This window comes from Euleptes europaea, chromosome 20, assembly GCF_029931775.1.
Source record: "Euleptes europaea isolate rEulEur1 chromosome 20, rEulEur1.hap1, whole genome shotgun sequence".
NCBI classification, from domain to species: Eukaryota; Metazoa; Chordata; class Lepidosauria; order Squamata; family Sphaerodactylidae; genus Euleptes; species Euleptes europaea.
Genome location: NC_079331.1, coordinates 14,285,270 through 14,356,441, shown reverse-complemented (window position 1 = coordinate 14,356,441; position 71,172 = coordinate 14,285,270). Strand labels below are relative to the sequence as shown.

Genomic DNA, 71,172 nt, shown 5'->3' with positions numbered 1-71,172 from the left:
TACACATATTTCTCTAGAATTTGTGGTCAGGTCCTCCTGAGTCTGTCATTCAACATCTGCTGTGGGGAAATTGGCTTCTCATCATGACCTGACGCAATGGTTAAATTTAGCCTGGCTCTGCCTTTGGTGGCCAAAGCTTGCGCGCCTGTGGGGAGGGAGTAATCCGCGTTCCACGCTGGTGTTCTCAGTGTATTACCGAGCCTCATCCATTGCTCTGAGAGATTGTCTTGGAATCTAGACCTGGAGTCTGCAGCATGCTGCTCCAGAGCCAAATGCCGCCCACGATGCAACCAAATATGGCTACTTAAAAAAAGAAAATGCAATCTTTTAAGATAAGTTATGTTGGAAAGGGAGGGGGGGATGCTAGAATAAACAATAAGTTATGGGGATGGCAGGCAGAGATTTCAATGAGGCTTAGAGATGCTGTACAGAAATGGAAATTCTTTCACCAAAATTAAAAAGTGCATTAAAGAGCTTGATTATAACAGCGCTATTTTTCGTGCTCGCCCCGTTTGCTCGTCCCAGTTTTTCGGAATACCACCACCACCACATGGTTTGCCTGCTTATACTTATTATTTGACAACTCCTTGTCTTTCTAGAGCAGTGGTTCCCAACCTTTTTTTGACCAGGGACCACTAGGACTTTTTTGTTTGGTGCAGGGACCCCATGGTTCAAAATAAAAATTCTGAGAATTTGAAAATAAACTTTAATCATAACTGTTAGTTAAACATTAAACTTAGAATAATATTTGAATATATATATTTTTATAATAGAGAACTTTTAATTGAAAATATTAATTTATTATGGGTTTATAACTTTGTTTCGCAGACCTTAATTTAGCTCTCGCGGACCCCTGGGGGTCCATGGACCCCCGGTTGGAAACCAGTGTTCTAGAGCCTTCTGTTTCGCTAGACTGAATGCGAACCTCTCTATGGTTATGCAGGGCAGAAGTTTGAACATACCATACCCAGAAAGGACCTGTCCTTGCTCCTCTGGCTCTATCGATTCATTATCTCATGCCCTTTTGGAATGAGGAACTCTGATCACATTATATCTCTCCCCTTTTAACATATAAATCTAATGCCTCTGTGTCTGACATAATGCCTTTTTAACTAAGTGACAGGGATCCCAAGGCTACATTGGGTGTAGTGGCAAGATTTGTTTCAGTCCTTATATCCCTCAAACTTTAGATATATGCTGCTCAAGATCAATGGATCAAGGAGCTTCTAAGAGATAAAGGAAAGGAAATGGAAATTAATTATGGTTGGGTGAGAGGAAAATTTATGTAAGTCTATGTGGAAATATTACAAATATATTTTATTAGAAGCGCTATACAGAATTTAAAAACCTTTAAAAGCATTAAAATAGCACAATGGCCAAACTTAAGGTTGATATCTGTAACTACAAACCCAAACGTGTTTCGGCCTCTAGGGCCTTCATCAGTGGTTAATTAAAACCTTTTCTAAAATCTGCACACATATATAGAAATACAATGATGTGAACCAATACAAATACAAAATACAAACAGTTTAAAACCAAACCAGGTAAGTGAATATGTTGTAAAGTTTATTCTCAATTATTCAAACAACTGGTATATTGGGTTTTTGTTGTAGTACTGGTTAGTATAAGTCTCGTATATTTTGTATGCAGATATCAACCTGCTTTGGCAATTGGACTCTATGGAATTGAAGTCCCTCCCCTCCCCAAACCCCACCCTCCTCAGGCTCCACCCCAAAAATCTCCAGGTATTTCCCAACCCAGAGCTGGCAACCCTAGAGGCTGGCAACCCTAGGGCGTTATACCTCTCTGAGGTCTCTCCCCAAACCCTGCCCTCACTAGGTTTCACCCCCAAATCCCCAGGTATTTCCCACTCTGGAGTTGGCAACCCAATATGTGAACAGTTGCCAGGAATCCAAGTGCAAACTATGCCCAGTTGGTTAAAAGAATCACACAGGGTATATTTATGACTTATTTGGAGACTCGCACATACCACTCCTGAACACAGGACTCACAACAGCCAGTGTTTGGGCTGCAGAAAATTTAGGGGTTATCAATCAATGTGTCAGTTGTCAGTCATGCTTTTTCGGCATATCATATTACTGTTAAATGCGCAGGAGCAGATGAGGCTGTTTTAAAATCTGGTCAGTTGGCAACCTTGCCCCTCCTGCCCCGACCCCAGTTTTCCTTTTGTGCAGTTGTATCCTATGCAGAGTTATTGCAGTCTCATCTTTAGACTGGAGGAACTTTGCCCAGGATTACCGAGTGAACGCTGGAAGTAGCATTGAGTGATTAACATGTCCCAATATGGCTTCAACAGCCGAATGAATCTCTAGGATGGAGAGAGTGAAATAGGCTTTGTGGGATATTTTGTAAGGAGGGATCTCTCTAGCCTTTCACATCTCGGCCACAATTAAAGGGTGCCGTTAAGACCGCACATGTAACTTGGTATTTATCTTTCTAACCCTCTGCTTTATGGGACGCAGCTGGCTGGAATGCCATAAAGCTACATTTTTTATCTTTGGGTTCTGACATATTGGTTTGAATTGTGTGGCAACTGAAAATTAATTTTGCGACGTGTAACTTTTTTATGGGGCTGCGTTTGACTAAGTGGCGGAACCAGAAGGCAGAAACGGGCTCCAAAGCCGGCGTGGTGTAGTGGTTAAGAGCGGTGGTTTGGAGCGGTGGAGTCTGATCTGGAGAACTGGATTTGTTTCCCCACTTCTACACATGAAGCCAACTGGGTGACCGTGGACTAGTCACACTCTCTCGGCCCCACCTACCTCACAGGGTGTCTGTTGTGGGGAGAGGAAAGGAAGGTCCTTGTAAGCCAGTTTGATTCTTCCTTAAGTGGTAGAGAAAGTTGGCATATAAAAACCGACTCTTCTTCTTCTTCTTCTTCTTCTTCTTCTTCTTCTTCTTCTTCTTCTTCTTCTTCTTCTTCTTCTGTTCTGGATCTGTGTATATCTTTCTTAAAAGGGATGGTAACTTTCATTTGATACAACAACTAATCTGTCACCAGTTGGCTCGCTTAAACACTAGGGTTGCCAGGTCCCTCTTCGCTATCGGCAGGAGATTTTGGTGGCAGAGCCTGAGGAGGGTGGAGTTTGGGAGGGGAGGGACCTCAGTGGGGGTAGAGTCCACCCTCTGTTGTATAATGCCATTTTCTCCAGGGTGACAGATCTCTGTCATCTGGAGACCTGGTAATTCCAGGAGATTTCCCGGTCCCGCCTGGAGACTGGTAACCTTAGAAACAGGGCAAATATTCCCCTTTGGGTCTGCAGGGAGTGGTCATTGGGGAAAAAGCTGCCCCATCAAAGAAGGGTGCTTCACGTGGAACCTCCAAACAGTTTGAAATTGCCCTTCCAGAAGAAGAAGAACAAGAACAAGAACAAGAAGAAGAGTTGGTTTTTATATGCCGACTTTCTCTACCACTTAAGGGAGAATCAAAGCGGCTTACAATCACCTTCCCTTCCCCTCCCCACAACAGACCCCCTGGGAGGTGGGTGGGGCTGAGAAAACTGTGACTAGCCCAAGGTCATCCAGCGGAGAAGTGGGGAAACCAACCCAGTTTGCCAGATTAGCCTCCACCGCTCATGTGAAGGAGTGGGGAATCAAACCTAGTTCTCCAGATCAGAGTCCACCGCTCCAAACCAACCACTCTTAACCACTACACCACGCTGGCTGTAGCCGGCAGCAACAGGAGCTGACTGCGGGGAGATTTCCTGCCTCCCCCAGTGGGCAAATGGCAAGCCTACCCAGTTGATACGTGTGTCAGGCTTTGCACAGGGTGCTTGCGCTTGGCACAATTGCTCCATCCTGTGTGGATGTATTGGTGCAATGTGTTTAACGGTCTTGCAAAACACGCCACTTCCTTGGTTTTCAACATTCATCGCTAGTCCCATCCAACGGTTTCCTCTCTAAGGGCGGCTCCATTTTACCTCCACAGAGGCCTGTTTCCAAAATGCACAGTTCTGTCCTAAATAATGGAAAACATTGCTTGTCTTTTAATGGTGCTACCTGGCTAGGGGGTGCCCCCCTCTGCCTTATGGTAGGGCTGAGGCTACTTTTGGGCTGACCCCATGGAATGGGGGAGCCTAGCCAAAGGACCACGGGCCGAAAAATAGCACATTTCCGTTTCACAAAATACCTGTTGTACTTTTTGGCGGCTAAGACTGTAGAACTGATTGGCTGAGCAGCTGGGATGCCTTGGGACAGTCATAAACATCCCAACTTCTGGAGTGAGGGGACAAGGTTGTTGGAATATTTGGACTCCCTCATGATTTTGAAGGAGGCCGGCCCCAAAATTCACAAAACAATAAGATCAGGCTTGCAAGGTTGGCAAGCAGGTTGGCAAGCGTTTAGTTCAGGGGTGTCGAACTCATTTGTTACAAGGGCCGGATATGACATGAATGTCACTTGGCCGGGCCATGCTTTGCTGGCCCAGATCGGGACTGGTGTGGGTGGGTGGCTGCCACGGCTGGCTCGCGGGCCGGATAAGAGCCCTCAAGGGACCGGATCTGACCCTTGGGCTGTATCTTTGACACCTCTGGTTTAGTTGATTTAATGAACAGATGACGCTAAAGTAGATTGTCGGGGCTGAGATTCACCATCTTATTTTTTGAGATTGATTTGACTCTGGTGTATAAATGCATTGAGAATGAATAAAAGCTGTTGGAGCTGAGTAAAGGAATGATAATTTACAGACTAATTTACATGGCTTTGCATACTTCAGAACTTAAAAAATATATACATAGAACGGTTTGGGTAACATCCACCTGTATTTCAATTTTGTCAGTCATCTGCCTTTTAAATCAATTCATCGACTAAAAAAAGAAGACGTTTTAATCAGTCGATGGCATTAGTAAATATTCACTGCCCTGCTGGTCTCAGCTGGCAGAAAAGAATCTCTCCTAGGGATGCTTTTGTAGATTGGAAAAAGGGATAGTTCTTTTCTTTGTTCTTTCCATCGCTCAATATACCAGTACTATAACTATTATAAGATTGCGATAAGTACGTGGGCAGGACTTTGGGGAGGGCTTTATTTGCCAGAAAGGATGGGACCCTCACATGGTGTAGTGGTTAGGAGCGGCGGACTTTAATCTGGAGAACCAGGTTCGATTCCCCACTCCTCCACATAAGCGGTGGACTCTTATCTGGTGAACCGGGTTGATTTCCCCACTCCTACACATGAAGCCTGCTGGGTGACCTTGGGCTAGTCACAGTTCTCTCTGAACTCTCTCAGCCCCACCTACCTCACAAGGTGTCTGTTGAGGGGAGGGGAAAAGAAGGTGATTGGAAGCTGGTTTGAGACTCCTTAAAGGTGGGGGAAAGTGGGGTATAAAAACCAACTCTTCTTCTTCTTTACCCTTCTTTACCTACTCACAGGGGTGCAATTTTTCCAGTGTGGTGTAGTGGTTAAGAGCAGTGGTTAGGAGCGGTGGACACTAATCTGGAGAACCAGGTTTGATTCCCCACTCCTCCACGTGAAGCCAGCTGGGTGACCTTGGGCTAGTTCTCTTAGAGCTCTCTCAGCCCCACCTACCTCACAGGGAGTCTGTTGTGGGGAGAAGCAGGGAAGGTGATTGTAAACCAGTTTGATTCTTCCTTAAGTGGTAGAGAAAGCTAGCATGTAAAAACCTACTCTTCTTTTTCTTTTTCTTCCTCTTCCTCTTCTTCAGAGCCAGCGTGGTGTAGTGGTTAAGAGCAGTGGTTTGGAGCAGTGGAGTCTGATCTGGAGAACCGGGTTTGATTCCCCAGTCCTCCACACACGTGTGTGTGTGTGTTAAGTGCTGTCAAGTCGCTTCCGACTATAAATGAAAGTCCTCCAAAATGTCCTATCTTTGACAGCCTTGCTCAGATCTTGCAAATTGAAGGCTGTGGCTTCCTTTATTGAGTCAATCCATCTCTTCCACATGCGTAGCAGAGGCGAATCTGGTGAACTGGATTTGTTTCCCCACTCCTACATATGAGGCCAGCTGGGTGACCTTGGGCTAGTCACAGCTCCCACAGCCCCCCTACTTCACAGGCTGTCTGTTGTGGGGAGAGGAAGGTGATAGCAAGCCAGTTTGAATCTTCCTTAAGTGGTAGAGAAAGCCGGCATATAAAAGCCAACTCTTCTTCTTGTTGTTGAATACCTTTCTTGCTCTCACGGTGTGTGTGTGTGTGCCATTTTCCCCTGTCCTGGACAAGATCCTGGAGCTAAAGCCCAATCCAGCTGCTCCTGTGCTATCAGTTGGGCCCAGCTGTGCACATGTGGGGGAGCATTCCACGCCGCGCATAGCTTTCCCTCGGCGTCCCAGCCTCTGTGCCAGAAGACAAAGCCCCCCTTGTTGCCATATGCGATCGAGCTAACCGTCCCGGGGCTCCTGCAGTCCCGCTGCGAGCCAAAGAAACGATCCCTTGTCTGGAACATCTGCCGGCGGACGGGGAGATGGCAGCGAGAGGAGGAAGCGGCTCAGATAAAACTGGGGGCATTTCCCAGGAGCGAGCTAATGAACCCAAAGGCAATTCCCAGCTGCCCAACGGCCTGTTTTCACCGCCTGTGGGAAGTGGCGGTTCTGTCAGGCCCAGCTGGGAGGAAGTCTCCGGCTTCAAACGGAGCTTCTTGGAAGGAGGCCTGTTCATCGGTGGGAGGTGGCTGATAAGAGATGGGGGGCAGGAAATGAAACCCTGGGAGTGCTTTTGGGAGGGGGGAAGCGATTAAACCAAGCTGCCCAAAGCCAGTGTATTGTTCGGTATAGCAACACGTACATCAAGCTGCTTCTGTCAGGCTCACCAATAGGGTGTCATGGTGTTTCTGGATAATGCTGCAGAAGTCTTGCTTGTGGGCTTCCTAGAGACACCTGGTTGGCCGCTGTGTGAACAGACTGCTGGACTTGATGGGCCTTGGTCTGATCCAGCAGGGCTTTTCTTATATTTTTATAAGCATGCCTATTCTGTTAGGTGATGTGGAACCCAGGCAAGATAATGCTGCAGCCGTCATGTTTGTGGGCTTCCTAGAGGCACCTGGTTGGCGCCTATGTGAACAGACTGCTGGACTTGATGGGCCTCAGTCTCATCCAGCAGGGCTTTTCTTATGTTCTTATAAGCATACCACACCCTCATTAGCACATTATCTTGATACTTACAGGACAATGGTTAGCACATTACCTTTGTTACTTTTTGCAGGACAATGATTCAGCTCAAACCCAACCCCTTTCTGACTATATATTACTCTTCCTACACACTTGACACTGAGAGACACTGTCCTTCAGTGTTACTCCTCTGAAGATGCCGGCCACAGCTACTGGCGAAACGTCAGGAAAGAAAATACCAAGACCACGGTTACACAGCCCGGATAACCTACGAGAACCAATGCCTATTCTGTTAGGTGATGTGGAACCCAGGCAGGATAATGCTGCAGCCGTCATGTTTGTGGGCTTCCTAGAGGCACCTGGTTGGCCGCTGTGTGAACAGACCGCTGGACTTGATGGGCCTTGGTCTGATCCAGCATGGCCTTTCTTATGTTCTTCCGAGCATGCCTATTATATTAGGTGCTGTGGAACACAGGCAGGATAATGCTAGACGCACCTGGTTGGCCACTGTGTGAACAGACTGCTGGACTTGATGGGCCTTGGTCTGACCCAGCATGGCTTTTCTTATAAGCATGCCTATTATATTAGGTGCTGTGGAACACAGGTAGGATGGTGCTGCTACAGCAGTCTTGTTTGTGGGCTTCCTAGAGGCACCTGGTTGGCCACTGTGTGAACAGAAGGCTGAACTTGATGGGCCTTGGTATGATCCAGCAGGGCTTTTCTTATGTTCTAAGGCTTTAAGAGGAGAGTGGCCATGTTCATGGAGGAGAAGTCTATTCATGGCTACTAGTCAAAAGGAATACTAGTAATGATGCACACCTATTCTCTCCAGGATCAGAGGAGCATGCCTATTATTTTGGGTGCGGTGGAACACAGGCAGGATGGTGCTGCTGCAGTTGTCTTGCTTGTGGGCTTCCTAGAGGCACCTGGTTGGCCACTGTGTGAACAGACAGCTGGTCTTGATGGACCTTGGTCCAATCCAGCATGGCCTTTCTTATATTCTTGTTGGGCAGTGAAATAAGTGTGGGCAAAGCAGTTAGTAGGGTTAAATTGTCTCTTCCGGTCTGTCCTGTTGCTCTTTTCCACGTTATCTGACGTTCGGATTACCCTGATAGCGATACAAGAGATAACGTCCATGGATCATAATCGCATTAGCGGCATTTGTGGGTAGTGGCACAAAACCCGACGTTGCCGTGAGGCTAAATCTCTGGATTATCAGATGAGAGTCACGGCCAGCGTAGATTTTAATCTGCCTGCCTTCCTCCCCTCCTCCCCCACGGCATTGCTGGCCTTCAAGGGCAAGTGGGAAAGATAAAAACGAGGACGCCGAAATAAACGTGTTCATCAGTTGCAGCAAAATAAAACACAAGCCCCCTTTGAGACTAACACAGTTACCTCTCTGCAACTGAAGAGCCATTCGGCAGCTGCTGAATTTCCCTCTTGGTGCTACCAGTTTGGTTTTAAGTTGCTTCCATTTCAAGCGAGTTTGGTTTGCCAGGTGTAATCCAGTGGAACGACACACCTGAGGACCCACAATTTAAGAAAGATGTAGTCAAGCTGGAACGTGTCCAGAGGAGGGCAACAAAGACGGTGAGGGGTCTGGAGACCAAGTCCTACGAGGAAAGGTTGAAGGAGCTGGGGATGTTTAGCCTGAAGAGGAGAAGACTGAGAGGGGAGATGAGAACCATCTTCAAGTACTTGAAGGGCTGTCATAGAGAGGAGGGTGCCGAGTTGTTTTCTGTTGCCCAAGATGGCTGGACCAGAACCAATGGGTTGAAATTAAATCAAAAGAGTTTCCGTCTCGACATTAGGAAGAATTTTCTAGCAGTTAGAGCGGTTCCTCAGTGGAACGGGCTTCCTCGGGAGGTGGTAAACTCTCCTTCCCTGAAGGTTTTTAAGAAGAGGTTAGATGGCCATCTGTCAGCAATGCTGATTCTGTGACCTTAGGCAGATGATGAGAGGGAGGGCATCTTGGCCATCTTCTGGTCACTGGGTGTGTGTGTGGAGGAGGTAGTTGTGAATTTCCTGCCTTGTGCAGGGGGTTGGACTAGATGAGAGAGTGCGTATAGGGACATTTCCTTCTCTCAATCTGTGCCTGAGCTTCCCTGCTTGGGTTGCCAGTCTCCAGGTGAGGCCTGAAGATCTCTCAGAATTACAACTGGTCACAGTCCCTCTGGACAAAACGGTTGCTTTCGAAGGTGGCATTATACCCTGCTGAGGTCCCTCCCCTCTCCAAAACCCCACCCGCCCCAGGCTCCACCCCCAAATCTCCAGGTATTTCCCGAGTTGGGAAGGAGGAGACTACCCAAGATCGAGACCTGCTGAATTTGTGCCTGTTGGGCGGTTCATCCTTCTTAAGAAATCGTTTTAGGTTAGGGTCTGCCTGTAAGAAAAGAAAGACCACCTACCCAAGACCCACGCGAGAGAAATATCCTTAGCCTGGCTAGGCTGTGGGCCACAGAAGATGCGCTGGATTGGGTTGAGCTTTGAGCTGCATCCCAGAATTATTTGGGGGGAGAAATCAGGATACCCTACCACTGGCTGTTATCCTGAGCTCTTTTGGAGGATGAGAGAGGAGATAAAAAAACACAACAGCAATCAGCGGACATGTTCCTGGAGGAGAGGGGTATTCATGGCTACTAGTAAAAATGGATACTAGTCATGATGCATGCCTATTCTCTGCAGGATCAGAGGAGCATGCCTGTTATATGAGGTGCTGTGGAACACAGGCAGGATGCTGCTGCTGCAGTCGTCTTGTTTGGGGGCTTCCTGGAGGCACCTGGTTGGCCACTGTGTGAACAGACTGCTGGACTTGATGGACCTTGGCCCGATCCAGCACGGCTTTTCTTATGTTCTTATGCCTATTATATTAAGCGCCATTTAACACAGGCAGGAAAAATGCTGCTACAGTCGTCTTGTTTGTGGGCTTCCTGGAGGCACCTGGTTGGCCCCTGTGTGAACAGCCTGCTGGACTTGATGGGCCTGGGTCTGATCCAGCAGGGCTTTCCTTGTGTCTTATCCTGAAAACTGCCATTTAAAAAATAAAATAAAATAAAATAAGGCTCTGTACCATACTGTCACATGGTGGTGAAATCTCTTTTTATAACCAGAATCCTGAACCTCCGAAATAAGGGTAGCTGTCACAATTTTTTTTTGAAAGGATGCCACTCTTAGGAAAGCAACTTATTGAATGATACCCAGAAAACATTACAAGAGAATCGAAACGGAGACCAAAAAGGTTCAGTTCCCTGCTGCTGCTGGGAGTGGGGGGAGGGCAGGAGTTGTCCTGCAGCTTATTATCTTGCTGTGTCTCGGCTGCTGATATGCTGACTCCACAGTTGGACGCAGCCGATACGCCGACTCCTTGGCGAATGTGCGCCCTCTCGTGCCTCGAGCGAGCGTGGGATATCGCACACAAAACCAGGAACACAACCCATGTAATAACTTTTATTAGGACCAACCCAATGACCTTAGGCAGATGATGAGAGGGAGGGCATCTTGGCCATCTTCTGGTCACTAGGTGTGTGGGGGGGAGGTAGTTGTGAATTTCCTGCATTGTGCAGGGGGTTGGACTTGATGACCCTGGTGGTCCCTTCCAACTCTATGATTCTATGACTCGTAACAGGGCGCGAGCTCTCAAGTTCTCCAGAACTCTTAGTCAGAAGAAGTGTTGGTTTTTATACCCTGCTTTCCCTCTACGTTTAAGGAAGCTCGTAGTGGCTTATAATCACCTTCCCTTCCCCAGCGTGGTGTAGTGGTTAAGAGTGGTGGACACTAATCTGGAGAACCAGGTTTGATTCCCTGCTCCTCCACACGAGCAGCGGATTCTAATCTGGTGAACCGGGTTGGTTTCCTCACTCCTCCGCGCGAGCAGCGGATTCTGATTTGGAGAACCGGGTTCGATTCCCCACTCCTCTACACGAGCGGAGTCTAATCTGGAGAACCAGGTTGGTTTCCCCACTCCTCCCCATGAAGCCAGCTGGGTGACCTTGGGCTAGTCACAGTTCTCTCCGAACTCTCTCAGCCTCACCTACCTCACAAGGTGTCTGTTGTGAGGAGAGGAAGGGAAGGAGATTGCAAGCCAGTTTGATTCTCCTTAAAAAAAGGTACAGAGTCAGCATGTAAAAACCAACTCTTCTTCTTCTTCTCCCCAGGGGTATAAAACCAATCTTCTTCATTGTAGAAGCAGCAACCTTGGACAGCTAAGATTCCCCACCTGGAATTCTCCTGGCAACGCATATGCTACACACCCTTCCTACGGTCCCAAGTTTCAATGCACCTCACGCATGGTCTGCTGTGGAAGCCGTTTTATTATGACGATGAGGAATGTTTCCAACATTCTTCTGAACATGCCTGCAAATAATACAAAAGTCACCAGCGGCCTTATCAACAAGTAAAATAAACTCTCTCCAGAGATTTCCATTAAAAAATAGCAACAGCTCTCTTATATACAGATTTCTCTACTTGTCAGTTAATAGGGACACCAAGGGTGGCGTTAACGTGTTCCAGAGAACACAAAATTACCCAGGGGAAGGCGCATTGACCATGCCCCAGGTTGTTACAATGTGCTTCCCCCCCCCTTGCCAGTGGCAGTCAATGATGTAGAACGGGCGTAGGAAGAAAAAACCAATCATGATGACGTCTGGAAAGTGCAACTTGCTGAATGATACATCGTGGAGGGGAGAGCTGAACGCAGGGCTGCCATTTTCGGCGGCGGCTCGAACGACCACCCAGCCGCCGCCAAAAATGGCAGCCCTGCGTTCAGCTCCCCTCTCCTTAGCATACCGTTCGGCTAGTCGCATGTCCAGACAGTAGTTACAACGGGCTTCTGCCTACTATCTCCACCCCACTTTCTAAAGAATGGTGTAGTCTTGCCCTTTTAGAGTTTAAGAAAAGGCGGCTCCCAATTTTGGGGGACCGCTTCAATATAAACGTTCCAGGAGGGCAGACCTAGAAGCTCTCGCCAGTACAGCTGATGGACTTGCAGTGGAGACAGGGTGTCTTCTTTATGGGACTAGACTTGGTCTCAGCTGATGTGCAGTTGAAACAGTCATTCATTCGCTTTGGGTTTCCTGCTGAGAAGACTTTCCACATTTTGCTTTCATGGCTCTGCCGAACGAGGAAAAGAAATCACCGGGCAAGCCTTTTGGGTCAGCTTTGCGCCTCTGGTCTGATGCAGGAGTCGGGAATCCAGCTCATGCTCAGCGTGTGAGGAAGACAAGTCAATTTACAAATAGGAAGAGCTACGGGAGCAGAAACACGATAAACGAAGGCATATATATATATATATATATATATATATATATATATATATACACACACACACACACACACACACACACACACACACACACACATATATACATATGTATATATACACACACACACACACAACAGCAGGCATTACTGGATCCAAACCAGGTTTCCAAACCCAAGTCAGTCCTTCAATTATAAACACAAAACAAAACACTCTCATCAAAAATTCAGGCTTTTCCCGCATTTTCTTTTTTGTCTTGAAGTTCCTGATTCTTCAGTGCGTTTTTAAAGCCCCACACGTGTTTTATTCCCTCTAGTGGTCCATTCCATATAGCAGAAGAATCTTATTTCCCCGCTGAATTAAGCAGCAGCTTTTTACTCTCGATAATATCAGGTGTGATATCGAATCGACCCCTAGAGGGAGCAAAACATGTGCAGAACTTTTTAAAAAACACCGATGAAACAAACTTGGAGAGAAGGAAAAAGAGAATGCAGAAAAGCTCGCAGAATGGCATTTCTTTTTATGCTTTGTTTTCCCCATTCTGGCGGTGCTTAATATTTGAAAATAGGATTTTTTTTGGGGGGGGGGGGATATTGCCACTCCCCTTCCCCATAAAGACATTAATCCCAGTGCGAAAAATTAATGCTTAAATCCCACTGATTGAGGGGGTGGGGGATGTTTGGTGCTTAAGCAATCCGTGCCTAGTTTTCTTTGGACCAGGGCCGTTGCTACAATCCTCACCTGCTGAAGTCTCTGGAACGGAGGGGTCAGTGCATGCAGGGAAGGCCATTCCAAGGAAGCTATTTAAGGGCCAATTTACAGTCTGCTGCCTCCACCCTGTATCAGATGTAGCATGGTCACATGTGAGTTGGGAGGGGGGAGTCTCCTCAACCACTGTGTGTGCCGTGCCTGATTTTGGATCAGAAACAAAGCAATATGGAGAAGGGACTCCTTCCTTTCTCCCGATACCCTTTTCCCAATCTGGAAAAGTATCATGGACTCCTGGTGGACTGTTTCCCGGGGGGGAGAGGGCCCGTTCATCACATGCACCGTGGTCCTGATCCAAAACCGGTCACTGTACATGTGGAATTGAGGAGAACTCGTAACTCATGGGTGACTGTGCTATACATGTTGGGGTAAGTCTGACCCAACGGGGGGACCCCGGACCCAGCCCAAGTATCCCGTAATTTTTGAACAGACTAGCTTGCTTTGTGTTGCCAAAAAAAAAAAAAGCATTATGTTGACCTCACACGGCTTCTACTGGCCAGATTCACACATTCACACGATGAGAAGAAGGGTCTTGTCTTTGATGCAGGTGGCTAGATGAGAGAATTCGAACTCATTACTGAAAAGGTGCAGGAAGAACCCTTCGGGTATGTGTTTTTTAGCAGCAAAGAGATCAGCAGACTGCTTCAGTTTTTCAGAAATATGGAAGCTTTAAAAGGGGGGGGGTCTTAAAGCTTCCATACTTCTGGAAAACTTAAACAGTGTCAGTTTTCCGCCTGTTGAGCCTTCTTGAAGGGTTGCTTTTTTTCGTTCCGCCGCCGCTACCTTCTCTTCCTCATGCAGGCCTCGAGCCTGCCCAGTTCTTCGTAGGACTTGTAGAAAACATCAAAATCTTTGGCCCCCCAACTCTTCCAGACGGCCACACAGAAGTCCATGTCGTCGTTCCTGAAGCAACAGGCAACCTTGTCCTTCGCCAGGACGGCAGCATCTACCAGGGACCTGGGGCAGAAAAAAGTTAAGTGTTGGAGAAGAAGGTTCAGGGCTGCTCCACCCCGAGTTTTTGCTGCAACTCGGGGGAAATGGATGCAGTTAAGCCGCTGAGCTGCGGCAAAAACCTGGTCTAGGCCTTAGACTCAGCCGAGACACAAGGGTGATACCATAAAATTACAGCAAAAGAACAAAAATGTCCAGATCAAATAGATTCCCTAGCCCACATTGGTTTAGAATGACCACAAAATATTACTGCCCAAATTAAATATATCACTCCCTGGATAAAACAGCTAAGACACTTTCTGAGAAGCAGATACTGTGTGAATTGCTGTCAAATAGATCGGTCAATTGCATGAGAGATGTGGCAACTTTTCTCTTTATAGTGTCAAGGAAAAATTAAATTTCATTTCCCCTTTTAAAGTGTGTAGTGGTTGATAGATAGCCAGTGGCCGTTAAATCCAGGGAAAGGATTAAAAACCTGGTCTGGAAAAACCTTCAGAAGAAAAGGCGGGCGCAAGCTTTGTCAGCAGACAGCCCTGCAAGGATATACAAGCATACCTCGGAGATATTGCAGGTTCGGTTCCAGACCACTGCAATAAAGCGAATATTGCAATAAAGCAAGTCACAAAAATTTGTTTGGTTTCCCAATGCATATAAAAGTTACGTTTACGCTATACTGTAGCCGATTAAGTGTGCAATTGCATTAAGTCTAATGTACTGTAATAATACAGTACATTATTACAGTACAGTACTAATGTACTGTAATAATACAGAGAAAGTTTGAAATATTTGAGAATTACCAAAATATGACACAGAGACACAAAGTGGGGACACTCTGTTAGAAAAATGGCCTCGTAATATCCACAATAAAGCGAAATGCAATAAAACAAGGTATGCCTGTTTGCTGTTTTGGTTTGTTTGTTTAAAAACGCAGGTTTCTAATCCTTTTAGTGTCCGGGCAGCATCTGCTGAATTTTTACAAGGCAGAGGGGGAAGCCGAGTGTGATGTCCGGTGTTTGGAATCCAGAATGGATTATACCATCGAGTGCAAAAGGTATTACGCAAAACAGATATTGCAATTCGGCAAGTCCGGTCATTTGGCTTTGTTTACTCGGGTAGTTGAATTCTGTTTTGATTTGTGCGAAGTCTCGACCGCTCGGGTGTAAAAAAAAAACCCGGAACAGTTGGCTCCGCGCCGACCCTGCCGTTCATAACGCTTCGCATCGCTTTGTTCAGGTTTTTATTCCCCTTCTCGCAATGAGCATGTGATCTCCCGGCTTCATCTGAAACTGGGCAGCGGATAAAAGTCAGCCTTTGTTCATGGCGGGCTGGTTTGTTTACCTGGAAACTCCTTTGGTCCGTGAAGCCTGCCCCCTCCCGCCCCCCCAATTTTAAATGCAACCAAGTTTTTTTTTCCTACAGAGCTGAAGGAAATGAAAGCCAGCACAATCTGCTTTGCAGGAAGTCATGGGAAGAGCACCGCGGGTGGCGGGAAGATACACTGCTGGTCTCAATCTAGGAAAACGAGAGACTCTCTGGGCGAAAACGCATGGTCACTTTAGCCTCCTTGATTCCCTGTTTCAGCCAGGATTCAGCCAGGATCGAACACATGCGTTTCCGCCGAACATGGGTTCGATCCTGGCTGAAACAGGGACTAAAGGAGGCTAAAGCAACCATGAGTTGTCACCCTCTGTCTCCCTCTCTTTTGGAGGGCCATCTTATTACTAGGATTGCCAGGTCCCTCTTCGCCACCCGCGGGAGGTTTTTGGGGTGGATCCTGAGGAGGGCGGGGTTTTGGGAGGGACTTCAATGCCATAGAGTCCCATTGCCAAAGCGGCCCTTTTCTCCAGGGGAACTGATCTCTATCGGCTGGAGATCTGTTGCAATAGCAGATCTCCAGCTAGTTCCTGGAGGTTAGTACAGGAGCGAAACATACAACGAAGTGCAAAAGTACAAACTTTATATGTTGCAAAGATTCCCAAGAATAACAAGGTGTCTATATAAATAATACATATTTATACATATGACTGTACGAGAGATTTTTGAAGGACTGATGAAGAGTTGCCCTTTGGAACTCGAAACGATCGTCTCCTCATTGTGAAGTCTCTTCTGCTTTCCGGATCCCTCATGTTTGGAGGCTATCTATCTACCATAGAAAGACATGTTATGAGAAAGTAACTTTATTCCATGATCTTGTACATAGTTACCCTAGGATTTTGTACATAGCCACTACGTTTGTCCTTACTGTTGGTGTATTATTTATATAGACACCTTGTTATTCTTGGGAATCTTTGTAGCATATAAAGTTTGTACTTTTGCACTTCGTTGTATGTTTCGCTCCTGTACTAAGTTCCTTATCCTTTGATATTGGTACAGTGGTGCCTTTTTTCCCTCCAGTTCCTGGAGGTTGGCAACGCTACTTATGACACAAGCCCTCTTCACGCCTTTTAAAGTCTTCATCTCTGCGGAGCGACGGCACAAAGGTTTTGAAGCAGGCATTCAAGGGGAGCTTTGGGGTCTTTCAGACTCGCACGTGCCCTCTTTCCCGCACGCGGGCAGGAGCGGCAGCAGTCTTCTCCTCCACAATATTCTCAGTTGTCTTCGAGGCAGGGGCAGCTTTGAAGGGCGAACGGACTCTACGGCATCGCATCCGTGCTGAACTCCCTCCTCTCCCCAAAACCCACCCTCTCCAGGCTCCACTCCCAAAGGAATTTCCCAACCCAGCCTTGGAAACCCTAACCGTGACACTCATGTTCACAGGCAGGGACCCCTCTATCTCATAGCCTGTGAGCTCAGTCATGTGGAAATCGACCCTACGCCTTAGAAACCCCCTCATTAGGCTGAGAGCCAGCGTGGTGTAGTGGTTAAAAGCAGTGGTTTGGAGCAGTGGATTCTAATCTGGAGAACCAGGTTTGATTCCCCGCTCCTCTGCATGAGCGGCAGAGGCTAATCTGGCGAACCGGATTTGTTTCCCCTCTCCTCCACATGAAGCCAGCTGGGTGACCTTGGGCTAGTCACACTCTCTCAGCCCCACCTGCCTTAATCTGTTAAAATCCTGTGAGCCTGAAATTTCGAGTAACTCACTCTGGATCCTTTAGAGGGGCCATGAGCTGCAGAGGGCACTGCAAGTCTTACTTGGGTGCCCAGTTTAAGTCTTCCCCTGTGGACTATGGGTCTGTCCCGGAACCGCACCCTTTCCAGCTCCCCCTTACCCGTAGGGGGCCAGTTCTGCAGCCGTCAGGACAGCCAGTACTCTCCCCCGCTGCAAGTCGCCTTCCTTCTCCAGGCCGATGACAATGATATCCCCGCCTCGCCTGGAAAGGGAAAGCGGGAGGATTTCCGTTACACGCTGCTTGGGGGAAGGAGGGGGGCTCATTCTAGAAGCAGGAAAAAGGCACGCTTTAAAGACTTCCCTTCCCTAGAGGAAGGCCTTTGATGTCGCTGCAAAAGCCATTCCAACATTTTTTTTAAAAAAAATCTGTTTCTCAAGTTGGGGGCTCACAGCTGTGATTTATTCCTCCGTCTGGAGTCCTAGCGCAAAAAGAAAATAAGCTTTGCTAGGAGAAACGCAGGTTTCCTCCGGGTATTTTATGTGGTTCTGCCGTTTCAGGAAACGGAGCTTGCAAAGGAGCGAATCTGATTGGGAGGAAAGGAGAAAGCAGAAAGGATGGGACGCGCTGCCTATGACACCCGCCGCTTTCAGAAGGCTGGGAGGACCATTCAGGAAAGAGAGAGGGAAAGAGAGACTTTTCCCTACAGAGAGGTTTCTGGGAGCCAAGTTAAAGCCCACCTGAGCTGACAGCCACCAAGGGGAGGGGCTGTGGCTCAGTGGTAGAGCCTCTGCTTGGCATGCAGAAGGCCCCAGGTTCAACCCCCAGCGTCTCCAGTTCAAGGGACTAGGCGAGTAGGTGAGGTGAAAGACCTCAGCCTGAGACCCTGGAGAGCCGCTGCCCATCTGAGTAGACAATACTGACTTGGATGGACCAAGGGTCGAATTCAGCATAAGGCAGCTTCATGGGTGAAGCTTCTTGTGAAGCTGTTGCGAGTTCCAGTCAAGATGGAGCCGCCCTGACATAGGCAGTGGTGCCCTGAGGCTGGTTTCCTTTCCTCTACATAGCAGGCCCACTCCCAGATAGGCAGGCGGGCAGTACAGGTTGGATTCTATGCCACCCCCTTAGATCCATGCAGGTCCTGCCCAGATATGCCAAAAACTCCTGTTGCCACATGAGATGGTCGCTTCCATGGGGGGGAGTGGCTTGACTTTCCCTATCCTAAAGGCGCAGGGTGGACACCCCTGTACTGTGAGATACTTACAGGGCAATGCTACGTAGAGGAGGGGCGGGGGGACGGGAGGTTAAGGTTTGACGAGGACTCGAAAGAGGGAAGCGAGAGAGAGGGAAGCTGCGGGAATTAGGTGCAGGGTTGGAGGAGTTGTTAAGTAAAATAGTATGGTAGGTAAGGAACGAAAATAAGATTTTGCTCTAGAGCTCAATCTAAACTGCTACTCCTTCTGGGGCAGGAGGAGAACTGGAAGCCAGAGAGTGGTCCTAGCACAGGGGACAGGAAGTTGAAGTTAAATTTTTTTAGATCCTGCCTCCTTGAGCATAGGAGTGACAAAACCCGCTGCTGAAGATGTCCTCTGAACCCAGTGAGAGAAGGTAAAGGTAGACCCCTGTGCAAGCACCGGGTCATTCCTGACCCATGGGGTGACGTCACATCCCGACGTTTACTAGGCAGACTTTGTTTACGGGGTGGTTTGCCAGTGCCTTCCCCAGTCATCTTCCCTTTACCCCAGCAAGCTGGGTACTCATTTGACCGACCTCGGAAGGATGGAAGGCTGAGTCGACCTTGAGCCGGCTACCTGAAACTGACTTCTGTCGGGATCAAACTCAGGTTGTGAGCAGAGCTTTTGACTGCAGTACTGCAGCTTACCACTCTGCGCCACGGGGCTCTTCCTAAGTAGAGTACCCCCCTCTAAGCCCACAGAAGTTGAGAAGCTTAGAAAGGTTATAACTCTGGTTCAGACTGGATCGGTAAGTGTCTTAATAGCACTTTAGGTGTTTGGAAGCCCTTCGCATGTATCCTTGACAACAACCTTACAGGGTAGGAAAGTATGATCTTCAAACTTTAGATGGGAGGCCGAAACTGAATGGAGGGGGGGCTTGCCTACATTCATCTATGAAGCTCATGCCAGAAGCATGATTTGACAGCTCAGCGGGTTAGCCACACACTCTCCGACTAACCTACCTCACAGGGTTGTTGTGAGGATAAAAGTGGGAAAGAGGTAGGCCACTTGGGGTCCCCACTGGAGAGAAAGGTGGGGTACAAATGGAGTAAAATAAATAGATAAAACTAATCATGCTGGTATCGGCTCTCAACACTTAGCCTTTAATGGTTCCACGGGCTACTGCCAATACGGTTATCCTGAAGACTCAGAATCGAATCCCGCTTACCTGGGAATCCAGACGAGATCTTTCACGGGAAGAACCGTCACAGCCTGGAGACGCCCTGCCCTCTCGTCGGCAGATCCCGAACAGTTTTCCGGGCCCCCGGAGAAAAGGCTCGCGTCCTCAGACTTGTCAGGCTCCTCGCAGTCCGTCGAGAACGGCACGCTGGAGGAGCTCATGGGAGAACTGGGCAGGCTCGAGGGAGACCTCGTCACCCGGTTGGTCACGGAGGGGCCGTGCGAGGACACGGAACAGTAGTCCGTGAGCGAGTCCTGGTGGTTTAATATCTGAGTGCCCAGCTCCGAGCTGTGCATGATGCTGACGTCGGCCAGAGGTCCGCGCTCGGGAGTGGCGGTCTTGTTTGCCACTAGCGCCGTGGTGGAAATCAGGGCCGAGGGTTGCTGAACGGTGAACATGTCTCTCAGAGGGCTGCAGTCCCCGCAGAAGTAGCGCGCGCACAGTTGGTAACTGGCGGTGTAAAACATGACAAGGAAGTTGGTCTCGTCGTCCAAACACCAGGCCAGTTCCTCCCCGTTGCAGTCCGAGCTGCAAGCGATGGACACGACCGTGGACGGGGCGCTGTAAGGGTCCAGTCTCCGGGTGATCGCCAGGGCCGCGCAGTCTATGATGAGGATGCCGGGGCCGTTGCCGTACCAGACCTCGGTCCCGCTGTTGGCCGTTTCCATCGCTTTCACGGGGTATGGATTCTGGCGGGGATCGTCGTCGCCGATCATGAACATGGAGCGGTTAGCCGATCGGGAGCACAGGTAGTGGGAGGTGCTTTTGGGGACGCCGGATGAGGATTGGAAAACCGCTATCAGCCCATCGGACATGCCGGCCAGCACGAAGTAGGAGTTCTAAGGGCAGAAGAGACTTTAAGGTTGATCAGTCCCTGTTAGCAGGCAGCATGGTGTAATGGCTAGCACGCTGGCCAAGGGTCTGGGAGGCCCCAGTTCAAATCCCCCACACTTTCCACAAACACACCTTGGGGAGGGGCTGTGGCTCAGTGGTAGAGCATCTGCTTGGCATGCAGAAGGGTCCCAGGTTCAATCCCCGGCATCTCCAGTTAAAGGGACTAGGCAAAGTAGGTGATGTGAAAGACCCCTGCCTGGGACCCTGGAAAGCCGCTGCCGGTCTGAGTAGACAATACTGGTTTTGTTGGACCAAGGGTCTGATTCAGTATAAGGCAGCTTCATGTGTTCATGTGGAATGGTCTTTCCATATAGCGTCGTGAGAAATTCCTCTAGAATTTCTAACCCGCCCTTACCCAACTCCAAATGTGTTACAGGTAAGTTGGGAACACTCAATGTGCTGTGAACTACAGGCTGTGGTCATTCCCTAAATCCATCAGCAAATGGTGCAATTGCTGTGCAATGAACAAAACAGCAAACCTACTATGTTTTGTTATGTTTGACTTACACAACGCCTTTCTTGTCTTGAAAAGTCAGTAAGAGCCAGTAGGGTGTGGTGGTTAGTGTGTCAGACTAGGCTCTGTGAGACCCCGATTCGAATCCCCGCTCTGCCATGGAAGCTCGCTGGGTGAACTTGAGCTATTCACACACTCTCAGCCAGCGTGGTGCAGTGGTTAAGAGCGGTGGACTCTAATCTGGAGAACTGGGTTTGATTCCCCCACTCTTCCACACAAGCGGCGGACTCTAATCTGGTGGATCGGGTTTGTTTCCCCGCTCCTCCACATGCTGGGTGATCTTGGGCTAGTCACAGTTCTCTCCGAACTTTCTCCGACCCACCTACTTCACAAGGTCGTGGGGAGAGAAAAGGAAGGAGATTGTAAACCGGTTTGACTCTCCTTAAAAAGGTAGAGAAAATCGGCATATAAAAACCAACAAAAAAATGTACCTCACAGGGTTGTTGTGAAGATAAAATGGAGGAAAACAATGTCAGCCACTCTGGGCCCTCACTGGGGAGAAAGGCGGGGAATAAATAAAATCATACAAAATGCGGGGGGGGGGGAACCCCAGACTTCAGATCCTCTTCCCGAATGCATCAAAGCAAAAATAGACATATCTTGCTAATGCTCAATCTTTAAAATCCACTCCGCTTTACCTTTTTCACAACAGGCACGGCAAAGAGACAGGTGACAACCGCAGGGGTGTCTACGCCCTTTTGGGGGGCCTTCAGCGGACACATCCCTTGTAAACTGTACACGTAAATCTTTTGGTCCTTTGAGAAAAGGAAAGAAACCTGATATGACGACGGCTGGTACGGCAGTGGTTTTGTCACACCGAGTTGGCATCAGCTGACGCCCCAAAGAGAAAAGTACAGAATACACCTTTTCCACAACAAAGCCTATTTTTTAAATACCCTGAAGAGTGTATTTGGAACAAATAATCTGTGAGGCACCTCGGCATTTCGCTCTTATCCCCCAAAAAGTTAGCGCCGAGGACGAGCCATTGACTTAAGAACGTCTTTTCTATTGCAGACTCTTTGTAGAAATTCGCAGTAAATTTTTAAGTGCTGTTTTGACAAATAGGTTACATTCTTCGGATGCTCTTAATGCGTTTTTTCTATTGAACAATCGCTCACCTGATATGCTGGAGAAGGTGGCACGATTCCTGAGAGTCCTTTGGAAGTTCGACATCAAGTGAACTAGGTGGTTCTACTAACTTTAGCATTGCTTTATGTATTGCTGTTTTAACCTTTTCAGTTTTTCTTAAATGCAACAATCTTATGTTATTACGTAGTCACTCCGTGTACCGATTTTATGCGAGACTGTGACTGGCTGACTGAAGGATGTGCCATCAGATGGGAAACCCCAACCACGACCATTTATAATGCAAACGTGTTGCTCCAATTTCCACCTTCTCTGCTTACAGGACCATCAAAACTCTGGGGAAGCCAACGGACACATTCCCAAATCCGTGTGACTATTGTAAGGACTTTTGATCAGAGGGTGCTGGGAGATCCCTGTTTCGAACTCAGTTCTCAGGTTTCAGCCTTCCTCTCCCACGCCATTTTCTTGTCCGGAAAGGGCCCCAGGGAGCCATATTTGTCCCACTGGGGAAACCTATGTACAGCTACCAGCAGGGCAAATAGCACTCCCCGGGGCCATTTCAGGTCAGGAAAACAGCACCGAGAAGGCGAAAGCCCCCCTCTCCCGGGACACTGCCGTACTGATCAAAACTGGAACTCCTAGGCCACGCCTCTCAACCAGCCCCCTGGACTTTATGGGAATTGGCTTGAAGAGGAAAGAGCAGAAGGGGAAAACCCAAGTGGTGCTGCCCATTCGAAGAGCTGCTTAATTCTGCTCTATTGCCGAACTCTCCCCAATTACCAAACAAGACATCGGCAAGAACAATCCTAGGCCTGAAGCGATGCCACGCGATCGACTGAGCAGAGAAACGCCTGATAGTTCTCATAGGCCATTTATGCAGGGCTGTTTCCCCTGCGGTTACCCTACCAGCTCTTCCAGTGCTTTGTTTGGATTACGCACGCCTTTCCCGACCATCAGAGGTCGCCTTGCTCTCCGCGCACTTTGCCTGAGTTTTCCGGATGCCGTTTTAGCGAGAACCCAGAACACGCAGGGAGAGCGAGGCGACCTCTGACGGTTGGGAAAGGCGTGTGTCATCCAAGCGAAGCACCAGAGCAAGTGGCGGGGTGACGGCGGGGAAACAGCTCTGCAGAAACGGCCTAAGAGGACCACGCTTTGGATTAAGGTCCACGTACCTCGGTGGCGGTCCACAGAGAACTCTGCACTTTCAGTTGGCAGCAGAGCGTCGTTCCCGGACAGCTCATCCGCGCGACTTCGATGAGCCCCTTCTCCGTGTTCACCACCGTATAGTTCCTGAAAGCAGGAAGGAGAACTCATTCCAGCAGTGGGGCCAGCGTTGGCAAAGGAGCAGGGCAGAGAAATCCTCCCCGTTTACCCCTGAGATGTTTACTGGAAGGTTTCGGGACGAAGCTGCTATAAATTGACTCACGCCCATTCCATCTTTTCAGACAGAGAAGCAAAATCCTTGGGAGCCAGGGACAGGAAAAGTTATTTCAGTGTGCATTTTGAAAAAGAAGGGTTTCCTGCCCGAACAACTGAAATATTCCAGGTAATTCCTTCTCTGGCAGGTCATAAGAACATAAGGAAAGCCATGCTGGATCAGACCAAGGCCCATCAAGTCCAGCAGTCGGTTCACACAGCAGCCAACCAGGTGCCTCTAGGAAGCCCACAAACAAGACGACTGCAGCCAAGAAATCAGGAGGAGATTGAGACTGGGAAGGGCAGCCATGAAGGAGCTAGAAAAGATCCTTAAGTGTAGGGATGTGTCACTGGCAACCAAGATCAAGTCAATTCATGCCATCGTATTCCCTATTACTATGTATGGGTGTGAGAGCTGGACAATGAAGAAAGCTGATAGGAAGAAAGTAGATTCCTTTGAAATGTGGTGCAGGAGGGGAGTGTTACGGACTGCCAAAAAACCCCAAATCAGTGGGGTTTAGATCAAATCAAGCCTGAAATGACCATAGAAGTTAAATTGACTAAACTGAGGCTGTTGTACTTTGGACATGTTATGAGAAGGCAAGAGTCACTGGAAAAGACAACCATGCTAGGAAAAGTGGAAGGCAGCAGGAAAAGAGGAAGACCCAACAAGAGATCGATTGACTCTATAAAGGAAGCCACGGCCCTCGATTTGCAAGACCTGAGCAAGGCTGTTAACGATAGGATGTTTTGGAGGACACTGATTCATAGGGCCACCATGAGTCAGAAGCGACTTGACGACACTTCACACACAAACACAGCTGTGTTGATTCTGCAGTGTTGGGGCCAGTAGCACTTTAAAGAATGACAGGATTTCTAGGTTGTAAGCTTTGGAGAATCAAAGCTCCCTTTGTCAGAAAGCTTATATTGTGGAAATCATGTCGGTCTTTAAGGTGCTACTGGACTCCGATCTTGATCTCCCAGGAGGGGTTCCTCGGGCACCCTAGCCCTTTAAGTGCCAAGCTAAAAATCTTTCGGTGGGCAGCCGTGATTTTCTGCAGTAGAACAGGTAGAGCCCAGTAGTGCCTGAGAGACCAACCTGGTGTCTTCCTTCCCATCCCAGAACACCACCGTGTATTCCTGTCCTTGCGAAGAGAAGAAGGACGACTGTTTCCCGCATGGCAGCAGGTACATAAAAGTAGCAAAGGTGGGGTCTTTCATGCGTCCCACCACGGATGTGGCCAATGGCCGCTGTGCAAAAGAAGAAGAGTTGGTTTTTATACCCTGCTTGTTCTCTACCTTTAAAGAGTCTCAAAGCGGCTGACAATCGCCCTCCCTTCCCCTCCTGGCAACAGGTAGGTAGGGCTGAGAGAGTTCGGAGAGAACTGTGACTAGCCCGAGGTCACCCAGCTGGCTTCATGTGGAGGAGTGGGGAAACCAACCCAGTTCACCAGATTAGAGTCCACTGCTGTTAACCACTACACCATGGTGGCTCTCCTATACTACACTGGAGGAAAAGAGGAAGACCCAACATGAGATGGATTGACTCATACAAGGAAGCCAGGGTCCTCAGTCAGCCATGAGTCAGAAGTGACTTGACGGCACATAACACACCCACGGGAGGAGCCGTGGCTCAGTGGTAGAGTGTCTGCTTGGCATGCAGAAGGTCCCAGGTTCAATCCTCGGCATTTCCAGTTAAAGGAACCAGGCAAGTAGGTAACGTGAAAGACCTCTGCCTGAGACCCTGGAGGGCCGCTGCTGGTCTGCGTAGACAATCCTGACTTTGACGGACCGAGGGTCTGATTCAGTCCAAGGCAGCTTCATGTGTTCATGTGTTCACACACACACCCTTAGCTGGCCTGTTACCTGCTCAGGTTTAGTGTCCCAACATTCCACCATCAGTGCCTGCATCCTGTGGAACTGCACCTCTTCTGGCTGGCCCAGGACCGGGCGGATGCCCTTGGAAAGCTTCTTAGCGATCTGAAGCTGATGCTGCCCAAGGACTGGCCGCTGGCCGGATAACAGTTCGTAGAGCACCATGCCGTAGGAAAACATGTCCACCTATGGCCAAAGCGCAGAGAGAGAGTATGCTGAAGACGCACAAGGGGGTTTCCACTTTCTTTGCAGCACCCAATGTAGAGCACGTAGAGTCTGCTCTACCGCTACAATGAGAATCCCTCCCCCACCGTAGTTTTATTGCACTGATTACTGTACTATTATCTTATATTTACTGCGTTGTTTCCTAATTTTTGCAATGCAGCTGGCACGTCATTTGCAACGTTTTCTAATTCTGTAGCCTGCTTTTCGTGCGTGGACGTCTTATACTGCGTGGATGCCTTATACTGGTTTTATTGCATTGTTTACATATTTTGTCATCTGCCCTGACGCTCTACGAGAAAGGGGGACTATCGATCAAAATAAATAAATAAAACTGATCAAACCAGAGAGATTCTACCGGGCCCCGAGTGCGCAAGTCCATGCCGCCTTGTTTGAGTTACCTTTTCATCATAGACTATGCGAGGGCGAATCTCGGGGGCTTGGTAGCCGGGCGTGCCCTCCACCCCAAGAGCCCCTTCGTGAAAGGACTGCCGTGAAATCCCGTAATCAGACAGCTTGATATTGACGCTTTCCTTCGAGTCCAGAGACCACACCAGAATGTTGTCCGACTTCAGGTCACAGAAGATGATGTTCTTCTTATGGAGGTAGGCCAGGCCCGCCGCTATCTGGTACGCTACTTTCAGGGTTAACATGTGTCCCAGTGGAATAAAAGATGCCCCTGAAGTCACATGAAAGGGGGAGAATGAGAATTGGTCCCAAAAGCACTACTTCTGTAACTCCCTTCCCTGAAAATATCTGCCAGAGCCTTGACAGTTTGGAATAAGATCATTGTACCCCTGATAAAGAAAATGAGTATTGGCAGAGAGGGGGAACGGACTAATAAGTTTCTGATGGGAGATAATCCTTTGATTACATCTCAGCTGGCAAAACCTGGAGGTTTTTAAGAAGAGGCTAGATGGCCATCTGTCAGCAATGCTGATTCTATGACCTTAGGCAGATCATGAGAGGGAGGGCACCTTGGCCATCTTCTGGGCATGGAGTATGAGTCACTGTGTATGTGTGTGTGGAGAGGTAGTCTGGAATTTCCTGCATATAAATATAAAATTTTATTTGCGGCTAATATGCCAGATAAAACAGAAACTGATGAATTTCCTGCATTGTGCTGGGGGTTGGACTAGATGGCCCTGGTGGTCCCTTCCAACTCTATGATTCTATGAAAATACTGTGCAGCTGCAGTGAAGATACGTCTTAGAGTAACCTCAATGAATTAACTGGAATGTGCAAGTTGGCTATTTTAGACAAGGAATGTAAATGTAATATTTGTATGACTATTTGTGTTTTATCTGGCTTAAAGCTGCAAATAAATATTATACTTAACATACTTATACCCGCCAGAGCCCTGTGGACAGACCAGGACCTTTACCTTTGGAGTTCTCGGACAACACGGTGGTGAGACTCCCCAACGGTGCCAACTCTAAGGCGAAGCAGAGTGGGTGGATGCTGATCCCGATCAGGGAGACGACGCAGGGGTGCTGCAAAGAGTGGAGCATGCTGGCTTCCTGCCGGAACTCGGAGAAGTTCTTCATGGCATCCATGGCCCGCAGGTGCCTCAGCATCGTGTCTAGGTGGAGGAAACAATGCCCTGCTGTTAGTCATGTTTTGCCACAGGGTGGGCGGAGAGCGCCGCCTCTAAAGAAAGGAGCCCTGCTAGATCATTTTGCCCCTTAGTAATGGGGCAGGGGTGGGGACACCCAAAAACAATAATAACCTATGCTGTAATGAATGTAGTCAATAACAAAAAACAGCACAAATTATTCAAATGCTATCTATTCAATATTATTAAATGTCGAATTACTACTCTACACACAATACATATCACAATTGAACAATTATACATGTGACTCAACCTAACACAAACATGCACATGAACACATGAAGCTGCCTTACACTGAATCAGACCCCTTGGTCCATCAGAGTCAGTATTGTCTACTCAGACTGGCAGCGGCTCTCCAGGGTCTCAGGGAGATGCAACATCTACACAAAACGTTATATACACATGTCAACACTTTATACAAAGTCCATCCAATCAGTTGAGTAGCTCAATAGCCAGACTGATTCCAAACACAGAAGTCTGATAATGAAAAGGTCTTCAAAAAGTATTCTTATAAGCCTTCTTCCCAGCTTGATAGCTTGATAATAAGACTGGTGTAATTCCAGGTAATTTCTGGGAAGAAAGCTTATAAGAATTCTTTTTGAAGACCTTTTCATTATCAGACTTCTGTGTTTGGAATCAGTCTGGCTATTGAGCTACTCAACTGATTGGATGGACTTTGTATAAAGTGTTGACATATGCATATAACGTTTTGTGTCGATGTTGCATGTTTGTGTTAGGTTGAGTCACATGTATAATGGTTCAATTGTAATATGCATTGTGTGTAGAGTAGTAATTTGACATTTAATAGCATTGAATAGATAGCATTTGAATAATTGTGAGCTTTCGTGCTGTTTTTGTTACCGACTGAGATCATTTTGCTCAGCAAGCCAGAGGAAGCTCTAAACTTATTCCAGCTTCCTTAGAAAGGTCGCATCTGTAGCCTGTGGTAGTGGAAATCAGGCATCTCTTGTGGCAAGAGAGACCAGGGCACATTCTCCCCATCCATGGCATTATTTCAAGCCCCATGCAGGTAAATTATTTATTTACTTCATCGATACTCTACCTTTCCTCCCAGTGGGGACCAGCGTGGTGTAGTGGTTAAGAGCGGTGGTTTGGAGCGGTGGACTCCGATCTGGAGAACCGGGTTTGATTCCCCACTCCTCCACATGAGCGGCGGACGCTAATCTGGTGAACTGGATTTGTTTCCCCACTCCTACACATGAAGCCAGCTGGGTGACCTTGGGCTAGTCACACTCTCTCAGCCTCACCTACCTCACAGGGTATCCGTTGTGGGGAGAGGAAAGGAAGGTGATTGTAAGCCGGTTTGGTTCTTCCTTAAGTGGTAGAGAAAGTCGGCATATAAAAGCCAACTCTTCTTCTTCTTCTAAAGCAGCTGACATCCTTCTTCTCACCTCCATTTTATCCTCACCTGTGAGGTAGGTTAGGCTGAGAGTGTCTCACTGGCCCAAGGTTACCTGACAGGCTTCCCCGGCAGAGTGGGGTATTGGGTCGATAAGGGGCTCTTTCATGGTTCCTATTGAACAGTTTAAACCAGGGCGAAAATTGAGACTGGAGGTCATCTGGCCATCGGATGCGGCATCGCACCTGAATACCCAACCCCGCATGGTCAAACCTGGGATAGGAACAACCTGTGAGTCATTCATGATGGAACAGTGTAGATGAGGCTTTTACATGAGGTGGGGGCAGCAAAGCCAGTCCTGTTTTTTAAAAAAATAAAAATTCCAGCACGTACGGTCCCACAAAGATTACTTTTAAATGCTCCATCCTCACAACCGCACCACGCATTAGTTCTTGTAGGTGGTAAAAAAAAGAAGAAGGTGTATTTAAACAGGTGTCCCGGACTTTAAAGCAAGGGAAGCTTATTTGCTCGTAAGCATGCTGGGGCATTCAAAAAAAGGACTCCCCCCTCCCCACCCATCCCACTCAATAAGAGCACAATACCTGTGGCTGAACATGCAGAACTTGTGCATTTTTTCATCAGGAACTGCTTCACAGCCACCAGTTTCCCTTGGTACTGTGCCCGGTATATAACAGTTCCGCTTCCCCCTTGGCCGAGGATATTGTTTTCATTTTTGCTGTATTCCAGTCTGCTGTTTTCCAAAAATAACCTGCCGGGCATGCAAGAAGGACGGAGGGAAGAAAGAGAGTCGGCTTATTTACAGGCGCTGGAGAATGTATACCAGGCCATGCATAAGGGAACAGCGTCAGAAGTTGCATTCCTATGGCAAACAATATATCAATAGGGGAAGCACATATATACAGGAAAAAATACCACTATACACCTTGGCGAAAGAAAGCCTGATTGCCATAACAGCGTGGTCTGCCAGCGTGGTCTGCTTGGTAACAAGATTAGACTAAAAAAAGCAGACAAGATTCTCCAGTAAATCGCAAAATATAAAGCAACGGACTTCTGATAGAGCTGATGCGAAACAAGGACATGATCGCGAAACCTTGTAATAAGTGTTTTGGATATTATAAGTGTGCATTTGGAATTATAAATCACCTTTTGGAAATTATATGATTGGTCACATTCAGGTGTATAGTGGTTCTCCCCACCCCACCCCGTATTTATCTTCCTGCCCTGACCTGCATGGCCCAGGCTAGCCTGATCTCGTCAGATCCCAGAAGCTAAGCAGGGTCAGCCCTGCTTAGTATTTGGATGGGAGACCACCAAGGAAGTCCAGGGTTGCTGTGCAGAGGAAAGCACTGGCAAACCACCTCTGTTAGTCTCTTGCCATGAAAACCCCAAAAGGGGTTGCCATACGTCGGTGAGACTTGATGGCACGTTACACACACACACACACACACACACATGTTCCTATGGCAGTGGCAAGGCCTTTAAGGTCACCCGCTTCCTCTGACAGGGACTAAAGCTCCCTCCACAGTCAACCTCCCTAGCCATCATAGAGAGCTGGGTACAGCTTTATGAAGTGAACACATAAAGCTACTTTATACTGAATTAGACCCTTGGTCCATCAAAGTCTGTATTGTCTACTCAGACAGGCAGCGGCTCTCCAGGGTCTTTCACATCGCTTACCTGCCTAGTCCCTTTAACTGGAGATGCCGGGGGTTGAACCTGGGACCTTCTGCATGCCAAGCAGATGCTCTACCACTGAGCCATGGCCCCTCCCCAGGAGCCATGTTGTGTGAAAAGCTGATTTAGGCATCTTTTGGACGACTCTTCTACTTCAAACTGCAGGTGGAGGACTGAATGTCCCGTGCTTTCATATGGTGGAACTGCTCTCTCCATATTCACAGCACAGCCTTCTTTCAGACTGCAGATTTTACATGTGTACGTTTTACGTGTGCAGATTTTATGTGTGTAGAGAGCCAGCGTGATGTAGTGGTTAGGAGCGGTGGACTCTAATCTGGAGAGCCTGGTTTGACTCCCCACTCCTCCCCATGAGCGGCAGACTCTAATCGGGTGAAACGGGTTGGTTTCCCCACTCCTCCACGTGAGCGGCATAATCTGGAGAACCGGGTTTGATTCCCCATGTGAGCAGCGGACTCTAATCTGGAGAACCGGGTTGGTTTCCCCATTCCTCCACATGAAGGCTGCTGGGTGACCTTGGGCTAGTCAGTTTTCTCTGAACTCTCTCAGCCTCTCCTACCTCACAAGCTGTCTTGTAAGCTGGTTTGAGACTCCTTAAAATGTAGAGAAAATTGGGGTATAAAAACCAACTCAGCCTCTTCTAGGTAGCTTCTTCTAGGTAGCTTGCTACCTTTCACAGAAAGGAGCATTCAAAAATTTAAGTTCCTTAAACAGCACACTGAAGCGTATTTACTCAAACCCAAAACTAGGGCTCCCTCCCCAGATGTGTCATCAAAAAAAGGAGGGGGGTCATATTAAATGCATAAAAGTTACAGTTAGAGGGAAAATGAACTTCACCTTGAAGGAAAATCCGTCATGAAAAGCTCCGGGACCAGTTCCTCTAATGGGACAGGGATATCTGGGTGGTTAGGACAGGTAATGGTGTCCAGCTCTATGGCAGTGAGAACACAGTCCTCCATGTTGAAGAACTGCATGTCTTCTATTTGCTGGCTGTTTACGTCTTGAGTTTTAGGCGCGGAGCAGACCGGGCAAGGGACGTATTGCTCCATGAGGAGAGTTCCGTCGCTTTCCGTGGCCGTGAGTGCTGGAGGGACAGAGAAATCAAAAGCCAGTCATCCAAACATACCCAAAACGGGGCCCCTAAAACTGGAGGGTGGCAGCAATACCACCATTTGCCTCATGGTGAATCAGGGACATAAATGGGAAAGCGGGTCTCGGATCATCACAATTCTGTACACCAGCCCTGAACACGTACAGAATCTATATCTCATAACACTGGACACAAAATTGTTGCCAAGGATTGTTGGGGGGGCACTTGGATCATCTCCTGGATGCTGGGAGGTCCTACTGGGCAGTGGTCCACCAGGAACTTTCCTTATAAATTAAACGTCCAGTTCGGCAGGAATTAATTGACCCTCGGCCAGGACAAAGAGTGAGCTACAAATTGAAATAGATGATACATAGATGGATGGATGGACGGACGGATGGACGGACAGACAGGATGGATTAGATGGATGAATAGATAGATTAGATGGATGGATGGATAGATTAGATTGATTAGAATGGATGGATGGATAGCTAAAATTGATTAGATTGGATGGATGGATAGATTAGATGGATGGATGGATGGATGAATGAATGGATAGGTAGATTGGAAGGATGGATGGATGGATAAGTTAGGATAGGACAGGATAGGATAGGACAGGACAGGACAAGACAGGACAAAAGATAGGAGAGGAGAGGAGAGGAGAGGAGAGGAGAGGAGAGGAGAGGAGAGGAGAGGAGAGGAGAGGAGAGGAGAGGAGAGGAGAGGAGAGGAGAGGAGAGGAGAGGAGAGAGGCTAGGCTAAACTAAGCTAGGATAGGATAGGATAGATAAGATTAGATTAGATTAGATGGATGGATGGATTAGATGGATGAATGAATGGATAGATTAGATGGATAGATGGATGGATGAGATGGATAGATGTATGAAGGGATGGATAGACTGGATAGATTGGATAGATCAATAGAGTAGATTATATTAGATTAGATTGGATGGATGAATAGGCAGACAGACAGACAGACAGACAGACAGACAGACAGACAGACAGACAGACGCTCTTACCGGGAAACCACTGGTCTATCAGAGAGTTGATATGATCAGTGATAAAAGCCATTGCGGAAAAATCCCTCATGTCCGACTGGCAGATGATTTTAATCCCGCCGCTTTTCTTCTTCTTCCAGTTCACGTCAGAAGACTCCACGCTGTCCTCCCCCCCCCCCACAAAAAAAGACAGTGAGATACCCAAGAAGCGTCTTTGTGAAACACAAGTACGACAAAATTTCCAGTTCACCCGATTAGCCTCCGCCGCTCACGTGGAGGAGTTGGGGAATCAAAACCCGGTTCTCCAGATCTGAGTCCACCGCTCCAAACCACCGCTCTTAACCGCTACACCATGCTTGTGTCTGCTGGCAGACAGGCAAGGCTAGCTTGGGTGGAGGGTGTGAAAAACGCAGTTAGTTGTCTTGTCGTTGGTGATAGGCAACTTGCCACTCTATGCAGGTGACAGCCTACAAAATGGGGAATGACTTTCTTCCAGCTGCCTGTAACTTGGCAGGGGAGAATCCCTTTGGCGAGAGGTGCAAAATCCGCGTGACACCCTTATTAGCTCGAAATCTTGCACAATGTTTTGTATCAACCCGGTTGGTCCTAATAAAAAGTATGACACGGATATTGTTCGCATTTTGGATTTTACGTGGACCAATATGGCCTTTTACGACATTTGCCCCCCTGCTTCAATAAGTACAGTCCCTGGAAATTTTGTCCCAATTGAGTAGAAAACAAACAAAAAAGTTACAGTCAGACATGCTTGTTTCTGAATCCAATGGAGACCAATAACGAATAGGAAGGAAACTCCCAAATGTTTAAAAACCATAATGAAGAACACACGCTAAAAATATTGGAAAAATAAAATGACTTGATTAAAGATCTTTGCATAGCCTTCGGGTCTATGTATCCGCCCCCCCCCCCAATTTTGGCACTATGAGCAAGGGATGCTGTAATGTATTAGGATTTTGTATTATCGTGTTTGTCTCTTACTTTAAAGTCGGCAAGCTGCTTTGAATCTTAATTTCCAGGCAAAGAAGGGGCACACGAATATTTAAAATAAAATACACATCTTAATTATGGGTGTCAAGCTGGAGCCAGATGCGGCTCCAGAAATAATTGTATCTGATTCCCCTGAAAGCATATAAATTCTAATCAGGGTGTGGTGCAAATCTGACCTGTAGCTCCACTTTATTAAAAAAAGGAAAACCATTTCCCCAAAGGCAGTTGGAGACGCTTTCCAACGCTGTGTCTGAGAGAGCTTTTCTCCCTCTCTCATAATACTAGAACGCGGGGTCATCTGCTGAAGCTGGAGGGCGAGAGATTCAAAACTGATAAAAGGAAGTCTTTCTTCACACAACCCATAGTTAAATAGTGGAACTCCCTGCCCCAGGATGTGGTGATGGCTGCCAACTTGGAAGGCTTGAAGAGGGGAATGGATATGTTCATGGAGGAGAGGGGTATTCATGACTACTAGTTAAAATGGATACTAGTCATGATGCATATCTATTCTCTCCATGAACAGAGGAGCATGCCGAATATATTAGGTGCTGTGAAACACAGGCAGGGTAATGATGCTGCAGTCGTCTTGTTTGTGGGCTTCCTAGAGGCACCTGGTTGACTGCTGGACTTGATGGACCTTGGTCTGATCCAGCAGGCTTTTCTTATGTTCTTATGGTGAGGGGTCTGGAGACCAAGGTTGAAGGAGGAAAGGTTGAAGGAGCTGGATATGTTTAGCCTGAAGAGGAGAAGACTGAGAGGGGATATGATAACCATCTTCAAGTACTTGAGGGGCTGTCATATAGAGGAGGGTGCCGAGTTGTTTTCTGTTGCTCAAGAAGGTCGGACCAGAACTGACGGGTTGAAATTAAATCAAAAGAATTTCCGTCTAGACATTAGGAAGAATTTTCTAACAGTTAGAGCGGTTCCTCAGCGGAACAGGCTTCCTCGGGAGGTGGTAAGCTCTCCTTCCATGGAGGTTTTTAAGGTTAGATGGCCATCTGTCCGCAATGCTGATTCTGTGACCTTAGGCAGATGATGAGAGGGAGGGCATCTTGGCCATCTTCTGGTCACTGGGGTGTGTGGGGAGCGGGGAGGTAGTTGTGAATTTCCTGCCTTGTGCAGGGGGTTGGACTAGATGACCCTGGTGGTCCCTTCCAACCCTATGATTCTATTCTATGATTCTATGATTCGAGAACCCTTGAGAAATGCCAACGTTGGCAGGATTTGAATGGCCTGTCACAGGAGGGTGGCATAGCCCTATGATTCTATGTTCTTATCACAGTTCCCGACTGTTCTAAACTTTGACCATGCTTTGAGTTTCATAGGAAAGGCCCCGGCCACCTCGCCCATCACACCTCGATCCTTACCTCAGATAGCCTCCGTCAAAGGTGACAAAGAGGCCCTCCTGCCAATAAATGGTCTGGTTCCTCTTCACTCGGAAGGTGCTGCATCTGTTCCTCTGTCTGCCTGTGAAGCTATAGATAATGGTGCTTTTTCTCCTGCTCTTGGTATTCTTCTTGTTTTCAAAGAACTAGGACAGCCAAAATAAGCACAAATCAATGCGCGTACATCACCTCTGCCATTGTTATCACTCCAAGCCATTAAAAGGGCCTTTCTCTCCTGCTCTGTATCATTCTTTCCTGGTACGCTGTAAATTTCTTTTTTACAACCTCTTGGGACCGTCTCAGTTGCCTGAACAGTTGGGGCTCCCTCCAAATTTACAATCTCTCGGTCCAGCTCTCATTACAATCCCAAGTGTGGGACCACCAGATCTTGAATATTAGGGATGATAACAGGGGGGACCCCCGAGGACTCGCGGTAGTGTGGTGCGGGTGGGAAATCTCATCCCTACCACAAGCTGGTGCTCGGGTCCTCCTCCCTTGCTCTGCCCTCTTCCGGACCCTGCACTATGCAGAGGATGCAAGTTAGCAAAGTGCAGAGAAGATGGATTTGCGGGGTCTGAGAACAGCAGCAGAACGCAGGTGGATGGACCTCGGCTCGGGCAAGGAGTCCCCCTGTGCTTTGGGGCAGGAGCACTACCAATTTAACTGTCCCATAAAAACAGTCATTAGTCATTATATTTTTTTTGTAGATGTAATAATGTGCAGAGGGGTAAGCTGCAGTACTGTAGTCAAAAGCTCTGCTCACGACCTGAGTTCGATCCCAACAGAAGTCAGTTTCAGGTAGCTGGCTCAAGGTTGACTCAGCCTTCCATCCTTCCAAGGTCGGTAAAATGAGTACACAGCTTGCTGGGGGTAAAGGGAATATGACTGGGGAAGGCACTGGCAAACCACCCCGCAAACAAAGTCTGCCTAGGAAACGTCGGGATGTGACGTCACCCCATGGGTCAGGAATGACCGGGTGCTTGCGCAGGGGACCTTTACCTTTTTAAATAATGTTAAATTCGTATAACCATTTTTTAAAAAGATATTATAGTTGATTATATAGTAAATGATATAAGTATGAACGGCAGACTCTAATCTGGTGAACTGGGTTGGTTTTCCCACTCCTCCACATGAAACCTGCTGGGTGACCTAGGGCCAGTCACGGTTCTCTCCGAACTCTCTCAGCTCCACCTACCTCACAAGGTGTCTGTTGTGGGGAGGGGAAGGGAAGGTGACGTAAGCTGGTTTGAGACTCCTCAAAAGGTAGAGAAAATCAGGGTATAAAAACCAACTCTCCTTCTTCTTCTTTGTTGGTGCTCTAAGGCCACTGTTTGGCTACTGTGGAAAATAGGATGCGGGACTAGATGGACCGTTAGCCTGATCCAGCAGGGCATCTCCAAGGTACTTATGTACTTATTTGATTTTTAAAACGAATTTATACCCTGCATTTCTCCCTAATGAGGACTGAAACGTGGTTTAGAACACTGTTCTCCCCTCCTTCACTCACCACAACAACCCTGTGAGGTAGGTTGGACCAAGAGTGTGTGACTGGCCCAAGGTCATCTCTGGCAGAGTGGGGAATTCGAACTCGACTCTTTCAGTTGCTCGTCCAATACTCTAACCATTATAAAACACTGGCGGTCTTAGTTTACATACCCCTAGGGATATTTTGGTCACATTATGAGAAGGCAAGAGTCACTAGAAAAGATAGTCATGCTAGGAAAAGCTGAGGGCAGCAGGAAAAGAGGAAGACCCAACAAGAGATGGATTGACTGTCAAGGAAGCCACAGCCCTGTTTGCAAGACCTGAGCAAGGCTGTCAAAGATAGGACATTTTGGAGGACACTGATTAATAGGGTCGCCATGAGTAGGAAGCGACTTGACGACACTTAACACAACACACACAGGGCTGTTCTGAAAAAAAAAGTGTGTGGGTTTTTTTAATTAAAATTTGCATATTCATAAAGGAGCCAGACAATCTTACCCAGCATCGTTCTTGTCATCTCCACGGAGGCAAATCAAACGAACAATTTGAAGCAGAGACAAGATAACACCGAGATAATGAGGTCTGGGTAAGTAATTAGAGAAACCGCTGGAGAAGTTTAAAACCAACGATATCGGCACTGGGAATTAACAGGCCAAATACATTTGCCTTGCTAAACGAGATTCCCATGCTTGCTACAGCCAGGCTAACATAACCTGTTCTCTCCAGGATCAGAGGAGCAGGCCTATTATATTAGGTGCTGTGGAACACAGGCAGGACAATGCTGCTGCAGCCGTCTTGTTTGTGGGCTTCCTAGAGGCACCTGGTTGGTCACTGTGTGAACAGACGGCTGGACTTGATGGGCCTTGATCTGATCCAGCAGGGCTTTTCTTATGTTCTTATGAGCATGCCTATCACATTAGGAGCTGTGGAACACAGACAGGATGGTGCTGCTGCAGTCGTCTTGCTTGTGGGCTTCCTAGAGGCACCTGGTTGGCCACTGTGCGAACAGACTGCTGGACTTGATGGGCCTTGGTTTGATCTAGCAGGGCCTTTCTTATGTTCTTATGGAGGATGGGGCTATCAATGGCTACTAGTCAAAATGAATACTAGTCATGATGCATACCTGTTCTCTGCAGCATCAGAGGAGCATACCTATTATATTAGGTGCTGTGGGACACAGGCAGGACAATGCTGCTGCAGTTGTCTTGTTTGTGGGCTTCCTAGAGGCACCTGGTTGGCCTCTGTGTGAACAGGCGGCTGGCCTTGATGGGCCTGGGTCTGATCCAGCAAGGCCTTTCTTATGTTCTTACAATCTTTTCCCAAAGTCAGAAGGACAGACCTGCCTTTCGATTGTCAGCACCCATTTGGACGTCATATTGAAACTACCAAAATGGCTACCATTAGGGCTGGCAAGGGGTGGGGGTCATGGTAGAAGCAAAGCCCATAAATTTCACAGAAACCCTCCAAGGGCGCTTCATCCCAAATAGCCTTGCCTAGCCCAAGCTTGCCAGAGCTTGGAAGCTATCACAACACAAAACAGAATAAATAAATGTTGTATACAAATATGCAAAAATTGAACAAAACAACACTAGGCTATGCAAACTAACATTCTATATTGACAGACATCATCATCGTCCCAAGAAGGGTCAAACGTACCAATAGAAAGTAATACAGGCAAGTGTTTTCTTCAGCCTGACCATTTTGGCTATCACTTTCTGCAGAAGACAATTTACCGTGGATTTTATCACGTACCTGTTGGACTTGGTTTAATTCTGCCTCTTTGGGTGAGGTAGGGTTGGCCCATCTGAGCCCATCCTAGAGTTGGAAGGGGCCATACAGGCCATCTAGTCCAACCCCCCTGCTCAACGCAGGATCAGCCTAGAGCATCCCTGACAAGTGCTTGTCCGGCCTCTGCTTAAAGACTGCCAATGAGGGGGAGCTCACCATCTCCCAAGGGAGCCGATTCTACTGTTGAACAACTCTTACTGTAAAAATTTTTTCCTAATACCTTTCCGCCCTCAATTTAAACCCATTATTGCAAGTCCTCTCCTCTGTTGCCAACAGGAACAGCTCCCTGCCCTCCTCTAAGTGACAGTCCTGCAGATACTTCAGGAGAGCAATCATGTCCCCCCTCAACCTCCTCTTCTCCAGACTAAGTAATTTCCAACTCCCTCAGCCTTTCCTCACAGGGCTCAGTCTCCAGGCCCCTGGTCATCCTTGTCACTCTCCTCTCAACAGAGATGTTTCATATCTCCTACTACCTGAGCCTTTTAAGGGGGCATGCTGGGGATTGAACCAGGGACGTTTGACCCTTATTGTGACTATGATTATGTCTGTCAATATAGAATGTTAGTTTGCATAGCCTAGAACTTGGAAGCTAACCAAGGTTAGCCCTGGTTAGTCTTTGGATGGAAGACCACCAAGGAAGACCAGGGTTGCTCCGCAGAGAAAGGCAATTGTTGTTATTTAGGCAACGTACCAGCTTTGTTTTCTAAGCTCTCACACTGCAGGGGCATCCGCCTACCTGGAGATCCATCTCTGCCAGACTAATAAGCATCCGAGCGATGAACCTCTGCCAAAAGCCGACGGGAACGAAGCTCATCTTGAAGACCCTCTGGATGGCATTTGCCATCTGGTGGCGCAGGCTGTGGATGTCTAAAGCCGGCTTGGCAGGAAGCAGATGAGGAAGGAGATAACTGAAACCCCAAAAAATATCCCAGAACATTCCAATTAGGGGCTGCAGCTGTGTGTTGGTTCGATTTTTGCCGTGTGCGCTAAAGACAACCGCTTGCGTTTTCCTTTCGCCGGTACTGCCAAAAACCTTTGGACTGGCACCGGACAATAGGATACCGCCGCTACGACAGCCACCCATATAACGACGCCGCAGAAAAAAGTCAAGGAAGAGACAAAGACACACGCTGTCGGAAAGGATTTCCAGCACAATAAAGAATCTGGGATGTTTGCGCCGCCAGCAATTGGCAGGTTTTTCTATTTCCCTTAAGCTGGAAATGATTTAAGGATCGCCCTCCTAGGCAAACATGTGTTGGGCGTAGATGTTCGCAGCCCACTCCAAACAACCTTGATATATTTGCTGCCAGCGCCCCATCTTGAGGGCAGATTTTCCCACTGACGCCAGATTCTGCCGCACCTGATCCTGGCATGAGACCCAGCAGCTGTCCTTAGAAGACCTTTCAACTTTCTAGATTCTAGGTCTGGGATCTGTAATCTATGGCTCCAATGCCAAAGGAGGCGCAGTACGGAACCAAATGATTGCATGTCGAAGAGCCGAGGGAAAGTGGAGCGGTGGAGTCTGATCTGGAGAACCGGGTTCGATTCCCCGCTCCTCCACATGAGGCTAATCTGGTGAACTGGAGTTGTTTCCCCACCCCCGCACACGAAGCCAGCCGGGTGACCTTGGGCTAGTCACAGTTCTCTCAGCCCCACCTACCTCACTGGGCGTCTGTTGTGGGGAGGGGGAGGTGATTGTAAGCTGGTTTGATTCTGCCTTAAGTGGTAGAGAAAGTTGGCATATAAAAAACCAACTCTTCTTCTTCTTCAAAAGAATAAATAGCTAATTGCACACTATGTGCAAATACACATGATGAAGCCCTCTCCCATGATTTTGTGATTTTAAGAAATGAGAGACAGGCTTGCAGTGTGTGAGCTGAAGGGGGAGAAAGAACGACCCCCCCCCCCATTTTTGTTTCCCCTGCAAAGGGCATTGCTACACAGATTCCCCCCCTTGCAGCATTAAAAAGTGCATCAACACGCACTTAAAATCCCCAGAGTTTTCAGTGGACGGTGATAAGGTAAAAGGTAAAGGTCCCCTGTGCAAGCACCGGGTCATTCCTGACCTTGAGCCGGCTACCTGAAACCAACTTCAGTTGGGTTCGAACTCAGGTCATGAGCAGAGCTTTTTGACTGCAGTACTGCAGATTACCACTCTAGACTCCCCTGGAAATGCTGTGACAAGGACTGAGGCCCTAGATGCTATAGTGCAGGATCAATGAAAAAGGAGAAGGAAAAGGAGGAGAAGGAGAAGAAGGAGGAGAAGAAGAAGGAGGAGGAGGAGGAGAAGAAGGAAAAGAAAGAGAAGGAGAAGGCGAAGAAGATGAAGAGGAGGGGTTAGTTTTTATACTCCATTTTCAAACTGGCTTACAATCTCCTTCCCTTCCTCTTCCCACAACAGATATCTTGTGAGGTAGGTGGTGCTGAGAGTTCAGAGAGATCTGTGACTGGCACAAGGTCACCCAGCTGACTTCACACAGAGGAGTGGGGAATCAAACCCGGTTCTCCAGATTAGAGTCTGCCACTCTTAACCACTACATGACGCTAGCTCTCTGAATCGGCAGGGGGTAGGATGTGGAGCAATAAAATCCAGCTGGATCCAACCTTCTGTTCTATTCATGCAAAAAGGGAGAGAGGGAGGGCATCTTGGCCATCTTCTGGGCATGGAGTAAGGGTCACTAGGGGTGTGGAGGGAGAGGTAGTTGTGAATTTCCTGCCCTGTGCAGGGGGTTGGACTAGAGGACCCTGGTGGACCCTTCCAACCCTATGATTCTTCTGGGCGTGGAGTAGGGGTAACTGGGGGTGTGGAGGGAGAGGTAGTTGTGAATTTCCTGCATTGTGCAGGGGGTTGGACTAGATGACCCTGGTGATCCCTTCCAACGCTATGATTCTATGAATCTAAAAAGTAGGAAGGGGATTATTGTGAGTACCAAAAAAGGCTATGTGTGTGCCGTACATGGACAAAAGCCATGGTGGAGCAGTGTTAAAGCAAGATGGTGTGGAAAAGCTGGCTGCAACCCAGTGACACCCCCCCACACACACACACACCCATTTTCGAGTTTACCACATAAGTGGATGCAATAAACACTGTAGCCATAGCTCTGCCTCTCTGTGTTTCCATCTGTCCTGTTTAGCCACACGTCTGGTGACAATTACCAGTGTACCTGTTGTTGGCTACCGGGAGTGCGATTTCAAACTTGGCGAGGAATTGGAAATACTGCTCTTCCGTCTGCTGGGTGAAGCCCGTCCCCACCAGCAGCATCCGCAGGTCCTCGGCTCTGATCACCCCGTTCTTAGCCACCGACTTGGAACTTTTGATGCTGAAGATGCGCTGCAGGCACTCCGACAGCCAGACCGGGTCGAGAAAATAGAGGTTCCGCAGCCCGTGGCTCGTATCCGGGAAGTGTAGTAAAGTCCCCGTTTCTATCAGGAAGTTGATGGCTGCAGAGAAACAGGAAGACAGCGCTGCTGACAAACGCCACGGCCCGGTTTGAAAGCCAAGCAAACAAATTAATGTATTGTGCGTTTATTAAAAAAAACTCCAGGGCCATTTATGCAGGGGTATTTACTTCGCAGTCCCTGCTGAACTGCTTCGAGGCTTCCTTTGCATTATTCATGATTTTACCGACCTTCAGACGTGACTTTGCTCTGGCGTCGTTCTTCCCCCGCAGTTCTAGGATCCTGTTTTAGAACGAATTTAAATACTGCTTCGAGGCAAGAGGAATGCACATTTCCCCCATTTCCATGCATATCTCTTAAGGTTTCTCTCCCCACACCCATTTTGGCTTCTCCCACTTTTCTGTCCCTCTCATCCAACCCCTTCCCTCAAAGCAAAGCTCAAAAGAGGGAGTTAAACCATTGTGAAATGAGCAGGAAGACACCGAAGAGAGGCTGCAAAGGTTGGATGGCAGCTCCCGGCAGGGAGCTGTTGAAGAAAGGTGGGGAGGAATGCCCTGCAAAAGTACATGCAGCCCCTTTAAGAGCTGACCTGCCCCTCCAAGTAAAGTGCCACAAGGCTACATTTTCACGAGGAGGGACTCAGAAGCTCCGTGATTCACTGGGGATCAACAGGTACTCCTGGAATAGTGTGTGTGTGGGGGAGCTCTCATGCATATGATGTTTGAGAATTCGGAGCAGAAAACTGTGCAGCAAACCAAACTTTTTCCTGCATAAATTTCCCCTGCATAAATGGCCTAGAGAATAAAACTGCTGCTATCATACTGCCCTTGTACAAATCTATGGTGAGACCACACTTGGAAAACTGTACACAGTTCTGGTCACCGCACCTCAAAAAGGATATTGCAGAGCTTGTGAAGGTGAAGAAAAGAGCAACCAAAATGATCAGGGGCCCAGAGCAACTGCCCTATGAGGCAGTTTAACTGTTTAACTAAACAGTTAAAACACTGTTTAGCTTGGAAAGAAGGCGGCAAAGGGGAGACATGATAGAGGTCTATACAATTATGCATGGTATGGAGAGAGTGGACAGGGAGAAGCTTTTCTCCCTCTCTCATAATACTAGAACATGGGGTCATCTGCTGAAGCTGGAGGGTGAGAGATCCAAAACTGATAAAAGGAAGTATTTCTTCACACAACGCATAGTTAAATTGTGGAACTCCCTGCCCCAGGATGTGGTAATGGCTGCCAACTTGGAAGGCTTGAAGAGGGGAGTGGACATGTTTATGGAGGAGAGGGCTATCCATGGCTACTAGTCAAAATGAATACTAGTCATGATGTGTGCCTATTCTCTCCAGGATCAGATGAGCATGCCTATTAGATTTGGTGCTGTGGAACACAGGCAGGATAATGCTTCTGCAGTCGCCTTGCTTGGGCTTCCCAGAGGCACCTGGTTGGCCACTGTGTGAACAGACAGACGGCTGGACTTGATGGGCCTTGGTCTGATCCAGCAGGGCTTTGCTTATGTTCTTATCCCAATACACCGGGATCCCCGGCGGGAAACAACAAGCCTTAAAGCAGCAGAAATCCAGTAACAAAAAAATTGGCACAGTTAAACAAAACATATGAAGCCCTCTACTGAGTCAAGGCAACTGGGTGACCAAGGTCACTCTTGTGTATTCTGGCTGGCAGGCGCTCTCCAGGGTCCTGAGACCCTGAGATTTTCCACATCGCTTTTTTTCTTTTTTGCCATCAAGTTGCAATTGAATTATGACGGGCCCCGTAGAGATTTCAAGACAGGACACATTCAGAGGCAGTCAACCATTGCCTGCCTCTACATAGCAAACCCGGTTATTCCTTCGTGGTCGCCCATCCAAATACTGATCAAGGCCAACCCTGCTTAACTTCCAAGATCTGACGAGATCAGGATGACCTGGGCAACCCACCATTGTGTTTGTGTGTGTAATTTACGGTCAAGCTGCAGCCATCTTATGGAACCCAGTAGGGTTTTCAAGGCAAGAGATGAACAGAGGTGGTTTACCATTGCCTTCCTCTGCGTAGCGACCCTGGTATTCCTTGGTGGTCTCCCTGTTCAAGTACTAACCAGGACTGACCAAGATCTGATGAGAGCAGGCTAATCTGGACTATCCATCTATTGTGTGTGTGTGTGTTAAGTGGTGTCAAGTCGCTTCCAACTCATGGCGACCTTATGAATCAAAGACCTCCGAAATGTCCTATCTTTGATAGCCTTGCTCAGGTCTTGCAAACTGAGGGCTGTAGCTTCCTTTATGGAGTCGATCCATCTCTTGTTGGGTCTTCCTCTTTTCCTGCTGCCTTCCATTTTTCCTAGCATGACTGTCTTTTCCAGTGACTCTTGTCTTCTCATAATGTGACCAAAATACGACAGCCTCACTTTAGTCATTTTAGCTTCTAGGGTCAGTTCAGGCTTGATTTGATCTATAACCCACTGATTTGGGGGGGGGGGGGTTGGCAGTCCATAGCACTCTCCTCCTATTACCTTTTCCTTTTTTATCTTATCCATCTATTACTTTATCCTTTTTTAAACTGGAGCTGCCAGGATTTGAACTTCTGCATGCAAAGCAAGAACTCTATCCCTCAGCCATGGCCCCATCCATTAAAACTATGACCTTGTGGTCCTTGGAAACCAGCAACGGCTCTCTTCCATTAGGGGAGGGGCTGTGGCTCAGCGGTAGAAGAAGAAGAGTTGGTTTTTATAACCCCATTTTCTCTACCTTTAAGGATTCTCAAAGCGGCTTACAAATCACCTTCCCTTCCCCATCTTTTAACAAACACCTTGTGAGATAGGTGGGGAAGAGTGAGTTTGGAGATAACCGTGACCAGCCCAAGGTCATCCAGCAGGCTTCACATGGAGGAGTGTGGAATCGAACCCAGGTAGGATGAACAGAGGTGGTTTGCCATTGCCTCCACCGCTCATGTGAAGGAGTGGGGAATCAAACCCAGCACTCCAGATAAGAGTCCGCCACTCTTAACCACTACACCATGATGGTAGAGCATCTGCTTGGCATGCAGAAGGTCCCGGGTTCAATCCTCAAAATCTCCATTAAAGGATCAGGGGGTAGGTGACGTGAAAGACCTCTGCCTGAGACCCTGGAGAGCTGCTACCAGTATGAGCAGGCAATACTGACCTTGATGGACCAATAGCCTGATTCCGCATAAGGCAGCTTCATGTGTTCATTGCAGGCAAAATCTGCTCCAGTTCAGAAAACTCTGGATTTTGAGACATTACTATCCTATATTACCATACCAGATTGCAAATCCTCATAGTCCTTGATGTCATTTCCTGGAGTTCCCTCTACGATGTTCTCTATTTCCTTGTCCGTTAGGTACTGGACACTGTCGTTTTGGCTTCTTCCCTGTTGCTCAGATATGATGGATTCTCGGAAGCGCAGGTAACTCCTGGGTATCTGTTATAATGAAGACCAATCACTTTGTTAAAGCCCCCAGGCCCATTCATTAGTATGGAGTGAGGGGAGGTGGTCATATGCTCTGGTTAGACCTCACCTAGAGTACTGTGTTCAGTTTTGGGCACAGCAATTTAAGAAAGATATAGACAAGCTGGAACGTGTCCAGAGGAGGGCAACAAAGATGGTGAAGGGTCTGGAGACCAAGTCCTATGAGGAAAGGTTGAAGGAGCTGGGTATGTTTAGCCTGGAGAGAAGACTGAGAGGTGATATGATAACCATCTTCAAGTACTTGAAGGGCTGTCATATAGAGGAGGGTGATGAGTTGTTCTCTGTTGCCCCAGAAGGTCAGACCAGAACCAATGGGTTGAAATTAAATCAAAAGAATTTCTGTCTAGACATTAGGAAGAATTTTCTAACAGTAAGAGCGGTTCCGCAGTGGAACAGGCTTCCTCGGGAGGTGGTAAGTGCTCCTTCCCTGGAGGTTTTTAAGAAGAGGTTATATGGCCGAGTGTCAGCAATGCTGATTCTATGACAGATTCTAGGCAGATCAAGAGAGGGGGGGGCATCTTGGCCATCTTCTGGGCATGGAGTAGGGGTCACTGGGGGTTTGGGGGAGAGGTAGTTGTGAATTTCCTGCATTGTGCAGGGGGTTGGACTAGATGACCCTGGTGGTCCCTTCCAACTCTATGATTCTACAATTCTAAACCCTCGTAGTGGGAATGCCAAACCAAACCGTTGCCAAGAAAGAATACCCACCAGCCTTCCAACAAGCTTCTGTGAGCAGACAGAACTGCCAGCATCCTTCATGTTACAAGTGATGTGGTATATCAGCTGGCGGAGCCCATCTAAACCTTCCAGGGTCTTACACGAGAGCTCGCTGCAGAGAGAAACCAGGAGAGAGAGATTCCCTACAATTAGCGTGGCCCACGAGTCGAGGCAAGCCAGCCCGAGAGGCAAACGTAATTTCAAACGGCCTGGCTGCCTTCACATGCTTGAATAAACAGGTTAGCAAGATGCAGCTTTCTTACAGCTGACTGGGTTTGGGGAAAGCCCTACTCTGATAAAAAAGATCTGGCGTGACAACTCACTGGCATTTAATCTCTGTCCGTCTGGCAGTTGCGATAACATTTGGATTTTCTGTGGTCTTTTTAAAAAAGTTAACTTTATTTTTAAAAAGCCAAATGAAATACAATACAAAAGGCTAGAACAGAACACTTTAACCACTACCTTTGAGAGTTGCTGCCAAATCAGGGCTCTGCATCCAATTTCTCCAGACTCATAGCTAGAAGTCCTACGGTCATTTTGCCCAAATTCGTGACCAGGCCTGGAATAGGCTCAGTGATCCTAGCCAGCTTCACCGCCACCGGGAAAAGGAGACCGGGGAAGGGGCTCTCTTTATATAACAAAGCACTGTTGTGAGTACACCGAGGCGAGGAAAAACCCCTTCGGACTTACTGTAAATTCTTCAGAGTGATATCTGGGAATCCAGTGGCTCTTGAGCCGGAAGGAGATCGGCAGATTGCCAGGACATAGGCTCTCAGGGTAGCGATCCGCTCGACGCGGAATTTGGTGTCGATCAAGTCGAGGTGCGTCCCGACCACCAGCACCACTGAATTCGGAGCCTTGGCCTGGAAAGATAGAAATTTAGGGCTGGGTCCACGCAAGAGTCTGATAGGAAACTTTTGCAAAACTATAATAATTAAGAAGAAGAAGAGCTGGTTTTTATATGCCGACTTTCTCCACTACTTAAGGGAGATTCAAAGCGGTTTACAATCACCTTCCCTTCCCCTCCCCACAACAGACACCCTGTGAGGTAGGTGGGGCTGAGAGAGCTCTAAGAGAGCTGTGACTAGCCCAAGGTCACCCATTGAGCTTCATGTGGAGGGGTGGGGAAACCAACCCGGTTCACCAGATTATTGTCCGTCTCTCATGTGGAGGAGTGGGGAATCATACCCGGTTCTCCAGATTAGAGTCCACCGCTCCAAACCACCGCTCTCAACCACTACACCATGCTGGCTCTCAAGGGAAGGATTGGACCACCACACTGTTGCCAATTCTCCGACAGTTTTCATGCAAGACTGCTACACAGGTGTGGTGTTCAAACAGGTATTTGTGCAGTAAACAACTGGGGCAAAACAAGCCAAGGGCATCTCTGGTTTCCACGCACCAGTTGCCAGAATTCCAAGATGAACACATGAACACATGAAGCTGCCTTATACTGAGTCAGACCATCAAGGTCCATCAAAGTCAGCCTGGTCTACTCAGACCGGCAGCGGCTCTCCAGGATCTCAGGCAGAGGTCTTTCACATCACCTGCTTGCCTGGTCCCTTTAACTGGAGATGCTGGCGATTGAACCTGGGACCTTCTGCATGCCATGCAGATGCTCTACCACTGAGCCACAGGCCCTCTCCATGGCTCTCCAGGGTCTCAAGCAGAGGTCTTTCACATCACCTGCTTGCCTGGTCCCTTTAACTGGAGATGCTGGCGATTGAACCTGGGACCTTCTGCATGCCAAGCAGATGCTCTACCACTGAGCCACAGGCCCTCTCCATGGCTCTCCAGGGTTTCAGGCAGAGGTCTTTCACATCACCTGCTTGTCTGGTCCATTTAACTGGAGATGCCGGGGATTGAACCTGGGACCTTCTGCATGCCAAGCAGATGCTCTACCACTGAGCCACGGCCCCTCCCCTAAACAGTCAAACCCCGATACACCTACAACTTCTCTGCACGCCAGAAGTGACTTCTCCCTTACCTCAATATTCAGCAGCCAGAACTGAAGGTTCGCAATGGCTTCCTCGCCCAAAGCCAAGTTCCAGACGACAACATACAAAGCTTTATCTGTGAAGAAACACTGATTGACTGTCGACATGCTGGCGGGGCCGCCGATATCCCAGACGTTAAACTCCACCGAATCAACCTAATTGGACAAAGGGAAACATTCAGAGGGCTGAAGAACAGAGAGAGGACAACCACCCGTAGCAGCTAATGTAAATCACACAGAGATAACGGTCCACGCATAATGAACCCGTGGCCCGAGTATCTTCGCAGTGCACACTGGCGGGGCATCAATGGGTGTCAATGTTCGGACTGAAGAAAGGAGCCCTTGATGCGGGTGTCTGCGCTTTCCATACAGGAAATCTAAGCGAATGACTTCACCGCTTGGGAACAGCGCAACCGTCGAATGCTGGAGAAGGGGACTGCTAACGTTTCTTCCTTCAGTGGGTTTCACTTCCTTTTGGAACAATGCAGAGCTGACTATGGTCGTGAAGAGACTCTTTCTTTCTTTCTTTCTTTCTTTCTTTCTTTCTTTCTTTCTTTCTTTCTTTCTTTCTTTCTTTCTTTCTTTCTTTCTCTTTTTCTGCCTGCCTGTTTATCTCAAATCAAATTTATTTAATACAAAGACCAATAAAAATAGAATCAATACAATAATTCAATCCATCCACCTACCTACCTACCCACCTACCTACCTAACTACCTACCTACCCACCTACCTACCTATCCATCCTATCCTATCCTATCCTATCCTATCCTATCCTATCCTATCCTATCCTATCCTATCCTACCCCATTTATATCCCGCCTATCTCTCCAATGGGAACTCAGTGTGGTGCAGTGGATAAAAGCGGTGGTTAGGAGGTTTCCCCACTCCTGCACATGAAGCCAGCTGGGTGACCTTGGGCTAGCCACAGCCCTCTTAGATCTCTCTCAGCCCGACCTACCTCACAGGGTGTCTGTTGTGGGGAGAGGAAGGGAAGGTGAGCTGCTTTGATTCTTCCTTAAGTGGTAGAGAAAGTCGGCATATAAAAACCAACTCTTCTTCTTCTTTTCTTCTTCTCCTTCCACCATTCTCCTCCTCCTCCATTTTTTCCTCACAGCAACCCTGCAAGGTTGGGGAGGCTGAGCATGTGTGACGGGCCCAAGGTCACCCAGCGAGCTTCCACAACACAAGTAGGGATTCCAACCTGGGTCTACCAAATACTAGTCCGACACTCTCAACCACTATGCCACATCGGCTCTTTCCACTGGTTATCTATGGGAAGGGGGGCACACAGTTGCTGACTCCCGCCAGCGGACACTTTTCCGGTTCCCAGGGCAAGTTTGTTTCGCCACTGAAAGAGTCTGAGACATGAACGAGGGTCAACCCCCAGCCGCTAACTAAGAATCTGAAATCTGGCATAGGCGCCTCTACTAAATTTGGTTCTACACGCTGTGGAGGTACCAAGATTTTTCTGTCCCTGCCTAGATAAGTTTTGCATCTTGTTTCTACTGACCTTTGATTTGAATCCGGCCGGTTTCTGCAGCTCCCACTTTGTGGTCCGGATGGTGACGTCACTAGGCATCGTTTGAGACACTTTCCCCGTCTGGAGGATTTCGATCAGGGCAGACTTCCCCTGCCGCGGGGGGCCCACCACTACCATCTTCATCAGGTTGCAGGGCTCCGATTTCCGCAGCTGGGCTCGTAAGAAAGCTAAGATGGTCTTGGGCCCTGGAAAGGGATGGCAGAAGAAGAAGAGTTGGTTTTTATACCCCACTTTTTCTCTACCTTTAAAGTGTCTCAAAGCGGCTTACAATTGCCTTCTCGTCCCCTCCCCACAGCAGGCACCTTGGAAGGCTATAAGAGGGGAGTGGACATGTTCATGGAGGAAAGGGGTATTCATGGTTACTAGTTAAAATGGATACTAGTCATGAGGCATACCTATTCTCTCCAGTATTAGAGGAGCATGCCTATTATCTTAGGTGCTCTGGAACACAGGCAGGATGGTGCTGCTGCAGTCATCTTGTTTGGGGGCTTCCTAGAGGCACCGGGTTGGCCACCGTGTGAACAGACTGCTGGACTTAGAATCATAGAATCATAGAGTTGGAAGGGACCACCAGGGCCATCAAGTCCAGCCCCCTGCACAATGCAGGAAATTCACAACTACCTCCCCGCCCCCACACACCCCTATGACCAGAAGATGGCCAAGATGCCCTCCCTCTCATCATCTGCCTAAGGTCACAGAATCAGCATTGCTGACAGATGGCCATCTAACCTCTTCTTAAAATCCTCCATGGAAGGAGAGCTTACCACCTCCTGAGGAAGCCTGTTCCACTGAGGAACTGCTCTAACTGTTAGAAAATTCTTCCTAATGTCTAGACGGAAACACTTTTGATTTAATTTCAACCCGTTGGTTCTGATCCGACCTTCTTGGGCAACAGAAAATAACTCGGCACCCTCCTCTATATGACAGCCCTTCAAGTACTTGAACATGATTATCATATCCCCTCTCAGTCTTCTCTGCAGGCTAAACATACCCAGCTCCTTCAACCTTTCCTCATAGGACTTGGTCTCCTTGATGGGCCTTGGTCTGATCCAGCAGGGCTTTTCTTATGTTCTTATGAGGTAGTTGGGGCTGAGAGAGTTCAGAGAGAACTGTGACTAGCTCAAGGTCACCCAGCAGGCTTCATGTGGACAAGAGGAGAATCAAGCCCAGTTCTCCAGATTAGAGTCCACTGCTCCTCACTACTACACCATGCGATAGTGAGTGGCAGAAAAAGATTTTTCAAGAATCGCTCGACTGAGCTTCGATTAAAGAAGGCAAGTGGAATTGGCAGAGAAATCTTTAATTCAAATGCAGGTTTTTAAAAAAAAACCGGGAAGGCATATGCTAAGTTCCCTCAGGCTGAGTATGTGGAACACGATTGGCAGAAACAGATAAAATAATAAGAACACAATTCTCTACTCCACTACCAAGAATCTGGGGACCGAATTATGTATACTATGCGTTCCCTGCAGTCTTCGGTTACAGACAAGAAGAGACTAATTAAATTATTGATTTATTAAAATATTTATATCCTGCCTTTCCTCTTGGAGTAGCTTGAATAGCCTGAGCTAGCCTGATCTCATCCAAGTTCAGAAGCCAAGAAGGGTCAGCCCTGGTTAAATACTTGGATGGGAGACAACCAAGGAAGACCAGGGCTGCTACACGTCTCTGTTCGAACATCTCTGTAAACCACAGGGGAGGGGGGGGAAAGGCAAACTCACCTTCTTTTCTGATCTCAGCAGGAAGGCTGGCGATTGTTAACTCCTCGGTGTCCAGCTGCCAAAGATTAGACAGTTGTCCAAGTTCAGGAGGGAGCTCTTGAATGCCCCGGTTACTATGCAAAAAACAACAACCCAACAACATAAAACGCCCCTCTATCAATGGCCTTTCGGAGAACGGGATTGATAGGGGAGCTGGCGCCAAACTACTTGATGAAACCTCTGAAAAAATCTGATAGGAATATCAAGAATGACGATAAAGACTAGTGGAAGAAGTCTAGCCAGTGCATTTTATCACTGGTTGATGTTACACGCGTCCAGAAACATTGGTAATTTTATACCAGATTTTTGCGTGAGCAAGTTTCCAAGTTTCCCAAGAAGAAGAGTTGGTTTTTACATGCCGATTTTCTCTACCTTTTAAGGAGAATCAAACCGACTTACAATCTCTTTCCCTCCCTCTCCCCACAACAGACACCTTGTGAGGTAGGTGAGGCTGAGAGAGTTCGGAGAGAACAGCGACTAGCCCAAGGTCGCCCAGCTGGCTTCATGTGTAGGAGCAGGGAAGCCAGCCCGGTTCTCCAGATTAGAGCGTGTCGCTCATGTGGAGGAGTGGGAAATCGAACCCGGCTCTCCAGATCAGAGTCCGCCGCTCTTAACCACGACACCGTGATGTGAAAGACCTCAATCGGAGACCCTTGAGAGCCACTGCCAGTCTGAGTAGACAATACTAATTTTGATGGACCAATGGTCTGATTCCGTATAAGGCAGCTTTGCGCGTCCATGTGCCACTGCGTTCTTCTTCGAACCGAGTATGCCCTCTGCCACAGAGACACATCCCTTCCCCAATTGTCAACGAAAGCATATCGCTCTGCAGCGAAACAGAAATTCCTGCTCAAAATGGACCCAATCCAAGCAACTTCAGCCGAAAGAGGCAAGAATTGCAACAAGAACAGGGGAGGGGCTGAGGCTCAGAGGTCGAGCCTCTGCTTGGCATGCAGAAGGACCCAGGTTCAATCCCCGGCATTTCCAGTTAAAGGGACCAGGTCTGAGTAGATAAGACTGACTTTGATGGACCCAGGGTCTGATTCAGTACAAGGCAGCTTCATGTGTTCAATGTTTCCGGTTGCGCTGGATATCTGGGGGGGTTTCTCCTTCACTTACTTGCCTAGGTAAAGCTCGGAAAGGCCCTTGAGGAAGCAGACGGATTGGGGGACGGCATCCAGCTGGTTGTCATTGAGGTACAGGACTTCCAGGGACTCACACAGGTATTCGGGAAACTCCAAGGTAGAACCTGGCGGACAAACAAAACAGACCAGGAACACAGCAAATGAATAGGATGGCACGGTGCCCCAGGGTAACAACTCGCACAATGCTTGGGACCTGCTCTTAGGCCTAAGTATTATTTTAGTCAGGAAATAAAGGTAAAGGCAGTCCCCCTGTGCAAGCACCGGGTCATTCCTGACCCATGGGGTGACGTCACATCCCGACGTTTCCTAGGCAGACTGTGTTTACGGGGTGGTTTGCCAGTGCCTTCCCCAGCCATCTTCCCTTTACCCCCAGCAAGCTGGGTCCTCGTTCTACCGACCTCGGAAGGATGGAAGGCGGAGTCGACCTTGAGCCGGCTACCTGAGACCGACTTCCGTCGGGATCGAACTCAGGTCGTGAGCAGAGCTTTAGACTGCAGTACTGCAGCTTACCACTCTGCGCCACGGGGCCCTAGTCAGGAAAAAGCTACATAATTTTTAAAAATTGTATGCATGTGTTTCTTGGGTGTATCCCTCTGCCCGACGGCCAAAGAAATCTCTGCCAGGTAAGGGAGGTGGAACTCTGAACCTTCTGCATGCTAAGTGAGCTGCTACGGCTTTCTGCGTTTTTTACACTGGCGGGAGAGTTATCCATAGTGGCAATGCGAAATAATTATACTTCCTCCTGAACCTGGCTTTGAATAAACAGCCTCCCACCCTTTCCCATCAGCAACCTCCCAACGCCCCCCGCTGTACCTGTCTCGGCGCCAGTGCGGGTTCTGCTCTTCGTCGAGAAAAACGGAATCCGCTTGGTTTTGGCTCCTTCGTCCGCTCTGTTGCTCAAATATAAAACAAAAGTATTAACCTGTCAGCCAAACAGAAGGAATAGGGGCTTTGGACAAAAGGTTTTTTTAATCTTCTGAGCTCTTTCGTGGTTTGCTCCAAACCCGAGGTCTTTTTTATAGATATTTTGTAGGCTGCTTAAAGGTAAAGGTAGTCCCCTGTGCAAGCACTGGGTCATTACTTACCCATGGGGTGACGTCACATCCTGATGTTTACTAGGCAGACTATGCTTATGGGGTGGTTTGCCAGTGCCTTCCCCAGTCGTCTACACTTTACCCCCAGCAAGGTGAGTGCTCATTTTACCAATAGGGTTGTCCGCTCCGGGTTGGGAATTACCTGGAGATTTTGGGGGTGGAGCCTGAGGAGGGCGGGGTTTGGGGAGGGGAGGGACTCCAATGCCATAGAGTCCAATGGCCAAAGCAGCCGTTTTCTCCAGGGGAACCGATCTCTAACGGCTGGAGATCAGTTGTAATAGCGGAAGATCTCCAGCCACCACCTGGAGGTTGGCAGCCTTATTTATTGACCTCGGAAGGATGGAAGGCTGAGTCGACCTCGCGCCGGTTACCTGGAACCGACTTCCGTTGGGATCGAACTCAGGTTGTGAACGGAGGTTTCGGCTGCAGGACTGCAGCTTACCACTCTGCATAGGAATACTTTATGATTTTTTTTTAATCTAAGCTGCCTCAAGCCAGATTCCAGAGAGGCAGCATGGAAATTCCCTAGATGAAATAAACATACTTCCCTAGCTGGTTCTTCGAGAGATCTAAAGTCTTCAGCAGCCTGCAAGTCCACTTTTCTTGCGCAGGTAAGGCGGTTAACTGATTTCCTGAAAGTTTCAATGATACCAAGGCCTAAAAAGAGAAAAGGATGGGGTTGAAGAGCCAGTTGGTGGCAGGGGGTGGGGATGGACCAGCACATTTCAACGGAAGCATTTTAGACTCATGCAATACATCACATCTACTTTCTTGCCTACAGTTATATCCCGCGTTTCCAATCAAAACTGCTTCCCAAAGCAGCTTACAACAACTGGCCCATTACAAAATCCAATAGACAGAAAATAACAGCAGAAATCTATTAAATAGTACTAGATCTTAGCCAAAAGGCCGAGAAGCAATAAATGGTAATGTCAATGTATCCCGCTCCCCCCCCCAAACAAAAACAGCCAAGAAGAAGAGTTGGTTTTTATATGCCGACTTTCTCTACCTCTTAAGGCTCAAACCGCCTTACAATCTCCTTCCCCTCCCCTCCCCACAACAGACACCCTGTGCGGCAGGTGGGGCTGAGAGCTCTAAGAGAGCTGTGACTAGCCCAAGGTCACCCAGCTGGCTTCATGTGTAGGAGTGGGGAAACAAATCCAGTTCACCAGATCAGCCTCCGCCGCTCACATGGAGGAGTGGGGAATCAAACCCGGTTCTCCAGATCAGAGTCCACCGCTCCAAACCACCGCTCTTAACCACCACACCGCGCTGGCTTAAAAGAGTAGCCAATGAGAATTTTAAAAATCTAGTTCTCCAAGTATCTCCCAGATAGCTTAGAATCATAGAATGACAGAGTTGGAAAACATCGTAGGGTTTTCAAGGCAAGAGATGTTCAGAAGTGGTTTGCCGTTGCCTTCTTTGGCACAGAGACCCTTGGAGGTGGTCCAGTGTGCATCCAGTTACTAACCAGGGCTGACCCTGCTTAGCTTGAGAGATCTGGTGAGATCAGGCTAGCCTGGGCCATCCAGGTCAGGGCCACGGATTTCGTACTCTACTGTAAAACTACAAAAATCCATAGCGTTTGCAGATTTTCGGTCAGTGAAGGACAATCCTCTCTGGTGAAGCTTTGCCGGAGAGAAGGGGAAACCTCCCGTGAGCTTGCTCAGGGCTCTGCTTTCTAAAAAGGGATTTCATTATGCTGAGCAAGACCAGGCTAGTCGAAAGACGTGGAGGGGGAAATAAAGGAACCACAGCAGCACCACCTAGCGTTCAAACTGCTGGCCACGGATTTATTTACATTCTGGTTATGTTCTCTCAAGAATCCGCATCTACAGCACAACATCAGTTGTGAAACAGGGCCCCACGGATGAAATTCTGCACTTGATGGGAACCCGGTTCATTCTTCACTTGAAGGGAATCCAGTGGAACAACAGAGTCTGTGTATGTTAAGTGCAGTCAAGTCGCTTCCGACTTATAGCGACCCTATGAATCAATGTCCCCTAAAACGTCCTATCTTTAACAGCCTTGCTGAGGGCCGTGGCTTCCTTTATAGAGTCAATCCATCTCACGTTGGGTCTTCCTGTTAGGTGGACTCTGATCTGGAAAGCCGGGTTCGATTCCCCGCTCCTCCGCATGACTGGCGGCCTCTAATCTGGTGAGCTGGATTTGTTTCCCCACTCCTACCCGTGAGGCCAGCTGGGTGACCTTAGGCTAGTCACACTCTCTCAGCCCCACCTATCTCACGGGGTGTCTGTTGCGAGGAGGGGAAGGTGACTGTAAGCTGGTTCGATTCTTCCTTAAGTGGTAGAGAAAGTTGCCGTATAAAAACCAACTTTCTTCTTTTTCCTCTTTCCCTGCTGCCTTCCACTTTTCCTAGCATTATTGTCTTTTCCAATGACTCTTGTCTAATCATAATGTGACCAAAGTACAATAGCCTGAGTTTGGCCATTTTAGCTTCTAGGGACACAGTTCAGGCTCGATTTGATCTAAAGCCTACCGGTGTGTCTTTCTGGCAGTCTGCGGTATCGGTAAAGCTCTTCCAACACAACGGAGTCTAAATGGCCCCCTGCGGGTACCTCCGTCTTTCAAATGTTGTAGTCCGGAGAACCTTTTATGCACTGAACCCGTTCCGAGAACTAAACTCTGCTGAACTTCTTTACCACTCGGTGTTGACAGCAAAGAATCACTGCCTGCTTTTGGGGGGCGGGGGAAGGATTATCTGAATCGATTTTTTTCAGATACAAGGAAAGGATTTCCCCACACTTACTTCAAGCTGGAAGAGACACTGGGGGACTTCTTTCAAGGCATTTTCAGAAAAATCGACTTCCTTCAGATGATTTTTCCAGAAGACAGCCAAAGTATCTGGTAGGGACTCCAAGGTGTTTTGGGCTGCCTTGCAACATTTCTAGAAACACAAAGGAAAGAAACTGTACATACTCAGCTCGAATTCTCCATACTCAAAATCACAACATTCAGGATTGTGGTTTTTAAGTTTATAGCCCTCAAGAATTCCAGGAAAGTATACTGGCACTCTTATGTAGCTATTTAACCTTTCCCTTGACAAGGTAAATATCAGCTTACAGAATTCATCAACGGATGAAGCTCATTGGATTAACCCACTGACTCTGAAGTAGGAAGAAGGAATAGGTTTTTATACCCCACTTTTCTCAACTTTAAGGCGTCTCAAAGCCGCTTGCAATCACATCCCCTTCCTCTCCCCACAACAAGCACCTTATGCAATCGGTGGGGCTGAGAGAGCTCTGAGAGAACCGTGACTGGCCCAAGGTCACCCAGCTGGCCTCATATGGAGGAGTGGGGAAACCAACCCAGTTCACCAGATTAGAGCCCGCCACTCTTAACCACTACACCACGCTGGCTGGGTTTGGGTGCAACACAGCTGGTAAAACACAAACCAACTCTGTTCCGTTGACCAGGTAGATTTAGACTGCTGGTATGCATGCCAGTCCTGACCAGAAGCTTTATGCTGCTGGCTAAACTGCAGGGCCTGAAAGCCTCAGCCCCCTTCCCGGCTGGGTGGTCTACAAGCCCTTAAGACCCAGAATCCTCTGCTGTGCTGTGTGGTGTAGTGGTTAGAGTGTCAGATTAGGAAACCCGGGTGTGAATCCCCACTCTGCCATGGAAGCCTGTTTGGTGACCTTGGGCCAGTCACACACTCTCAGCCTACCTCACAGGGTGGTTGTGAGGATAAAATGGATGTCAGGAGAACGATGTATGCCACTGGAGAGCCACTGTGGTGTAGTGGTTAAGAGTGGTAGTTTGGAGCAGTGGACTTTAATCTGGAGAACTGGGTTTGATTCCCCACTCCTCCACATGACCAGCGGAGGCTAATCTGGAGAACCGAGTTAATTTCCCCACTCCTCCACGCGAATCCAGCTGGGTGACCTTGGGCTAGTCACAGCTCTCTTCGAGCTCTCTCAGCCTCACCTACCTCACAGGGTGTCTGTTGTGGGGAGGGGAAGAGAAGGTGATTGTAAGCCGGTTTGATTCTTCCTTAAGTGGCAGAGAAAGTCGGCATACAAAAACCAACTCTTCTTCTTCTTTGGGTCCTTACTGGGGAGAAAAGTGGAGTTCAATCTGAGTAACTCAATAAAATTAGCCATTAGTGCTGCAACTTAACAAAGCCATACTTACCAAGGGACAAACCCAAGGCTGAGGAAACACCTTCAGGTTATTCTTGGAGACATTCAGGATGTTCAGAGATTTCAAGCTGTGGAGAAACTGAGTGGGCAGCTCCACCAACCGGTTGTCAGAGACGTCCAGCTCATTCAGTTTCCTTAACCCGATCCAGTTAGTTGCTAAAAAGAACAAAAACAAAACCCCAACACACAGAACAGATTTTTCTTAAGGTAAAGGTCCCCTGTGCAAGCACCGGGTCATTCCTGACCCATGGGGTGACATCACATCCTGACGTTTCCTAGGCAGACCTTTTGTTTACGGGGTGGCTTGCCAGTTCCTTCCCCAGTCGTCTTCCCTTTACCCCCAGCAAGCTGGGTCCTCATTTTATGGACCTCGGAAGGATGGAAGGCTGAGTCGACCTTGAGCTGGCTACCGGAAACCGACTTCTGTCGGGATCGAACTCAGGTCGTGAGCAGAGCTTGGACTGCAGTACTGCAGATTACCACTCTGCGCCACGGGACTCAGTAGAGATTTTTCTTCGAGGCTCTAGTTTAGGAGAGGAGCCAGAGTCCCCTCTTCTGGGTGGCGACATCTCCCTTAGCTACTGAAGAAGCCCCCAATGTGGTCGAGCAAGCGGGTCAACTTTTGAACGCTGCTTGAATGTTAAGGCTCCAGGAGAGTTGTGAATCGATATATAAATAAAACTGGCTTCAAACAATTCGACTAGGTAAGATTCGAACCCAGCAGCATCTCAGGGACCAAGAAGATTTCCGGGAGAAAAGAGCCAGAGTCCAGTAGCACCTTAAAGACTAACAAAATTTCTGGCAGGGTGTGCGCTTTCGTGAGCCACGGCTCACTTCTTCAGACACCACTGGACTCTTGCTCTTTTCTTACTGAGGAAAACCAGTTTTTGAAGTGGCAAAGAGAAGATTGTGGGTTTTTTACTAATGTGGTTTTTATCGTTGTTGTTTTATTCACACTGTAAGCCCCTTGAGAGGTAGAATGGGGGCTCATAAAGGTTGTAAATAAATGAATTAAATAAAGAAGACATGTTGTGCGGGCAGGTTGGGATCTCTGCCATGATACAGATCCTCTTGTGGCCATGTGGAGAAACCCCGGGTAAAAGAAGCCAAGTTACACCCTTCTATCTTCTATCCCACGTTTGTAAGAGACGGAAAACTGCCCACCCGCCACAGGATGGCTTAAGTCAACCAGAACATGCCGCGCATAACCCACCGTTATCCTCGTCGAACAACCTTTCCAAATAATTTTTGGCCGCAATGATCCTTTGGAGTCGGGAAAGGTGCAGGAATCCCGAAGGGAGGCTCCGGAACCTGTTGGCGGACACGTCGATCTCAAGTAACCTGTGGATTTATTTTTTTTAAAAGGTAAATAATAATAATAATAATAAGAGTTGGTTTTTATATGCCGACTTTCTCTACCACTTAAGGGAGAATCAAACTGGCTTACGATCACGTTCCCTTCCCCTCCCCACAACAGACAACCTGTGAGGTAGGTGAGGCTGAGAGAGTGTGACTAGCCCAAGGTCACCCAGCTGGCTTCATGTGGAAGAGTGGGGAAACAAATCCAGTTCACCAGATTAGCCTCCCCCACTCATGTGGAGGATTGGGGAATCAAACCTGGTTCTCCAGATCAGAGTCCATCACTCCAAACCACTGCTCTCAACCACTACACCACACTGGCTCTCTGGACTCGACTGACCACTGGTCTGATCCAGCAGGGCTCTGATGTTCTTAAACTCACAGCACCCATCTGGTCAACATCTGGTCAACCTGGTTGGCCACTGTGAGAACAGGCTGCTGGACTTGATGGGCCTTGGTCTGACCCAGCAGGGCTTGTCTTATGTTCTTAACAGGACACAGGGGCAGTCCCATAAACAATGTAGTCAAGTCTGTCCCCAGGTCACCCTGGCAAGATCCAGCTCTCCTCATATTCTCCAATCGAGCAGACTCCACGCTTCAACCATCACGCACAGCAAGTCTGCAAAGCTTCTGTTGAGGTTCAGCCTCGGAAGGAGAGAGAGAGGGGAGCTTCTGCCTCCCTTACAACTGGAAACATCAAATGCTACCTTATCATAGAGTCGGAAGGGGCCAAAGAGGCCATCTAGTCCAACCCCCTGCTCAATGCAGGATCAGCCTAGAGCATCCCTGACAAGTGCTTGTCCAGCCTCTGCTTAAAGACTGCCAGTGAGAGGGAGCTCACCACCTCCCTAGGTAGCCGATTCCACTGTCGAACAACTCTTACTGTAAAAACATTTTTCCAGTAAACTCTGAATTTTCAGCTCACGTTCAATGCCAAACACACCCCCTGTCAACAACCAGCAGCAGGGGACAGTTCTAAGCACACGGGCACGTACTTTGAGCAGAGGATGCTGTCGGAAGATTGGACATCGGGGATCTCGTTCAACCGGTTATCGGCGAGGTTCAGCTTCTGGATATTGACCAGCCCCCAAGGGATCACAGAGGGGACGGAGGCTAGGCAGTTGGCCGAGAGGTCGAGCTCGGTTATCTGGGGGGAAATGTCGATCAGCCAATCCAGATCCACCCAAGGGAGGCGGAAGTTCGACCAGTTCACGCACAGCGCCTGGAGGGCAAAGAGAGAAGAGGTTTTTAAGCAGGAGCCGCCGACTCGATTCAAACGCCCCCGGCTTTTTCTGCCGCTCGCAAAAGTAAAAACCAGCACGCTGCTCAATTAGGCAAAAATTCAACACTGTGAAATACAAAATAACAATGCAACCAACAAACGTACAACAAGAGGTGCTAAAGGGAGAGAATAAAGGTCCGAAGGAGAAGTCCTAGAAATCCTGGGAACAAGCGAATACACTTAATAGTTGACGTCTAAAAAGACCTCTCAACGTAAGAGAGAGGTGGTATTGAAGAGAGGACAAGGACGCTCCTTGTTTCGGTGGATGTTCGAAAAGACGGTAAATCCCCGAAGTGTATTTGCTTGTTCCTAGGATTTCTAGGACTTTTCCTTCGGACCTTTATTCTCTCCCTTTAGCACTTCTTTTTGTCCTTGTTGTTGTACGTTGGTTGACTGCATTGTTATTTGGTATTACACAGTGTTGAATTTTTGCATAATTGAGCAGCATGCTGGTTTACTTTCAGTAACTTCACAGCGCGGGTGATTTTCTTTTGCAGCTCACAAAAGTCAAGCTTCTACGGATTTGGGTTGTGGGCAGAAACATGCACAACCCATCGCTTTCACAATATTAACTTCCTATTCTTCTCTCTCTTTTTGCCATTGAGGGTGTTTTGCTATCAGGAAGGCATCATGTTTATTTACTTCGCTTAAACCTGCCTTCCTCTCCAATGGGAACCCAAAGCGTCTTCCGTCGTTCCCCTCGCCTCCGTTTCGTCCTCCCAACAACCCTGTGAGGTAGATTGGTCTGAAAGCGTATGACTGGTCCAAGGTCACCCAGCGAGCTTTCTTAGCAGAGTGGGGAGTTGATCCTGGTCGCCCTGGCCCAACAGTCGAACCACTACATCACCCTGGCTTTCCCAAAATGCCCGCTTCCCCAACATGCCAGCAGCTCCTTACTGGTTGTGCTGGAGTAGTCCTGGTTGACGTGGTTGGCTCGATGAAGTATTTGCGCAGAAGGTGCTTGCTCTCGCCAGGGCAGTCCATTAGGATGTAGGAACACAAGAAAGCCCCGTTCTGAAGCAAGAAGGCAGCTACGTCCTCATGCCCTGCCAAAGGAAGCAGAGAACACGTTCACAAGAAAGACAAGAAAAAGACGACGAAGAAGGAGGAGGAGGAGGAAGAAACAGAAGCAGCAACAGAAGAAGAATCATAGTTGGAAGGGACCACCTGGGTCATCTAGTCCAACCCCCTGCACTATGCAGGAATTTCACAACTACCTCCCCCACACACACCCAGTGACCCCTACTCCATGCCCAGGAGATGGCCAAGATGCCCTCCCTCTTATGAACTGCCTCTCATGAACTGCCTAAAGTCACAGAATCAGCATTGCTGACAGATGGCCATCTAGTCTCTGCTTAAAAACCTCCAGGGAAGGAGCACTTACCTTGGTTGGTTTTTATAGCCCACTTTTCTCTGCTTTTAAGGAGCCTCAAACCGGCTTACAATCGCCTTCCCTCTCACACACACATAACAGGCATCTAGTGAGGCAGTTGGTGCTGAGAGAGTTCTGAGAGAACCGTGACTGGCCCAAGGTCACCCAGCAGGCTTTATGTGGAGGAGCATGGAATCAAACCCAGGTCTCCAGATTCGAGTCCGCCACTCAAGTGAAAGAGTGGGGAATCAAACCCGGTTCTCCAGATTAGAGTCCGCTGCTCTAAACCACTACATCCACCCGTGTGTAGGCCCGCATTTTCAGAGACCTGTTTTATCTCTATACGTAGGGTTGCCAGGTCTTTCTTTGCCACTGGCGGGAGGATTTTGGGGCGAAGCCTGAGGAGTGCAGGGTTTGGGGAGGGGAGGGGCTTCAAAACAGATAAAAGGAAGTATTTTTTCACACAACGCATAGTTAAATTGTGGAACTCCCTGCCCCAGGATGTGGTGATGGCTGCCAGCTTGGAGGGCTTTAAGAGGGGAGTGGACATATTCATGGAGGAGAGGGGTATTCATGGCTGTTAGTTAGAATGGATACTAGTCATGCTGCATACCTATTCTCTCTAGTATCAGAGGAGCATGCCTATTATTTTGGGTGCTGTGGAACACAGGCAGGATGGTGCTGCTGCAGTCGTCTTGTTTGTGGCTTCCTAGAGGCACCTGGTTGGCCACTGTGTGAACAGACGGCTGGACTTGATGGGTCTTGGTCTGATCCAGCAGGGCCTTTCTTATGTTCTTATGTTATCTCGAATTTGAGAGCGAGGCGACCTCTGACGGTCAGAAACGGCATGCATAATCAACACAAAGACTTGCATTTGTCGGAGGGGTGACAGCAAGGGAAACAGCCAGGCATAAAAGACCTGAGAATCTTGGAGCAGCAAGCAAGGAGGGGCCGTGGCTCAGTGGTTGAGCATCTGTTTGGCATGTAGAAGGTCCCAGGTTCAATCCCTGGCATCTCCAATTAAAGGGACCAGGCAAGTAGGGGATGTGAAAGACCCCTGCCTGAGACCCTGGAGAGCCGCTGCCGGTCGGAGTAGACAATACTGACTTCGATGGACCAAGGGTCTGATTCAGTAGAAGGCAGCTTCATGTGTTCATGTGCTCACATAAGAGCATTACACACTGGTGTGCATACGGCTTAGGAATGAGATGAAGTCAACCAACTGTACAAAATTTAGAATGGGACTACAGGGGTTGTGAGGAGAAAAGGCATGCTCTAAAGGTCACGAAGCGCAGCCTTGCCTACCTGCTTGGATCGCGGCATAGAGGGGCAATCTGACGAGGGCCGGAAACTCATTCTTCTGCACGGCGCAGCTGTCTGGGTCGGCGCTGTACGTGCGGACCAAGAGCCGGACAACCTCTAAGTGACCTTGCTTGCAAGCGATGGCCAGCATCCAGTTCGAAAGCTGCAGGGAGTTGATCGGACCTGGCGAGAAACGAACACACACGGGCGGTTGGTCATGCTTTTAAGTTAACTGAACTGAACAGGGTAGGCCGTTTTCCACAGCACAGTTTGTTGTCTGAACAATCCTGTTTCCACTGCCTTGTTTTCTTAGTTTGCAATATAGTGTTCTTGAATGGTTTATGTATATTTTGCTTCTCGCCCTTTTGGTTGCGAAAGCATTCTCTCATAATCGTCTTTTTATTTTCTGGTATTTTACAAGAAGAAGGAGAAGCAGGAGGAGAAGGAGGAGAAGGAGGAGAAGGAAAAAAAGGAGGAGGAGAAGGAGGAGGAGGAGAAGGAGAAGAAGGAGAAGGAGGCCGAGGAGTAGGAGAGTTGGTTTTTATATGCCGACTTTCCCTACCTTTTAAGGAGAATCAAACTGGCTTACAATCGCCTTCCCTTCCTCTCCCCACAACAGACCTTTTAAGTGCAGGCTACCTTGTGAGGTAGGTGGGGCTGAGAGAGTTCCTTGTGAGGTAGGTGGGGCTGTGAGAGTTCGGAGAGAGCTGTGACTAGCCCAAGGTCACCCAGCAGCCTTCAACTGGAGGAGGGGGGAAACCAACCAGGTTCTCCAGATCAGAAAGATTAAAAGAAAGATACCGGTGAAGAAGGAACCACGAGCGCCCTCAAGAATAACAGAAGGCAGGAGGCTTCACCTACCGAGAAGAGAATCAAGCAGTTCTTTCACGACATCTTGGTGCCCAAAATACGCCGCCAGCACCGCTGGGTTGTCGTCGTTTGGTTCTGTGGGCAATGTCACACAAACGTCTTTCAGCAAATACCTCACCGCCTGAAGGTCCCCATAGGCAGCTGAAATGCTCAAGAGATGGCACTGGTGGGAAAGAAGGAGGAGAACAAGAAGAAGAAGAATGAGAAGAGTTGGTTTTCATATTCCAACTTTCTCTACCTTTTTAGGAGAATCAAACAGGTTTACAATCGTCTTCCCTTCCTCTCCCCCCTCAACAGATATCTTGTGAGGTAGCTGGCTCAAGGTTGACCATCCTTCCGAGGTCAGTAAAACGAGATCCCGGCTTGCTGGGGGTAAAGGGAAGACGACTGGGGAAGGCACTGGCAAACCACCCCATAAACATAGTCTGCCTAGTAAACGTCGGGATGTGACGTCACCCCATGGGTCAGGAATAACCCGGTGCTTGCACAGGGGACTGCCTTTACCTTTACCTAGGTGAGACAGAGAGTTCAGAGATAACTGTGACTAGCCCAAGGTCACCCAGCAGGTTGCATGTGGAGGAGCGGGGAACTGAACCCGGTTCTCCAGATTAGAGTCCACCACTCTTAACCACACCACGCTGTTCACGGCAGCACACAGGAATCCTGATGAGCTGAAACCCACCAAGGTTTCATGCTCTCAAGCCACACCCAACATGTTTGTCTGAGACGGGGCCACTTCTGTTTCCAGACAGCTAATTGTATAAAATGCTCAGTGTAGCTTCCTTTGCTCAGACGTTTCAGAAAGCCACACGCCCTGATAGCCAGATCACAGTAAAAAAATGCATCATAATCACAGTAAAAGAATGCATTGTAACTATCAGTGGAGAAGGAACGGCTTGGGAAAGTGGTAGAAGTTGGGAATTTTCTAGGAGCAAGCAGGCATGCAGTCCCCAGGGGTCAGAGTTCAGCAGGACGAGCTCCCTTTGGTGCCTAAGGTGGAAAATATGAAACAGCTCCCTCCTCTGCACTTGAAAAACCCCTAGCAAATGGCCGAAAAATTACTTTAGCAGGAGGAAGGATTTAAGGGCTGTTCATAATGCCATTTTTTAAAAATTAAAATATATATGGTGTTCTCCAACGATGGCGGGCACTTTGAAATTTTTAAAAATCCCATTGGAATTTTAAAAAATCCCTCTCATCTTCCACACTGATGGAAAAGGAAAGGTATCAAATTTCAGCAATCGCGTCCTTTTTCAGGGTTTCCACAGAACTTGGTCAGTACTAAGACCGTTCTTGGTGGGGACTGTTCCAGCATTCTTCCCTCTACTCCAGCCAGCGTGGTGAAGTGGTTAAAAGCGGTGGTTTGGAGCGGTGGAGTCTAATCTGGAGAACCGGGTTTGATTCCCCCACTCCTCCACATGAGCGATGGACCCTAATCTGGTGAACCGGGTTGGTTTCCCCACTCCTACGCATTAAACCAGCCGAGTCACAGCTCTCTTAGAGCTCTCTCAGCCCCACCTACCTCACAGGGTTGTAGGGAGGGGAAGGGAAAGGTGATTGTAAGCTGGTTTGATTCTTCCTTAAGTGGTAGAGAAAGTTATCATACAAAAACCAACTCTTCTTCTTCTACTGCCCCCCACCCCCAATGGTCCTTTTCTAACCCCCTCTTTCTTACAAAAACATACCCGAATGTTCATTTTCCTTGCGGTCGCCCGTGTGGCTTCCTCAAAACTGGAACGCAAGTTCTACTTGAAGGCCCTGATGTAGCTATGAAGAATTCCTGTCTCCTAGCTGGTTTACTCCATGGTGTGGGGAATAAAGGACTGAAGCTGTGTTTGCTGAGACAGGGCAAAGATCCATGGGCGTCATTTTGTAGGGGAGACTTGACAAGTGGTGGGGAGGTAGTTGTGAATTTCCTGCATTGTGCAGGGGGTTGGACTAGATGACCCTAGTGGTCCCTTCCAACTCTATGGTTCTACTTACAGAGGCAGGAGTTTGCTGGGTCACGCCAGTTCACCTATTAAAATTGTCCTTAACTTACAAAAATGCCATCTGCTCTCCCGAGCACAGAGAAGTTGTTTTCCTTTTGTGTCTCGGCCCAGAACGATAAACCCTGCCCCCTTACCTTTTCCACTTGCAAGAGGTTCTCCTGACACGCTGTTTTAATCAGCTCCCGGGCTTTAGCGAAGTCCCCGCTTTTGTAAGCGCCCTGGATGGTTTCTGTCACGGGAGACTGGCCGATGGAGAGATCGCTGGCTGCGGACTGCCTGCCACCCATGTCCACGGGACCTGTCCAAAGGCAACGGGAGAGGTTAGGCAATGTCGTGGCAATGCATCAAGCCCTTCGGCACCATGCCTACCGCACCACCCGCGCATGGTTTGTACCTAGGGTTGCCAACCTCCAGGTGGTCGGGGACACAAAGTGCATTTAGCACTAGTATACATTGTCTGCAATCCACAAAGGAAATTGACATGTGCAACTTGCAATTCATGAATGAATGAAACCGACAATCTCCAGACGGGAACCTTTAGAATTATAATGGACAGACTGAAATATTTGGGTTATATTTTGTTGATTTGATTTACATGTATATGATATTGGAAGTGTGACATTAACACTGCTGTGTTGTGGTTTCATTGAAAAATAACATAACCAAATAGGTTTTTCCTTGTGTTGTTTTTTTTTGCTTTGTTTCATCTATAAGTATATATGATTGGAAGTGTAATGTGAACACTGTTGTGCTTTGAACTTATTGACAAATAACAGACAAAAATTGTGGTCTGAAAAGATTTGTTTATTTTTTTTCTTGGAATAAGAGTTGAGCAAGTGTGCTGTGTTACTTTTGAAACCTCCAGGTGGTGGCCGGAGATCTCCTGCTATTACAACTGATCCCCAGCCGATAGAGATCAGTTCCCCTGGAGAAAAATGGCCGCTTTGGCCATCGGGCTCTATGGCATTGAAGCTCCTCCCCTCGCCCCGCCCTCCTCAGGCTCCGCCCCAAAATCTCCAGGGATTTCCCAACCTGGAGCTGGCAACCCTATTTGTACCCCAAGTCTGGCAGACCGAACTCTGTGCTTCAAAGAGACACCTGGCCGGCAAACACCTGACCGCACACTCTTATTTAACCCTAAAAAGAATCGATGAAAGCACCAGGGTACTGGGTAAGAGGGTGATGGCTTTCTCCCCACACACCATTTCTCTAGTCAAAAATGCCATTTCTGGCCCTTTCCCTAGTACAGGGGAGGGGAAAGACAGCCACCTATATTGCAACCAAGGGGCTGGCATTTTGGAAAACCGGCAAAGGGACAAAGAAATAAGCCCCCTTTCCCCAGGGGCTCGGCAGCCCTACTAGGAACTGGGAGACCCAGGTTCGAATCCCCGCTGTGCCATGGAAGCTCACTCGATGATCTAGGGCAAGTCACGCGTTCTCCACCTAACCTACACCTTACAGGATTGTGGTGAGGATAACATGAAGAAGGAGAGGAGGTCGTGCTTTGGGTCCCTTTGGGGAGAAAAGCGGGGTGTCAATGAAGAAGCGGCTCTCCAGGGCCACAGAATCCTAGAGTTGGAAGGGGGCCATAGAGGCCATCTAGTCCAACCCCTTGTTCAATGCAGGATCAGCCTAGAGCATCCCTGACAAGTGCTTGTCCGGCCGCTGCTTGAAGACTGCCAGTGAGGGGGAGCTCACCACCTCCCTGGGCAGCCGATTCCACTGTCAAACAACTCTTACTGTACATTTTTTTCCCCTAACATCCAGCTGGTACCTTTCCTTCAATTTAAACCCATTATTGCAAGTCCTCTCCTCTGTTGCCAACAGGAACAGCTCCCTGCCCGCCTCTAAGTGCCAGCTCTTCAAATACTTAAAGAGAGCAATCATGTCCCCCCTTAACCTCCTCTTCGCCAGACTAAATAATTCCCAATTTTCATCGTAGGGCTCGGTCTCCAGGCCCCCGATCATCCTTGTCGCTCTCCTCTCCTCTCAAAAGAGATGTTTCAAATCCTCCTACTACCTGAGCCTTTTAATGGGGCATGCTGGGGATTGAACCAGGGACCTTCTGCGCGAGAAAGCGCTGCTTTCCCCCTGAGCCATGGTCACCCCATACAGAAGTGGACTAATCTTGCACGGCGCACACATTCTGCGCGCCTGGAAGGCTGTCCTTCTCGTCGTATTGCAACCGTGAACCTCCTCTGCAGTTCGAGCTCTTCGAAGCCGAACCTGTTCTCCTGCCCAAGGGCTTCCATGGAAAGAAAGAAACCCACCCGCCCGACTGGAGACCCCCTAACACGGCGGCTGAAAGATGTGTCCAGCATGTTCAAATTGCTTTCGAACGGGGATGCAAAACGGGGATGCGTGGACGGCCACGGCGATTTCCTTAAATGTCCACCCGAGGTACTTTCCACAAGGCACCATCTTCATAAAAGAAAGGCATTTTGGTTCCCTCAAGACACTGACTGAGAATGGCACGCCAGAAACAAATGGATCCCAAATGAAGGCTGAATGGGGTGGGACGTTGTCACCTGAAGACCAAGGCCAGAAGCAGCATTAAAAACTATTACGCTTCGCATTGCTCTAGTCCTCCGGGGTTTTCCACGGGCGCTCCTTAGTTTGTCTATAAATAGAGCGTTCAAAAGCAGTTTGCATGCATTATGTCAATAAACCGTCCAAGTACCCTGTATTATAGATCAGACAGTTTATTTGCGGCCAGATAAAACAAGATACATGGACTAAAATGGTCTTACCGACAAAGGTCTACAGTCCGAGTCTTAAGTCACTCAAAAAATAAAAATAATAAAATAGATAACATCCAAGTTACATCTGCCATTTGGACTAAGAGACTACTCTGTGGCAATGAATTTTCATTGCAGCTGTACAAAATTTTGCTATCTGAGAGGTGATTGAAAGATTATCTCCTTGTAGGAGCTATTCTATCTTTTCTCTTTCCCTGTTGGGTCCCATTCTCAGTATGAAAGGCTCAATAAACTTAGAACGGGGTATAGTGTAAAAGTTACAGTTCAGGAGAACATGTTCAGTGGTTTCTAAATCCCCGGATTTGCAGAGGCATAGTCTCTCTGCCCTAGGTATCCCTGTATTATAGAGTCCGCATGGTGTAGAGTTTCGGACTAGGATCTGGGAGACCCCAGGTCGAACCCCACCCACCCCTTCTGCCACGGAAGCTTGCTGGGTGTCCTTGGGCCAGTCACGTGCTCTCAGCGTAACCTACCCCACAGGGTTGGTGTGAGAATAAAATGGAGAAGGGCAGAACTTTGTAAGCTACTTTGGGTCCTCACTAAGGATAAGAGATATGCCTTATTAAAAATGTTTAGAAAGATGAATGCACACATACGAGAGTTGCCAATCTCCCGCTATTACATCTGATCCCCTTTGGAGGGTGGACTCTATGGCATTATACGCTACTGATGTCCCTCCCCTCCCCAAATCCTGCCCTCCTCAGGCTCTACCCCCAAATCTCCAGGTATTTCCTGGAGTTGGCAACCCTAACACATATGCGCGTTCTATAAAGCAAATCAAATATGGTGCCTCTGTGCAAAAGACAACACCGCAGGGAGGTTTTAAGACACAAAGAAAGGAGGGACCCGCTCCGGCTACCTCTGCAGCTGTCAGAAAATACCCTTGAATAATGCAGATTGAATTAGTGATTGAACTTGACTAACCCTTCCTCCTTAATTATTCAAGGGGCAGCTCGAGGACCGGAGATATCCGTGACATCCGAGACGGCCCCAGGGATTTGCACCGTTCAGTTGCAAAGGCATTTGATAATCCCCGCAGGGCCGTCCTCCTGCCTCGGAGAATGTGGGAAGGGCGAGAGGGAAGATGAGCCAAAGGGCGGAGTGGTGCCAGGACGCCCGCGCCGGCTCAAACCTTGCCTTTGCCAAAGGGGATGCGACATGGTGCAGAAAAGCCGGAGATTCTCCTGGCCTGCAAAAAGAGCATCGTTTGCCGTCTCGGCAAAGCATCAGAGCCAAACCAGGGATGTGGGTGACATTAGGCATTTGTTACAGATAGTTTGAGGGTTAAGTTTGTCCATCCTATAATAGTTAAATTCGCAGAAAGTCCAGAGCAGGTATGGCTGGATAAATTATTAATTGACGAAAACCCCAGTGGCCAACTTTTGTGCTAGTGTGATAAAACCCAGAGCAAGAAAAGGGCTGATAGGAAGGATAAGGAAATTTAATAAGTATAGTAACTCGGCTCCAAGTTTTATACTGCGGATAGTATTTATCTGTATTTTATTTGTCCTGTTACCAATTTTTTAAATGTAAGGTTTTAGATTTCAGGTTTGCAGCAGAGCAATGCAATATGATATTTACTGGTCTATGACTGCAATAAATTATTTATTATTATTATTATTATTATTATTACTACAGGCAGTAAAGAATTTAGAAGAGGCAGGTTGGTGGGGTGGTTAAGAGCGGTGGTTTGGAGCAGTGGACCCTAATCTGGAGAACCGGGTTTGATCCCCCACTCCTCCACATGAAGCCAGCTGGGTGACCTGGGGCTAGTCACAGCTCTCTTAGAGCTCTCTCAGCCCCACCTACCTCACAGGATGTCTTTTTGGGGAAGGTGATTGTAAGCCGGTTTGATTCTTCCTTAAGCAGAAGAGAAAGTCGGCATATAAAAACCAACTCTTCTTCTAAAATACAACATGAAGGGGGGAGTACATCCCTGGGAGAAGGATACCAAATTCATCTACCCGAGAATCAACATTTTCTTGCATCTTTAAAAAAGCATGTTTCTAGTCCTCGTGCCTGCAAGGGTTGTCTTGGAAATCTGTAGCCAACGTCTGGCCCAAAAAAAAGTAGCTGTGGGCCAAACAGAAATCCTTGACAGCAAGGATCGGAGCTTTACTTCTGCTACAAACAGATACAGTACTGTTAAGTTTGCAAAATGCTTTAGAGTGCAATCCTAAACAGAGCGATATCCTCCCAAGTCCTTTGACTTCAACAGATATAGCATCCTAAACTGAGCCGGCAACAGCAAATAAAATCATGCAAAATTAACAGACATAAAATAAGAGAAGGCATATACAACACCAGGATCAACCTCCGCCGAGTCAAAACAGACCAAAATCCAAGACACCCAATTCTTCAACTCAAACCTGCAAACTGAAAGACCAAAACCAAGATCGTAAGCTTCTTACGGAAGCTGCACAGGCTCAGACTTTGGCGAACCTCCAGGGGCATTCCAGCATTTTCTAATTACAGGGCAGCTGCTATAAATCTCCGTTTACAAGTCTGGAAAGGCCTGGAGACCACCAAGGAAGTCCAGGGTTGCTACGTAGAGGCAGGCAACCTCTGCGTACCTCTTGCCTTGAAAGCCCTACGGGGTAGCCGTAAATCAGCTGCAACTTGACAGCAATTCCCACCACCACGAGCCACTCACAATCTTTCTTAATGGTGGTGATGGAATGTGGGGAAGTATTAATGCTTTGTTAAGAAACATAGTTTTAAAAGCAGCGTTTTGCTTCTCCCGGGCTGTTGGCCTGTTTTAAACCCAACTTCCGCTGCACTAAAACTCCTAACAGCAACTGCAAAAATTAAAACAGACAACAAATGGAATCATAATGCAACACACCCTTAGATGTCAACCGAAAACACAGTGCAAACAAAACAAAACCAAACCCCAGAATTACATTGCAGAGCTTAAATCGACTGAGCGAGCAAAGCACAGATTTTAAAAAGTTAAGCTTCTAAGTGGAATATTCATTCAGG

General features: G+C 48.2%; 1 protein-coding gene across 1 annotated transcript; it reads right to left on the bottom strand.

Annotated features, from left to right (window-relative positions):
- Positions 1–13,871: 13,871 nt before the first annotated feature.
- Positions 13,872–65,721, bottom strand: LRRK1 (leucine rich repeat kinase 1). The gene is made up of 32 exons (XM_056865858.1): positions 65,566–65,721; positions 63,432–63,603; positions 62,574–62,753; positions 60,794–60,942; positions 59,610–59,836; positions 58,469–58,596; positions 57,248–57,411; positions 55,863–56,000; positions 53,637–53,749; positions 52,812–52,888; positions 51,973–52,102; positions 50,815–50,927; positions 49,064–49,278; positions 47,546–47,710; positions 46,249–46,421; positions 45,550–45,670; positions 44,634–44,793; positions 41,119–41,395; positions 38,691–38,862; positions 34,664–34,827; positions 32,313–32,452; positions 31,044–31,290; positions 29,096–29,262; positions 26,903–27,100; positions 25,920–26,197; positions 25,288–25,482; positions 24,521–24,672; positions 23,178–23,295; positions 21,558–21,674; positions 19,500–20,350; positions 17,259–17,360; positions 13,872–14,055 (listed from the first exon to the last, which is right to left on the bottom strand). The coding sequence occupies exons 1-32, from the start codon at positions 65,716–65,718 to the stop codon at positions 13,878–13,880; spliced, it is 5,934 nt and encodes a 1,977-aa protein (XP_056721836.1). The 5' UTR covers positions 65,719–65,721; the 3' UTR covers positions 13,872–13,877.
- Positions 65,722–71,172: the final 5,451 nt, after the last annotated feature.

Coding starts and splice junctions, on each gene's coding strand:
- LRRK1 (XM_056865858.1), bottom strand. CDS start 65,718: ATGGGTGGCAGGCAGTCCGCAGCCAGCGATCTCTCCATCGGCCAGTCT. Junction 53,750..55,862: donor AGTGTCTCTTCCAGCTTGAA/GTAAGTGTGGGG, acceptor TTCTCTTTTTAG/GCCTTGGTATCATTGAAACT. Junction 38,863..41,118: donor CTCCCGGTAGCCAACAACAG/GTACACTGGTAA, acceptor TTGGGGTTTCAG/TTATCTCCTTCCTCATCTGC.